The sequence below is a fragment of the Panthera tigris genome, chromosome A3 (assembly GCF_018350195.1).
Source record: "Panthera tigris isolate Pti1 chromosome A3, P.tigris_Pti1_mat1.1, whole genome shotgun sequence".
In the NCBI taxonomy this organism is placed as follows: Eukaryota; Metazoa; Chordata; class Mammalia; order Carnivora; family Felidae; genus Panthera; species Panthera tigris.
The window spans coordinates 97,212,603-97,284,691 of NC_056662.1; the positions used below are offsets into that span (position 1 = coordinate 97,212,603).

Consider the following 72,089-nt stretch of genomic DNA (forward strand, 5'->3'; position numbering starts at 1 on the left):
CATTAATTATCAACTGATAAAACAATAAAATGTGACATATTGATGATGCCATCACACATAAAAAGCATTTTCCATTGTGGACACATTTGAAATGTATACTTTTGATTGCAACAGAATGCTTGAATTAATGGAAATATCTCTGTATATGATTAAACAAATGATTTTGCCTTTAAAAGACAAATTACATACCATAGGCACATATAATTGTTTTGATTTTCTATTTCCACCTTGAACCAGTTAAGTCAATTTCATTAGTGCTATTTAAAGATTGAATCTTCCCACCTCTGTGGTCTTTGTTAAATGGTGAAGAGGTATTTCTTGCATGTCTGCATACTTTAGCAACAACAAGCCAACTTGCACATCATTTTATTTACTAAGCCATTCAATTGTTTACTGAATTATTCATTCTTTTGGTTATCACTTATTTTTCAACTTCTTTCTCAGATGATTCCTTTATTATATAGAAAACATGCAAAACTACTTTTTATGTACACATTTCTGTTTACATTCTTCAATTTAATTTTCTGTCTGTATTCATATGCATATATGTACTAATCTCCTTATAATTCCCCTTTATCAGCTCTCTTGATCAGGAGAGTTTAACTCTTTAATGAGTCTAGGATAAAATCCTTAAACTGCTGTTTACTCCCTTTTATGTCCTTATTTCAAATTCCTTTTTCCATCCTCTTCCCACTACTTTTGCATATACACTCTGTTCTAAGACTTGTTCACAGTTTCAGATTGTATTAGATTCCATGTTCTAAGGATATTGTTATACACTAATGTCATATTGTAATTTTGTTCTGTGAAAAAAAGAGATGGTTTAATACAAAGTATTCTGTACTTGGTTTTAGACTATAGTTTAATATGTCCCAGTTAATATGTATTCAATACTTCAGTACAAAACACTATTGGGATGTTTGATATTAGAGTTGTCAACTAAAAAATGTATCTTTTAATGAGGTGTTAACAGTAAACACAAAGATTACAAAATGTAGCAAGTAAGTTAAGTACCATGAGAGAAATTAAAATGTAATCAGATTTAAAAGAGAGACCAATTATGTCCAATTGTAGCATTTGGAAAGGGCTCCATGGTCTAGGTAACACCAGATAGGTTTTGGGGAATTGTGGGTGATAGAGATGGTGAAAGAGAAGTCAAAATGACTACAACCCAAATTTTAAACTTGCATATAAAACAATGCATATGCATTTACAAAGAGAAAGGTAATTATTGAAAATTTATTAGGTGATCGGAACTATTTGAATGTTCAAATTTGCCTGGAACATAAGCTAATTTACAATCCAGTGTATCTGCCAATAATTTGCATTCAGTAAGTCTTCATGATGCAAAAACAGAAGAGAAAACATCGTTATTGAATAAGATCTTAAAGTTCAAACTTATTTTCAAGCTGTTAACAGGCATTGAGGCGGCAGTAATGTACATGTTTGGTTATAGGTAAAGTACAAAGGAAATAACTTTAGAATCTTCAGTGGCTTCAGATTATACTATAATAAAATGTCCAATTTTATTGGCAAATGTAATTTTACTATTAATAGTTGTTCACACCATCATATTATTAAAGCAGAACTTAGGCTGAATCCAAATAGAGGTTTCAGATTCTATTCTCTGGAGCTTCATTTCTGAGTATGATGCATGCCATTAAATTTTGGCAATACAGGGACACCCGGGTGGGCAGTTGACTAGGCGTCCAACTTCGGCTCAGGTCATAATCTCATGGTTCTTGAGTTTGAGCCCCACATCGCGCTCTGTACTGACAGTGCCGAGACTGCTTGGGATTCTCTCCCCCTCTGTCTCTGCCCTTGCCCCACTGTCACTCTTTCTAAATAAATAAATAAACTTTAAAAATTTTTGATTATACAGAATCACGGAATGCTATTATATTTTGTAAAAGCTTCTTTAAAGTTGAGTCTGTGTGTGTGGTGTGCTATGTTTATACATATATGTGTGTATGTATACACATGTACTTAATGATAGGACAAAATGCCATCCTGACTGAAGTAAATATTTTGAAGGGCAATATAACATAATAGAAAAGATACATGGTATCACCTTACTGATCTTGTCAGCTCATCTCTAAATTTTTCCCCTCTCTTCTGGAGTGGTCTGCATTAATAGCATAATTATTCAACAAGTTCCTTTTTATTACAAGGTATTTTCATGGTGTTTTCTAAATTTATAAATACACTTTATTAATTAAATTCTATTCTTCTAATCTGAAGTTATTTTTATATGACCACCCTTATTAGGCATAAGTTTTCAGTGAACTTCATCTTCACAGAAATTGTCATAGATGCACATTAACATTTATATGATTGATAAATTAATGTTTGTAAGCTCTACTAAATGTCTCTGAAGACAAGGATCAATCTATAGAGTATTTGGCAGAGAGTAAGTGCTTGACAAATATTTGTCAAAAAAATGAAAAAGTAGATGAATACAGATTGTGAAAAATTCACAAAAGGCAAAAATACATTTAAAATGAACATTTGGGGTACCTGGGTATCTCAACTGGTTAAGCATCCCACTTTTGATTCAGTTTAGGTCATAATCTCACAGTTAATGAATTAGAGCCCATGTCAGGCTCTGAGCTGACAGTGCAGAGTCTGCTTAGGATTCTCTCTCCCTCCCTCTCTCTCTTAACTACCCCTCCCCTGCTCTCTCTCTCTCTCTCAAAATAAATAAATAAGCCTAAGAAAATAAATAGAATGAACAGTGATGGAATATCAAAGTGATGAGTAGAGGAAAAAACAATCACATGGAATGCTTACTTTAGTAATATTCATAGTTTTTAATTTTTTTTTACATTTATTTTGAGATACAAAGACAGAGCACAAGTGGGGGAGGGACAGAGAGAGAATGAGACACAGAATCCGAAGCAGGCTCCAGGCTCTGAGCTGTCAGCACAGAGCACGACATGGGGCTCAAACTCACAAACTGTGAGATCATGACTTGAGCCAAAGTCAGGCTCTTAACTGACTGAGCCACCCGGGTGCCCCAATATTCATAGTTTTAATCAATATATTTTCAACTTATATCCTTTCAACTAATGGTTTCTACTTTCTGCTTTTTAATATATTGGACATCTTTAAATAGTAAGAAGGAATATCTAGGAAATTTATTTAATCAACAATGTTTAATTAAGTCAGGGAGGAATATGCATGGACATTGGTGACTGAACATGTTAATAATGAAATCTGATGGTTGTTTTAATTATCAGCTAATTTTAGGATTCAGTGATTCCAAAAAAATAGAACGTATGTATTCTTTTTGCTCATTCTTTCATATTTCATACTCGAGGCTCTCCCTTTCAAGTGTCCTGTCATAAAAATGCCTGTCTATAGGTGATATAAGTGCAACGCAGATACAGAGTTGTCCATGCCCTGCTGACTCAAATGTGCCCATCTGTCTTTGACCATCATCAAGGCTGACAAATCCCAGTGCCATCACAGTTGTGCCCCAGTGCCCCTTGTCCCCACATCTTGGAAATTACAAATCCAGAATGATAAGTTGCCTCTAACAACACTGGAAAGTAGTATTCCTAAAAGAGCAAGCAGCACAGGGTTCCATAAAGCTATGTTTGCTTCTTGATTAATGCCACTTATCACTAAATTCTAAGCCCCCACAATACAGATTTCAAGCCCAGAATATGTCTTACATTTCTACATTCGTACACTCTCACCAATGTAGAACAGAGGTTCAGTAAGTACAGGGCTGAAAGTGGCCTGTGATCAGAGACCCATGCCATGGATCTTTTCTTTTCTTTCTTTAATTTTTGTATATTGTCCCACCATTTCTCATCTGGAAAAAATAGCCTTGCCATTCTCCTTTCTAATTAAATTAATTAGACCTTGGAGTCTTTTTCAGCATTTCAGCTGCATTTTTAGTAATTGTTTGTATAACTTCAACACAGGTTTCCTCCTTCTAGCACAGATTTTTTTAAAGAAGTTAGGTATTGTGGCATCGGATATGGAAATAAAACCTGACAACAACCTTCCATTTATAATCAGACAATATTCACAGGCTTTCATTATTAAAAACATGCTTGTTTCAATGGATGTTCAGAATTATTCGAAAAGGAAAAGTAGAGAAATTGGGAATAGATTTTTATTTAAAATATAAGAACAGAATGTTATTATTAAAAATTCAGAACTGTGGAGATAAAATTTGCAGAGAGCTTTTGGGAATTATAGAACCTCATTATTCCTATATGATATGCTAAACTTGAAGATACCTAATTCATACCTAGATGAACATTGCCAGCTAAACTTAATGTTCTGTAAGCATGGATTAATAATTTGTGTTTCCCTCCTGGAATCCCATTTTGTACCCCAAAATTGCTAGCTGTAAATGTTATGGGAAATGCTTAATAATCATATATAATAGCTATTGTAGATGCACAAGGCAGAGTAGCAAACGGGGAGATTTGGGCTTCACTGGACAACGAAGAGAGCAAATCAGCCTAAATAGTGTCGAGTGAAGATATGAAGGGCCACACGACTGACCCTTGAATATGAATATGAAAATGGGTATGAATATAAACAAACATAAACATCAATATAAATATATATGTAAATATCAGTGGGACATCAATGTACCAGTTTTTTCTGTATGGTTGTTGTACAGACTGTAGATTCATAAAGCTTCTTGAGATAACAAGATATATTTATATGAATATTTTGAGCAATTTCAATTTCTAGTCATAGAATTTTAACATAAACAATGCTTGTAATTGAAAATTCTTTCCTTGGGTCACCTGGGTGGCTCAGTCGGTTAAGTGCCCTACTTCAGCTCAGGTCATCAACTCATGGCTTGTGAGTTCGAGCCTCGTGTCAGGCTCTGTGCTGACAGCTCAGTCTGGAGCCTGCTTCAGATTCTGTGTCTCCCTCTCTCTCTGCCCCTCCCTTGCTCATGTTCTCTCTCTCACTCTCTCTCTTCTGTCTCTCGCTCTTGCTCTCTCTCTCAAGAATAAACAAACATTAAAAAAATAAAAAAGAAAATTATTTCCAGGGTAAATACTACTTCCCACCACCCACCTTGTTTTTCGCACTGCTGATTATCTCCTTATTATGTCTTGAGTCTGGCTTTTTCTCCCACTATTGAAATAGTTTTTCAGAACTCAACAATATCTCCTAATTGTCTAAATTTTCTCCATAATTATTTTCCTTAATTCTCTTCATCATTTGGTAAATTGCTCAGTCAGCCACATACTTGTTGAAATTTCCAGCTTCCTTTGTTACATTTCTATAGTATTGCAGTGTGGTTGGATATTTTATTTCTCTAAGTGTCCCTTCCTTTTCTGATTTACTTCCATTTGTTCCTATTTTTTTCCAAAACAGTGCATCACTGAGGATTATTGCCCAGGGATCAGTGCTCTAATCTCCATGCTTCTTTTTATCATTCTTGCTTCAAACATCCATGCTTCCAAATTTTATCTGCATTTGACTTACATTTAAATCTATTTTTTGACACTGCTTTTCTATTGTTCTAGTGATGAGTAACCACTTATACTTCACATCTTTAACATATGTGGCATGTGGTTATCTTTAATGCAACTTAACCAAAACTGAGCAGTAACCATTTTCCTCTTAAATCCCATACCTAGTGATTTAAAATTATTTCTTTGTTAATAATTATCCAGACTTCAAATTATGAATCTATTTCTGTCTGTTTACTCATAAAAAGTCCTAAAATGTAATCACAAGTCCCCAATGTGATTTCTCATATCAGCTCCTATTATTCCATGTTTACTTTATTACCTAATATCAAATACTGTAAAATATTCTTACTACCCTATGCCATACTATAACTGCTTTTATTCCTTATATTTCAACATACCCTTTTACTAGAAAACAAAACAAAACAAAACAAAAACGCCTATAGTAAGATTCAGTACTCTTGCATAGTAAGTAAGAGCCTAGGTAGTCTTTCAAAATATTCTCTGTATTAATCGATTTCATCTATTCCTATGTATATTCACTTATTTCTTAATTCCAGGAGACATGCATTGCTTCATGTTGTTATGTAAATGACATTGTAAAAAATATCCAAATGTTTTATAGAACACTTATTAATTACAAGATGAAAAATTTCTCATCACATTGGAGAAAGCAGAGACATCTTAATCAAGTGACTCAATTCAACATCATCTATAATGTGTATAAATGACATCATCTGTACCCTGATATAAGTCAGCTGAGAAGGAAAAAGCATTATCTATATAATATCACTACCAAAGTATTCAGTCTGAATCTAATCATGAGAAATCATGAGAATCTAATTAGAGTGATTCAAATTGAGGGACTTCTATAAGCCATCTGGCTTTATCTCTTTGAAAATGTCAGTGTAATAAAAACTGAAAAAAAAGAAATAACTAAAATAGGGCAAACTCCTAGATTAATAAATAAAAAAAGGGACATGACAACTAAATGAAATAATTAAATCTTAATTAGATCCTGATTTAAAAAAAAATAGGAAGAACTTTATTCAGATTTGTCTTTGTCTGACTAATTTCATGTAGTATAATATTCTCTGTGTCCACCATGTTATCACAAGTGGTAAGATTTCATTTCTTTGTGCCTAAATGATAATCCAGTGTGTGTGTGTGCAAGCCACATCCATTCATCTATTGATGGACATTTGAGTTGCTTCCATTTCTTGGCTATTTTAAATAATGCTGCGATAAACATAGGGGTACAGATATCTTTTCAAATTAGTATATTTTAATTTTCTTTGGGTAAATTCCCAGTACTGGAATTATTGGATCATATGGCATTTTTACTTTTAATTTTTTGAAGAAACTTCATATTATTTTCTACAAAGGTTGTGCCAATTTACTTTCCCACCAACAACGCACAAAGATTCCCTTTTCTCTCCATCTTCCTCAACACTTGTTACTTCTTGTCTTTTTGATGCCAGCCATTTTGACTGGTATTAGATGATATCTCATTGTGGTTTTGATTTCATTTTTGTGTGGAATCTAAAAAACAAAACAAATGAACAAAGACTTTTTTAAAGTATTATTTTTAATTGAAGTATAATAAACATACAGTGTTATTAATTTCAAGTGTACTACAATCTCTTAAATAGAACAAACTGGTAGTTGCCAGAAGGGAGATGGGGATGGATGGGTGAAATAGATGAAAAGGCTTAAGAGGTGCAAACTTGCTGTTCTAAAATAAATGTCAATTAAAAGAATTATATATCTATCTATAGAGATAGAGACAAAGACAGAGATAGACATGGATATAAAGGGTGCCTGGGTGGCTCAGTCAGTTAAGCCTCCAGCTTAGGCTCAGGTCATGATCTAGCGGTTCGTGGGTTTGAGCTCGGCATGGGCTCTGTGCTGACAGCTCAGAGCCTGGAGAGAGCCTGTATTGGATCTCCCTGTCTCTCTACCCCTCCCTCCTTTCATACTCTCTCTCTAGTTCTCAAAAATAAACATTAAAAAAAAATTAAAAAAAAAATAAGTCAAGGTGATGAAAAGCAGAGTGTAGGGAATACAGTTAATAATATTGTAGTAACATGGGATGGTGATAGATGGTGAGTTTACACTTGCTGTGGTGAGCACTGAATAATGCATAAAATTATCAATCACTATGTTATCTACCTGAATCTAATATAACCGTGTGTATCAGCTATACTTCAAAAAAAAAAAAAAAAAAAAAAAGAAAGAAAGAAATAGCCAAATGATAGATGGGGGAAAAAGGAGGGAAGAAAGGGGGGAAAGAGGGAAAGAAAGAGTAAAGATACAAAGAAAGGAGACAAAAAGGTAAAAAAAATAACTTTATTGAAGAAATTTATGCTATTTAAATATGGCTACAAATTTATTCAAAGAGGTAAGATTTTTCTCAGTCTCTTCTCTGGAATCCCTCAGTCTAGTTCCTCTTGACTCTCATGCTTTAAATGGTAATTTTTTGTAGCATTTTATTGTGTGTTAACAGTTCTTCACAATTTGATAATCTTTCTTAACAACTATCTGCAGTAGGTGGTGTCAATCCAGAAATAAAGATTTATATTCTGCACCTATAACAAGGTAGATGTGACATGGCAACAGTCTTTTCTCTTCCCAAGAACACAAGCATTGTTGACTCCTGGCAAAGAGCCTCCTTGTGTGGTAGTAGCAGAGCACTTTATACTTGCCAAAGAATTTTTGCATGTTATCTTGTTTCAGCCTGGCTACATACCTGTGAATTTGACAGGACAGGGCTTATTATCATTATCTTACACAGAGTAAGAAGGGAATCCATAGCTTTTATAAATGTTACATTCTTCTCTGATTAAAAAATAATCAGTGCTATAAAAATTCAAATAATATAGAATTATATAATGTAGAAAAATTTTAAATTCTTTGAAGTCCACTTGAAGGATAACCCTCAGTGAAGATAACCATGCCTAAATGAATGTTTCTTCAATAATTTTAGTAAATTTACTTTACATTATTTATGTTTTTCTTTTTTTTTCTTTTTAAAAATTTTTTTTTAATGTTTATTTATTTTTGAGACAGAGAGAGACAGAGCATGAACAGGGGAGGAGCAGAGAGAGAGGGAGACACAGAATCTGAAACAGGCTCCAGGCTCTGAGCTGTCAGCACAGAGCCCGACACGGGGCTTGAACTCACGGACCGTGAGATCATGACCTGAGCTGAAGTCGGATGCTTAACCGACCAAGCCACCCAGGCACCCCTAATGTTTTTCTTTAAAAATCTTTTTTAATATTTGTTTATTTTTGAGAGAGAGAGAGAGAGAGAGAGAGACAGACAGACAGACAGCATGCTTGTGGGGGAGGGGCAGAGAGAAGGAGACAAAGAATCTGAAGCAAGCTCCAGGCTCTGAGCTGTCAGCACAGAGCCTGACGCAGGTTTCGAACTCACGGACTCAAGATCATGACCTGAGCTGAAGTCGGACACTGAACCAACTGAGCAACCCAGGCACCCTGTTTGTTTTTTTTTTTTCTTTTTTTTAAACAAAATTTTGGTTATTTTATGAATGTTGGAGTTCATTGTGTTCTTTATCTCTTAGAAATGTATCCTGGGTATCTATTCATGTCATGACATACAGAGCTAAAATTCTTTTTTAAAATGTTTTTAATGTTTATTTTTGAGAGAAAAAGAGAAAAAGAGAGAGAAACACAGACAGAGGGCAACACAGAATGGGAAGCAGTTTCCAGGCCCTGAGCTGTCAGCACAGAGCCCGATCTGGGTCTGTAACAAACTGCAAGATCATGACCTGAGCCTAAGTTGAATGCTTAACTGACTGAGCCACCCAGGGGCCCCTAGAGTTAAAATTATTTTTAATTATGAGTCACATATTCAATATGGATGGGTATTTCAGGTCTCTGAGCCACCCAGGCACCCCGAGCAATTTGTAATTATACAGGAACAATAGAGTATTATCAATTAGAGTCACCATGTCATACCTTAGAACTTCAGACCTGATTTATTTTATAACTTAAAGTTAGTACCCTTTTACCATCTACTCATTTCCCTTACCTTTCCATGCCTGGAAAACACCATTCTGTTCTGTTTCTGAGTTATCAGTACTGCTTTATTTATTACATTTTATATATAATTAATACCATGTGGTATTTGTCTTCCTCTGGCTTATATCACTTTGAATAATGTCCTCCAAGTTCACCCATGGTGTTGCAAAGGCCAGCATTTCCTTCATTTTTAAGGCTGAAAAGTGTGTGTGTGTGTGTGTGTGTGTGTGTGTGTGTGTGTGTGTGTGTGTTGGGGGGCGGGTGGTGTATCACATCTTCACTCATCTGTTGATGGCCTCTTAGCTTGTTTTCATATCTTGGCTGTTGTGACTAATGCTTCAGTCAGCATGGGAGCACCATATTTAGTACAAGCTGTTAATTGTGTTTCCCTGTAGGTGAGGAGATGGAATACCTGTTTATGGCTCCAAGGGGAAGATTGCAGTCAGCACCTAGATGCATACTGATTAGGTGCTGAATTCTCAGGCATTTACAAACTGCTTAGTTTGCTGTAGTCCTAGGGGACTTGTGTATCTAAGTCATGAGCTGTCATATCTGTGTGACTTGGGTACCATGCTTTGAGTGACAACCATAAAAATTTGGAGTGCTAGGTATGTGCACAAGTTCCTTCCAGGGAAGTACTGTCAACTTGACTTTATTGTTGGAGTGAGCTGGAGGGAAAAGGTGGAGAAGTGCCCACCAGCTTCCCTGGGCTCCAGGGAGGATCACAGCCAGCCCCTAAAAGCATGTTAATCAGAAGCAAGTATGCAATCACACTCCTTCAATGGAAAGACTTGGGATGGGTGTTTTCCCTGCTTCCTCTCTGCTGATGCATGGGGAATAGTCATAGTGAATGCTCATATGCCCATTTAAGAACTGCTTCTTTGTTTGCTCTGGTTCTGTGGGACTTGTGTCTTATTGGCTTTTAGAGCTAGGTGTTTAGGGTGATTGTCCCTTGGGTCGCCTTAAAAGTTGTGCTGCTAGATGTCCAGTCCAAGCCCTTTGATCCTAAGGGAGAAGCTGAAACTTACTGGTTTTCTTTTGGTTATATGGCAATGTGCCAGGGGTGAAGTTTATGGTGAGAGTGTCTCAGCCTTTCCTACCTGTTTCGATGTGGTTATTTTCTCTTTCACTCAGTCTGTAAGAGTCACTCACCTGGTTTCTGGATTTCTCTCAGAGGGGGTTGCTGTATGTGTCGGTGTAAATTTGGTGCATTTGTGGGAGCAGGGGAGTTCAGGAGCCACCTACTTCATCATCCAGGTCCCTCCACTCTGTGAAGAGTAAATTTTATATAGGTTACTCCCCTATATACAAGACATTCATAGTTTCACTATTACTTATACAGTAGAGTCCTAACCTAGTTAGCTTTACAAAACTATTTGTTACCTTTCTCTGACTCACCTTTATAACCTCCCCTCTGTCATTTTCTAATACTCTCTGCTCAAATAAAATGGAACTGTTGTCATTCTTTCAGTTCCCCGTGATTCTGCACATACACTGCCTTGGCTGGTATACCGATTCCCTCTTCAGAAATTATCACTACCACCGGCAAGGTCCCTGTCACATATTACCTATTCTGTGAAGCTTACCCTGATAAGACTGTTGGAATGGCACTTTCTTCCATGTTTCAGTAACCTGTGTCCTTAGTGAATTATGGTTCTGACATACCACCATCTTGTTTTATCAGATAATTGGGTTTGCATGATGATCCTTTACATACTAGATATTAATTTTGAAACAGTGACTGAAACACCATATGCTTTCTTTCCTTTATTTGTAAAATGGAGATGGTAATATCTCAAATACATAGAATTGTTGGGAACATTAGGTTTATGTATGTAAAATATTTCTCACAGCACCTGCAGTATACTAAGAAATCAGTAAGTAATAGCTGTAATAATTTATATTTTTAACATTTACTTATTATTGAGAGACAGAGACAGAGACAGAGCATGAACAGGGGAGGGGTTGAGAGATGGGGAGACACAGAATCCAAAGCAGGCTCCAGGCTCTGAGCTGTCAGCACAGAGCCCGACACGGGGCTCAAACTCACAAACCATGAAATCATGACCTGACCCGAAGTTGGACGCTCAACCCACAGAGCCACCCAGGCGCCCTGATAGCTGTAATCATTTAATATCATTTATTCAAATGTATGTCCCTACTACATGTAGCTAAAGAAGAAAAGACACCCTATTACTTCGTGTTTTAATTGTATTTAATAGGATTTTTCTTCAAGAGTGTAAGTTTCTGAAGTATAGAAACGGTTTCTTAAGCTACTTTGCCTTCTGAAATAACCAAATGTGCTCCACAGAATAAATAAATAATATTTATTTACTGAATGAATAAATGATATGAATGAATAACTCATTTAGGTTGCTGTTGGTTCTGTGCTCTGTACATAATGTTGTTGTGCAGAACAGAATTGGTGGACGGATTTCCATTATAGCCTTGTCAGAACTACAGGATTAGCACTTTTCCCAGCTATGCTATAAATAGGCAAATAACTGCTTTAATTAAGGCTTTTGGGAAAAAAAAAATCTTTCTTTTCCCCAAACGATCTCCTGACAAAATGTGATGATTTTCATATGTATATATGTGTACATATTTGTGTGTTTATTATGTATAATATGTACACATATGTATATGTAATATGTATCATGTATTATATAGATGCATGTGTATGTATATATGTGTGTGTGTGTGTGTGTGTGTGTGTATATATATATATATATATATATATATATATATATATATATATGACTCAGTTATATTTCAGTGAGGCAAGGAAGGAAGATTCACCCTATGCTTTAAGTACCTAAAAGCTTATCTTTTTCTTGAAACTGGACTTGGTAGATAGTAAGAAAAGGAGTAACAGGACATTTAAAGGAGAGTGAGAGAGTGAGATTTACCTTTTATCAGAGGTAGGGTTGACAGAGAAAGAAAAAGCTTTTTTTTAAACTTTATTATTTTGAGAGACAGAGAGAATGCGTGAGTAGAGAGGGGCAGAAAAAGAGGAAGAAAGAGAGAGAATCCCAAGTAGTCTGTGCTGTCACACAAAGCCAGACATGGGGGCTGATCCCACAAACCATGAGATCATGACCTGAGCCAAAATCAAGAAGTGGAGGCTTAACCAACTGAGCCAACCAGGTGCCCCAAAACTCCTTTTTTGTACCAGAATAAATCTTTCCTGCATCCCTAGAACATTTGTATGTGGGCTTAAGTAATGCATGAACATTTATATTATGAATGAAGATATTGGGGAGGAGATTCCTGGCTTAAAGAGTGTTCAAATGTTTCTATATTACTGTTGTTCAATAGAGATTTCTGTGATAGTGGAACTATTACTGATTAGCACTGTCAAATATGGCAGCCCTAACCACATGAGGCTACTTAGCACTTACAATTTTGTTTGTGCAGGTAAGAAATTTATATTTAAATTAAATTTTCATTAATTCAAGTTTAAATAACTGCGTATGGCTACTGACTACTTACTGGACAGCACAGATCTATATTATCTTGTGTGTGTGTATGTGTGTGTGTGTGTGTGTGTGTGTGTGTGTATTGTTCTATACAAATAGTGATAATCATTTCTTTCACAGGTTTCCCCAGGTTTGGCACCCTTTGACTTTTTCAAGAAAATTTAGAAAGTTCCAGCATCCAATCATTTGTCTTGAGTATTCTTTCTGCTCATTAGAGTAATTTCAGTGTTCAGTTTCACGAGTCAACCTGTCAGTAAGCAGTGTGCACACACTTCCCACATCTGAAATGCTATAATTAACTCAAGAGAATTTTATCATAAATAAATGCAAGGGATTTTGTTTCAAGGCACGCAAATTCATTTGGGGGTAAAAATGCACACATACAAGAACTTTTATAAAGAAATATCAATGCTTGCCAGTTTAGTACAAACTTAAATCCAAGCTAACTTACCAGAGACAAGATCCTTCCAGTAAGGAAAAAAAAAAAGTCCTTATTGTTACAAATTTGTTGATAACAATTCCATGCTAGACACTGGTTTGAAAAAAAATCTTGTGCATATTTGGAAATTCCATTTCAAAACTGTAAGAAAATACAGTTTTAATATCTATTCTGGGTTATTTAATGCTGCTAAGAGATCATGCAGTGAAAACGATTATCTGCCTTCAAAGGCCTAATTGCTAGAAAAGAAAAAATTATACACTTTGAGAAAAACCATGGGCTTTTACACTAGTTATATAGTCCATCTTATATGTTCTTTTTTCTTCTTGTTTCTGTCTCTAGATAGAAAAACAAATGATAAAATTTTCTTGACGTTAGAGAGCTGGAGATGCTGAAAGTTTCAATTTTTCCTTGGTTTTAATAATGTGATTAGAGGAGATTCTCTTTAAGGATATGAAGAGCAAGGTTTGTAACCTCCAGTGAAATCAAATTGTCACCTAAATTTAAGTGAGAAGTTCCAGGAATGGAGACACTTGGAAGCAGTAGACCAGTTGGAATTCTAGTCTGACATACTCAATGATCTGGGTCATTTACTTAAGGAAGAATAAACTATTTAGCATATAAAAAGAGGCACAGGCCTTGACATTCTATAGAATCAGGCAAGACTACCTAATATTAACGTCAGTGGTATGTATTATTGCAATATTTCTATCTATCTATTCATTATTTATTATTTATTTATTTATTTATATTTTTAAAATTTTGTTTATTTATTTTATTATTTTTTAAAGTTTATTTATTTTTGAGAGACAGAGAGTATGTGAGCAGGGGAGGAGCAGAGAGAGGGAGACCCAGAATCTGAAGGTGCTCCAGCCTCTGAGCTGTCAGCACAGAGCCGATGCGGGGCTCGGACACATGAGCTGTGAGATCATGACCTGAGCTTAAGTCACATGCTTAACCAACTGAACAACCCAGGTACCCCTCCTTATTTTTTTTAAGTTTATTTATTTATTTTGAGAGAGAGACATAGCATATAAGTAGGGGAAGACAGAGAAAGAGGAAGAGAGGGAGAATCCTAAGCAGGCTGTGCAGTGTAAGCACAGAGTCCAAAGTAGGTCTCAGACTCAAGAATTGTTGAGATCATGATCTGAGCCATAATCAAGAGTCAGATATTTAACTGACTGAATCACCCAGGTGTCCTGTGTTATTTATTTTAAAAGCACTGTATAGATTTTAAAATTCCTTTCTGGTTTAAGTCTTGATTGATGATGTCTGTACATAACAGGAAGCATGAGGTACACATTCACTTTTATCTTGGTGGAAAGTAAATGAGAAACATTTAGGACAAGATCCTTAAAGAAGAATATAACACATTTTACTCCTCTCTCTCTCTCCCCCCTCCCTCCCTCCCTCCCCCTCTCTCCCTCTCTCCCTCTCTCCCTCTCTCCCTCTCTCCCTCTCTCCCTCTCTCCCTCTCTCCCTCTCTCCCTCTCTCCCTCTCCCCCTCTCCCCCTCTCCCCCTCTCCCCCTCTCCCCCTCCCTCTCCCTCTCTCCCTCTCCCTCTCCCTCTCTCCCTCTCCCTCTCCCTCTCTCCCTCTCCCTCTCTCCCTCTCCCTCTCTCTCTCTCTCTCTCTCTCTGTTTCTCTGTATATATACAGCAGAGACAGATACATACATATATATATATATACACATATACATATATATATATACACAGCTGAGAGACATATATATACATATACATATACATATACATATACATATACATATACATATACATATACATATACACATACAGAGAGAGAGGGAGAGAAAGAATCCCAAACAGCCTCCACGCTGTCAGCGCAGAGCCTGACATGGGGCTCAAACCCATGAACCTTGAGGTCATGACCTGAGCTAAAATCCAGAGTTGGATACTTAACCAGCTGAGCCACCCAGGCACCCCTACTCAACTATATTTTTTTAAACTTCAACTTTTTTATTAGATCAGTTGAATAATATTTAAATGGAAAACCATCTGAACAAGATTTTAGGATGTGATTATGTTAAAATTGTGCACTGTGGTTTCATGGTGATAGTCTCATCTGTATAGAAAACCACATAAACTTAGTAATATTAAGATTCTCTACTTCTTTTGTTTTATAATTTTATATTCTCATAGTATATAAAGGATAGCTGAATAATAAAAAAAAGTGCTGTTATTGGATGCAGACATTGTTGACAACCCCCCTTCAGTAATATGTTTCATCTGGTGTTCAAAACGCCAATGAGTCTGTTTTATCCAGGTCATCCTTGTAAGTCAGAGAATGCATGGGATGAGTCTATACCTGTGAATCTTAGGAAATCTTATGAATCTTAGAAATTTGTTTGGTTTGGATTTATAACCTTGCTGTGAGCCTTCATTTCATATCACTGTGGTAGCTGACTCTTCTATTTGGTGACCAGGAAGTGTGTGGTAATTTCTATCCAGCTGCTAAAGCTATTACACATTTCAGAGAAGGTTTCTGTAAAGCATACTCTGCATGGCAATTGACAGTCTTTTAGCAGCCCAGCATAGTGGACAATTCACACTAATAGTCACAGACTGATCTTCCCAGAGGAGTCATTCGACAGGGACATCTGAAATCATCCTATTTTTAATCTATTTTGAAAATCAAAGATCCCACCATTTCTGAATTTCTTAAGGTCATTGGTCTACTTTATGTTTCCTGTGATAGATAGCTTAATCTAGCTTGGAGGTGAAAGATGCAGTTAAGAAAGCAAAGTGAAGAAAAGAATTTTGAAATGCAGCACTTGCAGCTTTAAAGGCTAATAATGACCATAAAGGATGCAGTGATAACAAAATGTTTCTCTCATCCTTGCGGGGACTATTGGTTGCTAACAGAGAATGCACAGTAATGTGGCTCTCTGGTTTTATGTTCATAGTAGTTGTGTATTTTTTCCTTATTCCTAGTAAGTGTCTTCAGAAAAACTTTAGTAAGGGAAACTGTGTGTGTGTGTGTGTGTGTGTGTGTGTGTGTGTGTGTGTGTGTGTTTAAACCATTTAATGTTTTTATTTGATACAGTTTTTTTTTTCATTTTCCATTTAAGAAATTTTAAGCAATCTCTACACCCAGCATGGGGATCCAACTTACAATCCTGAGATCAAGAGTTGTGTGCTCTGCTAACTGAGTCAGCTGGGCACCCTAATACTGTGTTCTTCTTGTCAACCTCACATGAGTTTATTCTCCATATTTTAAATTGAAAAATTCCCTATGTTTTCAATTTAAAAAGAGGGATATTTTCAAAGCTAGAAGAAAATTTACACCTTTGGTTTCCCACGCATCCCTGTGGTCTTTGAAATTTCTCTTCAGTATTTCAATCTAGACTTCCTAAAACCACTGTGTCTTATATCTCTTGACAGTGTACTCACCACCTTCCAGGTTTGCTGAGTGTATCCCATCTTAGAATATTTCAAGGTTTTGGAAAGTTCTTTTTATATTGAACTGAAACATTTTTCATTTTAACTTGTATACATTAGTCTTGGCACTGTTTTCTGAGACCAAGTAAAAGAAGTCTGAATCCCTTTTCCCTATAACTTTCCCCTTTCCAAACCCTTTAAATATTTGATGTTTGCAAGCATGCACCCTGGTGAATCTCCTCCCCGGCCCCAATAAAAGTTTCAACAATTTATAGAAGTCATGGTTTTTAGTTCTCTCACCATGCTCTTGTTCATGTATGTCAGGGCATTCATTGTATTCTACTCAAGGAAAATAAAGTATGAACAGAGCTGTTGAGAGTGGAGGGGATGAAAGATCATTCTGTTTCTACTGCTTTAATAAACATTTATGTGTTCTTCCTTTCTCCCATAGGGGTTAGAGTGGAAATTTATTGAATCCTTCCAGTTTTTCCCTTCCATTCATTTATTGGCTTCTTCCCAAAGAAGGGTTAATACTGTCAAAGAGAAATTGTACTGGACCATTACATAGGGATAAAGAGCATTGCAATATTGGAGAGAGATTGAACTAACCTCCATTGAAATAAAAGGCAGGAAAATTTTTATGCACTGGACTGAGCTAGTGGGAAAGTATTCTAGGACATTAAGGAGGAAAGTGATCAGTGTGATTATGACGTCTGTGTTTGCTAATTGAAGCTTATCAAAGTTAGACTCCTACCTATCCTCTTACAGAGACTGAAAGATAGGGGTTCTATCATTCTTGATAATTACATTTCAAAGGGGTGATTCTCAGATTCTTGAGGAAGACATTCCTGGAAATGCCTGGAAAACAGGCAGGAATCTGGGAGAAAATCTGCATCTCAAAGAGGGAGAGAAAACATGTTAAATGTTTTAAGAAAAAGAAGGCCTATAGTCACAAAGAAACCTATCTAAAGTTTAGTAAAACTGGCTTTCATTGGACATATTTTTTAATTGATTTAAAATTAAAATGTTAAAATTATTTAAAATTAAAAAAAAATAAGATTATAAAAATTAAAATTTTTTAAAATTAATCTAAATTTAAATATAAAATTATACACACAATCACGTGTGTGTGTGTGTGTGTGTGAGAGAGAGAGAGAAAGAGAGATGGAGGGAGAGGGAAAGAGGGGCAGAGAGAGAGAGAGAGAGAATCTTTTTTTAAAATTTTTTTAACATTTTTATTTACTTTTGAGAGACAGAGATAGAGCATGAGTGGGGGAGGAACAGAGAGAGAGGGAAACACAGAATCTGAAGTAGACTCCACGCTCTGAGCTGTCAGCACAAAGTCCAACACGGGGCTTGAGCTCCCTGACCACGAGATCATGACCTGAGCTGAAGTCGGACACTTAACTGACTGAGCCACCCAGGTGCCCCAAATCTTTTTTAAACTATTTATTTAGTTAGAAAGAGAGAATGAGCGAGAGCGCATGTGCAGTGGAGGGGCAGAGAGAGAAGGTGAGAGAAATCCCAAGCAGGCCCCGCAGTGTCAGCACAGAGCCCAGTGAGGGGGCTCGATCTCACAAACCATGAGATCATGACGTGAGCTGCAATCAAGTGTTGGACATTTAACTGAGCCACCCAGGCGCCCTGAAAGAGAGAGAATCTTAAGCAGATTCCATGCTCAGCACTGAGCCTGATGCCAGGGTTGATCCCATGCCTCTGGGATCATGACCTGAGCTAAAATCGAGAGTCAGAGTCTCAACCAACTGAGCCACCCAGGTGCCCCTCATTAGACATCTTTAAGAGGGAAAGGCATACTGTGTTAGGAATGCACTAACTGGCTTTCTCTCTGTTTCATTTTCTCTGAACTAAGGACACTTCTAGAAGTAAAACCTTTTGTACTACAGGAAGCTGGCTGAAATATGTAGCAGTAAATAAATACTATAAAAGTAATGTAAAATAATTTTTCTGCAATCTGTCTTACTCAAGATCCTTTACTTTGGCAATTACTGTATCTCATTTAATAAAAACAACACCTTGGTATCCTTCTTTCCCTATAGTTACCCTATGGATGCTACTTTTTTCCTTGGTTAGAACCCAGAGAGGTTGAAAAGTAATGATTGTGACGCTAACATATCAAATGAAGCAGAGTGAGCAGAAACTCCAGGAGTTAAATACATGAAGAGAAACTGATGCAATAGATGAGAAACTTGAAATTGGCAATGTCTTGGAAGAAACTACCATCAAGAGAAAAGATGCCCCTCATGAACATGGAGCACTGAACAGCATGGTTTGAAATGAAAAAATACCTGTATAATCTGGCATAGGAAAGACTGTAGATTGACTAAAACTGAAAGAAAAAATGTGAGAAATGAAGAGAAAATGCATGCTCCAAACGTGAAACAGAGGCCCAAATTGATACATGGCAAACCAGTATCATGCTGAAGAAAATTGATGCATTTAGGGCATCAAATCCATTGTTGTCATACAAACTACAGGACAAAGAATTTGGAATCCAGATGAGAATCAGGGAACTGAATAAGCATTTGATTTTGGTAAAATTTATTTGGCATCTGGTAGAAGACCACTTCCCACTCCTCTCTTCATGATGAAAATCAACTTGAAGCAGAAGCAGGGAGTGGTGGTATCATTTGAAGTATGAAAACCAGCACTGACCATAAAACTCTATAGAGGAGGCTAACCTTTTTTTCTTCATACTTTATCTCTATGAATATAGCCTGAAAATAGGGCTGTTACACTTTGTTTGCCATGCCCAACTTTATGGTTTAACTATAAAATAGTTAAGTCCTAAGTATTTATTTCTCAATATGAAAATCTATGCCCCACCTCAACATAGCGTAATATTAGAGCTGGAAAGACCCTTGGAGTTAATCTGTTAAAAGCAACTTATTTCAGAGATGAAGAAAATGTCCAGATAATTTAGTTCAGTCTGTGGACTAGCTGTCTAAAAGTCCCCATAGAAACAGTGTTTCACTGCTTATTGTCTAGGGTTAATAGACTTTAAGAATGCAAAGTCGAGGTCAGTAGTGAATATGAAAATGTAAAGGAAACAAGAGGACATGCCTGTGGGATCTTTGAAGAATGTGTTTCCTTCACTTTATACTGATTAAATTACTAGGGTGGGTGGTGACCTTTTATTACAGTGCCTGCTGTAATGTATGAGGGAGTTTAAAATCAGCATAAAGACTGAGCTTTGATAGAAAATGTTCTGATCAAAACAAAATGTAAAAAGTGAAAAAGTAAGTAAAGTGGCAGATTAATATTAGCGATGCACATCACAAGTCACTATAAAATACATTTAACTTATTCAAGCAGCAGAACGCAATTTTCAATTGGAAACTACTTGATATAAGTAACTGAGATACTGCTGTGCCCATATATAGGACTTTGAACAGATCTGTATATCTTTGGTGACTCTTTTTCTGATTCTTTGCATATACATTATGTATTTGAATTAATATTTGAATAATGGATGCTTGTCTGAAGTAACTTACCTGTCAAAGCCATGACACTGGAATGGAAATTATTTATTAGGGGAACTCAGCCTTGGATTGATTTTATATGATAAAATTGAATAGAAATTTTATCAAATTTTAAGTCCAGAAATTCAAGAGCAAGTTACAGGTCTTTCTTTTTTCTTTTTTTCTTTTTTTTGGTGAAAACTGGAAGGAGAAACATCTATTATACTACACCCCCTGAAATTGTCTTTATTAGACAATAAAGTTAATTGTTTATTAGGCAATATTTATTAGACAATATTTATTATTTACTAGAAAATATTTATTAGACAATTATCTATTAGACAATAGTTAATTAATATCTATATGAATATTTTGTAAAAACTAAATTGTTATACAAACATTGATCACTCATTACTTGCAGTATGCAGTACTCAGAACTAGATATGAAATATGGATATGTAATCTCTGCCCTTAAGAAACTCAAATTGAATGTTGGAGACATTAAGTAAAATTATAATTATAATATGATTTGTGATATTTTGGAGCTTCAAAGAGGGGCAGTTGAATGAAATTTTAAGGCTCTAGAAATTTTGCTAGAAGTGATGATTGCATTTAGTGACAACATTTGTGAAGACATTAGCTAGGTGAAAAAAAAAACAAAAACAAAAAACAACATTCTGTGAAGAAGGGTAATAAAAGAGAAGAGCAAGCCAGAGTTGAAAACAAAAGGGGGATTTCTATGTCAGCTTAAGAGTTTGCATTTGATTCTGAGTGATGCAGGCACTGAAATATTTTAAATGAGATGTGACATAACTGGAATTACAAATTTTGAAAGTTGGTTCTTGCTATATTATGAGCAACAGTGAATTGCAGACAGCAAAAAATTGTAGCAAGGAGACTTGTGGGAAATGACATTCTCAATGCAAAAAAAAAAAAAAAAAAAAGCTCATGGTTGCAGTAATTTCTTGGTAATTTATTCTACACTCCTTGATGAATAAATGAGTAAATTGGTACTCAACTGAGTACCTCAAGTATTGGAAGTGGTGCTAGTGTCACAAAGAGAGAGCATGTCTGACCCAAATCATTTCTATGACTTGTTGAAGAGAGTAGGAAGAAACTGTCTTGTCAGTATAAGCAGAAGAATGAATACAGGAGTCTGTTGGGTTCAGGAAATCCTTGATAAAAGTCAAATAAAATACAGATTTAGCAGGGGTGCCTGGGTGGCTCAGTTGGTTGGGCATTTGACTATGGCTCAGGTCATGATGTCACAGTTTGTGGGGTCAAGCCCTGCATTGGGCTCTGTGCTGACAGCTCAGAGCCTGGAGCCTGCTTTGGATTCTGTGTCTCCTTCTTGTTCTGCCTCTCCCCTGCTCACATTCTGTCTCTCAAAAATAAACAAATGTTAATTTTTTTAAAATACAGATTTAGCAGCTTCATTTTTATTACTGGTTTTTAGTTCTCTTCAAGCAGTGCCTTTGTGTGGGTGGGTCAAGTTCATTTAAAGTAATGAGGAAGACTCTACCATGATCACTTAGTAGTTGGTCAGTCTTTTTCTCCACTGAATTAAGCTCGAAAGCCATTTGAAAACGAAGAGAGAAATTTACCAATGTGTTAATGTTGAGAATCAATTATTTCTATAGCACTGTGCAAACTACTGGATAATGTGGTGTGTGTGCATGTGTGTGGTATATATTATAATGTGAGGGGGAAATTTTAAGAAATAGATGATACTGGGGTGCCTGGGTGGCTCAGTTGGTTGAACGTCTGACTCTTGACTTTTAGCTCATGTCATGATCTCACGGTTCATGAGTTCCAGCCCCATGTGGGACCCTGCACTAACATTGTGGAGCCTGCTTGGGATTCTATTTCCCTTTCTTGCTCTTTCTCTCAAAATAAATAAATTAAAAAAAGGAAGTAGATAATACTTAAAATTACCTTTGTAGAGAGCGAGTTTATTCATTTGTGGCTTTCAAAAATAGAAGGAGTTGCCTTTCATTCTTGAATATATGACAGTTAGGCTTCCAGATTTGAATGGCTGATAGATGAGCTTATTTTCAGTTTTCTTCATAAAATGTACCTCACATATGTGATTTCTATGTCCAGTTTACCTTTCAGATAATTAAAAAGAAATTGTCATTCATGTTAGAATATATATTCCCTGCTATTATTTATCCTTCTTGAAAACAAATGATAATACTACCAAGTGGCACTTTATTAACTCTGATCCTACTAAATTCTCTTAGCCACTAGGCAAGTTAGAATTTCTTAGGACTCCATTTCATAGATTAGGCAATTGAGACTTAAAGAAGTTATGTAACTTTCTTAAAGCTGCACAGCTAATAAGTAACAGAGCGGGGGACTGGATCTGGAGAGTCTGATTCCAGATCTTCTCTTCTTATAAACTGTGGGAATCAAAGCTGAGATATTTTCCAAATTATTGCTTTTAGCAAACATTGATGCATTGGCTGTTTTGTGCCAGGCACTGTACTAATCACCAAGAATTGTAGTTCCTCATGGTCTAGTAGAATAATCAGACAAGTGAGGAGATTGTAATAAATAATGTTTATAATAAATAATGTTCCCTGAGGACACAAAGTCCAAAACACACTCCCCAATGTTTATCACAGAATTTAGTAAAGAATTGTGAGAAAGAAGAAATATGGATTGTTTAAGGCAGAAGAAGCAAAACAAAAATGTGAGAAATAGTATATATGTATATGTGTGTGTGTGTATATATACATATATATATATATATATATATATATATATATATAGAGAGAGAGAGAGAGAGAGAGAGAGAGAAATGAAAATAAATCACTTAGACTAAAACAGAAATTACAATTAAGAAGCGGTGAGGTTCCTAGAATGTAAGATGTACCAAAACCTAAACTGTCTTTACATGCAAATTATTTTGGGCTTTGCTGTGGGTACAGTGGATGTTTTAATATTTTTATATTTTCAACCACAATTTGAACAAATTGTGTGTGTGTGTGTGTGTGTGTGTGTGTGTGTGTGTGTGTGTTAGGACATGTCTTTCTATGCTGTCGGTGTAACTTATGTAATGAAAGAATGTTGGCATTGATTCTTGTGGAAATTACTGAGATTTTTGGTAACTAAAGGCCATGACAGTATGAGAAGTAGAGGTCAGTTTTGTATACCAATAGGAACTCATGACTAATTGGATTAGAAATTAATAGGCAGGGGTTGTTTTGGGGATGAGAATGTCATTTTGTTAATTTGTTTCCATTTATTAAAATATTCAAATGGGTGCATATATTTTAGGATATTTTAAAATAATAGTTGGAACCTGTCATCAAAGATATTCATCTAATTAAACATATCTCCACTCCATGATTTTGTCAACCATTTGAAAGTTGATGGTAGGTAAGGTTAATGGCTTGCTTCCCCAACCTAAACATCCCTGTGGTTTCTCCTGAGGAAGCTTTTTGTTCATACAAATGACTGTGATTTTTGTAATATTTAGGTAAATCTTTGCAGAAAGTACCTCTAAAGCGATGATGAGAAACTAAGGTTCATAAATATTCACCAATTCTGAACCAATCATCCTTTTTCAGAAACATGCAAAATCATCCAGTGATGTCTGTTTTGCCACCTCTGTTTCATCAATATTTTGCCATCTCCACAATGGCCAGGAGAGGAATGCAATTATTTTGCCAGCATAGCTTGCTTTCTGATTTCTAAGAACTCACGGTTTACTAAAGGAACCTTCTTTATTTTGTTAGGCATAATACAGCACAGGAGGAGCTCCTTTTTCCCTGCTGGAGTTGCAGGTTCCACCAAGTTGGAGTGAATTTATTTCAGAGATTTGACACTTCTCCAATGTTAATATATTTCCAGTCTAATTTTGTTACACATTAGCACGTGCTTGGAATGTCAACCACTCCCTTATTGCAAATCACAGATTTAGGTTACATTGGCATTACCTAGTGTTTGCTAAAGAGTGAGTGCCTTATGCCTTGCCAATTTTATTTATTTGGGCTTTATTTTATTTAACTAAACATTAGAGAAAGTGAGTGCTTAAAGGTAACATTGTGTACGATTCAGAATAAAATCTAAGTGGTGTTTTTTTAGACTGTATATATATATGTATATATGTGTGTGTATACATATATGTATATATATATTTATGTGTATATTTATATAATACAGTATATAAAAATATTATAGCACAGTATAAAAACTGACAGCACCAGTCATTTATACATTTCACATGGTTCTACTAATTTTCTCTGCATTTATATGTGGTATGCTTATATTTAATATGCAATAGATGATGTATTGGAATTTCAAAAATAGGAGGTCATCTAAGAAATAACTTAAATGGTTTTCAAATACTTGCGGTACCAAGCTTTGTGGAATGACAGTCTCTAACTTTAAAATACTTCAACTAGATCAAATGCTACTTGAACCTTTCTTTGTATACTAGAACAGCAACACTGTCTGTAAAAGCTATCTTGGTCTAAGAGCTCATAGAGAAAGGAGAACATAAGAATTCTCTGATGTTGTTTAGGATTTAATATTGAGCACTTACTGGAACTGAAAACTTTCTGGTAGAATAAATTGTGTGTGTGTTTGTGAATGTGTGTGTATGTAAACTTGAATGTAAAACTCTGTCCAAATTTTCCAAAGGCAAAATTATTTCAAAAAATTATATTTGCTTTCATGTAACTATGAGAAAAATATCTTCAGAAGCAACTTATTTATACATTACTAAAGTATGTAGCTGTATTATAAGAATCACACTTAAATGCATACAAATCTTCTTGTTTAGGGTTTTAAAAAAGCAGATGTCAAAGTTACATTCTTACAGATTCAATTTTCAAGTGTGAATAACATCAAATTTTGTTGTAGCTTTTTGCAGCTTGTTTTGGAATGTGTTTTTTGGTTAATCATTACTATTTATTTTGATTAAATAGAATAGGAAAAATTCTTGATGATATTCTGAATTTGTTCTAGTCCAAGAAATTGAATACTTGAGACTCATCAAGGTGAAATAATCCATATATCCCAACCAGTGTACCAGAAAATTGGTTAAATGACCTCCTTTGAAGGTAACTGTCTCTTTACATTTATACCTGAAACCATTTTTAATGATGGAGAGTAGAGTAGAAGTTTTAAAAACATAGATAGAAGCAAGCCATCTTAGATGAATAGCCAGGGAACCAGTGTTTGCTTAAGTAGAATAATGAAAATAATTAACAAAAGCAAAATTCTGTTAAATCAGAGATATATTTGAAATATATGTGTGTGTGTTAAAACTAAAAATGAGAGGGTCACAAAGTGGTAAAGACATATAATTTAAATAGTGTTTTCATCTGAAAAGAGACAGACATGTGATAGGGAAAAGCACATTATTAGAGAAGTGTTGTTTGTAATGAGCTGGTTTTGGGTTGAGTGGTTCACTAAAGTCCATTATGTTATTAAGTAAATACCTGTATAAAATAAAAACGGAAAGCTTTTGATTCTTAGCTCAGAAAACTTTGATGAAAAGACCATTGTTCTCACCCATATAAAAAAGGAAAAGGCTAGATGTACTGCAAATTAATGAGTTTTTGGAACAGAGCAGAGAACTGAATTCTCATGGCATCCAATTAACCCCAGATCTGGGACAGCCAGGCATGTGAGAGGAGAGAAGTGATAGGAGTACCTCCTTACATTGAGCAGGTGCTGCTGGATGTCAAGTAAGCCAGTAAGAATTCAGCTGAAATGCCACATATTATTATTAAAGGCCAGGTGTGGTTTATAGGAAAGTGTAAATCCATTGGAGATTACAGATTTGGGGAATGTTCACACCTCTTACTATGTATCTTTTTCTCTGTGAATCTGATCAGGCATTCACAGGGAAAATTGGAGAGGATTCTCAGAAACCACAGCAGGGGAGTAGCTTAAACTACTGAAATTTGGCTTGATGAATTTTATATTTCTTCTGTATTGAACAAGTCTTGGTGTCCAGGTAAAAGAGAAATGAATATTGTTCTCTCAGGGGACTAGGTAACTCCTGGATGCTGAGGGAAGAGAAAAAGAGAGAGAAAAATTCTTGTCCCTGGGCAGGGACATGGATAAGTGCCAAACCCCCATTACAAATGGAGAAGGGGCAGGGGTAATTGCAAGGGCCCCAACTCATGAGGTCCTTGGGCACAGTGCCTGCATAAGATGAGGCTAAGTCAGAACATCAGAGAATAGTTCTCTGCACTGATCTCTACTTCCAGAATAATATGAATTGGATAGAATAACTGTGGAATACAATGAAGAGAGCTTCAAGAGACCTATTCCTTTTCAGGTGCAATGAAAAAGTAAACAAACAAAAGCAAAACAAAACAAAGAGGTGAACAGACTTTAAGAAAACAGCCTCTGGCATGCAAATTTATACCATAAAAAGGAGGTATCAGTGGAAAGATTTGTAACCTGCAATACACTTAAGTTGTCCCTAGTAACAACAGGCAAACCCAGTTTCCAGTTAAATTAACAGAGGACCCAAAACTGAAATCATAGCAGAGATAAAGAACTACTAATTACCATGCATAAAGATGATTTACCTTAGCCTCTACTGTTCTACATAAAATGCCTGTCTTTCTTTCAACAAAAGTTAGGAGACATGAGAAAAGTCCAGGAAAAACAAAACTCCAAAAAGGTAAAGTAACCATTGGAACTCACTCCTGTGACACATATGTTGAAAATATTTGACAGAAAATTTAAAATAACTATATTAAATATGTTAAGGGCCTAAACCAAAAAGGTAGACAATGTGCAAGATAAACTGGGTACAAATAAAAAGTAACACAGGTGAAAACTGTCTTTGCTGGGCTCATCAGTAGACCTCACATAGCCAATGAAATAATAAGTGACTCGGAAGACAGGTCAGCAAAAATTATCCAAATATAAATATAAGATAAAAATGAAAAATAAAAAGGTGGAAGAATAGAGGTTCTAGACTTTTGGGAGAAGAGCTGTGGAATAATATCAGGTAGACTAACGTATAAGGAACTGGAATCTCAAGGAGAAAAAAGACCAGAAGAAATATTTGAGGTAATAATAGCTGAGATTTTTCCAAAAATAGTAATAACAGACAAAAAAAGAAAAAAACAAAACAAAAACAAACACTGAAACATGTCATCTTCAATGTGATAAAAATGAAACCAAAGAGGCAGATAAAGAAAACAATCCTATTATATAAAGAGGTACAATGGTGAGAATTAGACTCCTTCTGAAACCATGCAATCTGTAGGACAATAGTGACTGCTTTAGAGTGACAAAAGAAAAAAAAATCCCTGTCAACTGTGAATGCTATACCCAGTGAAAATATCTAGTGAAAAAAAGACAAAAATTTTAAAATTTCAGATAAAAACTGTGAGAATTTCCTTTCAGTAGTATAATCTTAGGAAATATTGAAGAAAGTTCTTTAAACAGAGGGAAATTCTGCAAGACAGAAATAAGTGAAACTCTAAAAATGGAATAAATGTAAATAAAATTGATGTTTCCTAGTTTTCATTGCTCTGAAATATAACTGGGACTTGTTAAGTCCAGACATGATGAGGAAGACCGGTTTCTCCCTACTCCTGTTAAGCACAACTGTAAATCCTCCAACACAAGAGGCAACTGATGAAGGCCTGTGGAAGCTGGTAAGAAGAAACACTTGTTGGAGGAGTCAGACCTGGAGCAACAACACAGCAATAGGGTGTTTTACATACCCCCATCCAACCAAAGCAGGAAACCCAGACCTAGCAATTCCCATCTCCAGTTTAGTAGCTGAAGGCAGCACGGATAGGCACATCTCTCCCCTAGGTCAAATATGTATCTTTCTGATGATAGTTGAGCCTGATAGTCACCTGCTGTTGACTATAGGAGGGATTGATCAGTAGATCTTGGCAACAGTAAGTGATGAGAGGAAGTGTTCTCCTTCTCCCTCCCCACCCACCCCCCCATGCCTGAGATTCCCCCAAGAGAGATACTGAGGTGACAGAGCAGAAGGTATAACAACTTAGCCACAACAGGCTGCCAGGACTTGGGATACTGTTGGGTCTTTCTGTCCCAGGAACCTAAAACTCCCCTTACCTGCCTAGAGACATTATTGCACATGTGGATCATGAACAAGGGACACAAGTACAAAAAGCGTCCAACCAGGAAGCTTTTGCCCAACCAGGGAAGCCTCTTTATTACCTCAGGCTTGAGAGTCTTCTACTTGGCTGTGAGACACCCAGAATCCAGGGGGAACTGTTTTCTGTGCCTCAGGCAGCAACATCAGAAGTAGGTGTGCCCAGCATCACTAGGGAAACAAAACACACACAAAAATACCATAAAGGCTTCGAAAATTAAACTGCCATTGGATCCACAGCTCACAAATATAGGCCAGACCTATGTGCTAAAGCTAATCAGGGTGAGCGTTTGCTAAAATAAAAGATTTAAATAAGACCTAGGGTCTCCTAACATAATACCCAAAATGTCTAGGGTGCATAAAAAAAATCAAATAAGAACCAAGAAAATAACAAAGCTGAATGAGATAAGTTTGATTCCAGCACTGAGATAAATCATATTATAGGATTTTCTGAACAGGATTTTTGGCAGCCATCAAACAAACAGAACCTTGAATAAAAATTACAATTCTCTTAAACAAATGAAAAACAGAAAATTTCCAAAAATAAATAGAAGTTACAAAAAAGAATCGAATGCAAATTTGATAAATTGGACTTCACTGTATTTAGTTGAGTGGTGTTCCCCCCAGAACATATGCTCACCTCCCTGAACTTGTAACTGTGATCTTATTTGGAAAAAAAAAAAATACACACATACATACATGTACATATTTGCAGATTTAATTAGGTTAAAGATATTGAATCAAGTGAAGATCATCCTAGGTTTCTATAGGTGGGTCTTACGTCCAATGTTAAGTGTCCTTAAAAGAGGCATACGGGGAGAAAGAAAGAAGACCGTATGAAGACAGAGGCCAAGATTGAGGTTATGAGCTACAAGCAAAGGCCAGCCCCTGGAACCACCAGAAGCTGGAAGATGTGAGAGAGTCTCTTGTACAGCCTTCACAGGGTGTACAGCTCTGTACATCTTGATTTTGAACCCTGGACCTGTAGAAATGTGGGAGAATACATTTCTGTTGTTTTAAGCCACCAAAGTTATGGTGATTTATCATAGCAGTCTTATGATATCAAAACATTTGTCAAAACAACAAAATTTTACTCTAGGAAAGACTATTTAGAGACTGTAAAGACAAGCTACGAGTGGGAGAAAATATTTTATACCATATATCTGACAAAGAATTAGTATCTAGAGGATAAAAGTGATGGCTAATTTTAGGTGTCAACTTGACTGGGCTGAGAATGCCCCTGTAGCTGGTGAGACAGTTTTCTGGGTGTGTCAGCGAGTGTGTTTCCAGAAGAGACGAATTTATGTTTAAATCTGTAGCCTGAGTAAAGGAGGTCAGCCTCACCAATGCAGGTGGGGACATCAACTAATAGGTTGAGGGCATGAATAGAACAAAAAAGTGGGTGAAGGATGAATTTGCTCTCTTCTTTGAGTCAGGACATTTTCCTTCCCCAGGACATTGGTGTCCTTGGTTCTTAGATGACATACCATTGGCTCTTCTGGTTCTCTGGCATTCAGATTGGAACTGGAACCATAGCACCTGCTTCCCTGGGCCTCCAGTTTGCGGACAGTGGATCATGGGACTTCTCAGCCTCCATAACTGTGTGAACCAATGTCTCATAATAAATCTTTTTCTATAGATACCAATATATCCTGTTTGTTTCTCTCGAGAACTCAGACTGATACAATAAAAATGTCTTAAAACCTAACAGCAAAAGAAAAAAAAAAAAAAAAGCAATGCAATGAGAAAATGGGCTAAAGATATAAACAGTAAAGAGGACATATAGATGGTGAATGAATACAAAAAGATGTTCAATATCACTTATTATCAGAAAAAATGTATATTATGACCGCAATGAAATAATGACTACACATCCCTCAAAGTGGCTAAAATTTAAAAAAAAAAAAAAAAAAAAAAAAAAGGTGGCAACACTAAATGCTTGAAAGAATGTGGAAGAATTTGATCCTGCAGACATTCCTGATGGGAGCTTAAAATTGTACAACCACTCTGGAAAAATTTTGGCAGTTTCTTACAAAATTAAACTTGCCATTGCATAGAAACAGGCAATTGCATTTGTGGGCATTTATCCCAGGAAATTGAAAACTTATGTTCACACAAAAACCTATATGCAAGTGTTCATAGCAGCTCTATTTGTAATAGTCCCAAACTGGAAAACAGTCCCGATGTCCTTCAACAGGTAAATGACAAAAGAACTGGCAAAACATGCAATTTAATAATACTTAGCAATAAAAGAGTGAAACATTGATACAAAGGAAACAGATGAATCTTCAGGAAATTTTGCTAAATGAGAAAATCCAATCCTAAATGGTTAAGCATTGTAAGGTTTTATTTGTAAAATACGTTTGAGATGAAAAAAAATTTAGAAATAGAGATTAGTGGTTGCCAGGGTTTAGGGAAGTAGAACAGGAGAGAGGAAGGTGGGTTTGGTTATAAAAAGGCAACAGGGATTCATTGATGCGATTGTTCACTATTTAGGCTACAGTGGTGGATACAGAAACCTACATGTTACAAATCTGTTTAGAAATAAATGCACACACATAAACACCATAGCTTAGTAGAGGTAAATCTGGTGAAATCTGAATAAGATTGGTGGGCTGTATCTATTCCAGTAAACTGTGATATATTACAGTTTTAAAAAATGTTTTCACTGGATGAAATTATAAAGTTTACATAGGATTTCCTTGTATTATTTTTTAAACTACATAAATACACACTTGTCTCAATAAAAGTTTTATTTAAAAAACAGTAAAATATTTGAAGATGATTCAGCAAAGAAAAATGGCTCTAAAAAGATAATTATCATTAGAAATCAAAGAAATGCAAATTATAACTGCTGGCATATCACTGTATACCTCCTTTAATGAATAGGAGTAAGAAGTCCAATAGGACCAACTATTAATTGAAGATGTGCAGTAGCAACACATATGTACATCTCACCCCCCTTCCCATATATTCATCTTTTAATGTAAAACCATCTCTATTACTTTGTTGAAGATGGTTCCCAAAACTTTATTCAGATGTCTTTAATGACTAACCTGTCTAACACTTAAGCCCTTGATGTTATATATCTTGACCTATATTTATTACCACATACTCTGAGCAGATTAATACCTGACTTCCTTAATGGAACAATAACTTCCTCAATGATAGGGTGTGTTACTTTCTGCCAAGGAAATGTTGGCGCACAAAATGCTGATTTCATCAGCAAATGAACCTGGAAAAATTCGAGACATAATCAGTTTGAACAACAGATTCTAGATTATAGTAAAGCAATAAATAGTAAATATTGTAAATTTTTCCTGTATATCCAAACCTGAAATTGTGATTTCACCAATTTTCAATGCAAAGATGTGTTTTGCACATTTGAGGAAGTAATGACTTACATCACTCAAAGATGATGAAATTCCTAAGAAACAAATCCATAGGTCCAATATTCCTTTATATTGATTATTTTCTGCCTCTATCGCATCATTGTCATACAAGTAGCCTGAGTTATCTAAAGGATATGTCCAAATTTTCACATCTGAAAGTTTACATGAGGTTAAGCTTTTAAGAACTTACCAGGGTCAATTTGTAAGCAAGTGATTCTCTCAAGTGCTGATTTTGCAAGCAAAATACAAACATCATTTACTTCCCTAGTGTTTTGAAGTCATGCCATTAAAAATTCATCTGGGAACTCTAACATGAAAACATAAGAACAAGGGAGGCAATGAATTGCAATAAAAAAGTTGGCAGACTAATAAATAGGCATGGCAGGTCAGACTTCAGTTTGCATAAATAGCTCTGCCAGAGGTGGTTTAAGAGGGTAGATCCTTGTCCCTGCATTACTTGTGGTGATGCATCTCCCTTTGAATTCTGAACTCTTGTAGCAGAGACAAAGAACTTATGTTGTTATTTTTTTTGAAGGACACATAATCAAGATGTATACCGTGCATTTTCAAAGTAGATGAAGACAAACCATGAATCTTCCATTGTTTTATAGAAACTATACCTCAAAGTAGGTGTAGGAATGCTTCTATAAATTTGAGGTAGTTTGCATGAAGTTACCTTTTTTTTTTTCTCCAGAAACCATGCATTCCATATTCAGAAATATTAGACCAATACAAGTAAATAATTCCAATTCCCATTCTGGACTTACTAAAAAAAACCCATCTTTTTTCTTATCCTAGTTATAATTACATGTTTTAGATCTTCTCTGAGACGAATCTTGGATACAACCTCTTCTCTTTTGGCCCACCACACCTATGTAGAAGTAAGTTCTTTGCATCTGATATTGCTCTAAAATGTATCCTGTTTATTTCATTTTACTTTTAATTTCCAGTCTTTTTGTGATTGTGTTACCCTTGTTAGTTCTTTCATGAAATATTACAGCATCTCCCTATGCAAGATACTACCTTCACTCTGTGCTAACTTGTATGCTTATTTAAGTGTTATATTTTGATAACAGACATGGTAAAATGTCTCTACAACTTAATATGCTCCAGTGCCTTTTCTGAATAATATCCCAAACCTTAACATTATGCACAGCTGGTTCTTAAAATCAAGTCCATTCATACAATATTGCACTATGCATCCAAAGTCCAGTCTCCCTCAATTATTGCTTTCCTCCTTTTTCTTCCTTACCCTGTGGACTTCTGAAGAAGCAATCCTTACTCAGCTTTTTGACACAGTTCAAAGTACTACCTTAATCAGTGTGCTTCTTTAAATAATTTCTAACAGGAATTTTCAAAAGAATTATTGCTTTTGTCCTGTAACTGTGATAAAGTGCTACTACTGAGAGTATGTGTTTTCATTTGTTTTACATTTTAAAGAAAATAAACCCGGAGCAGCTGGTGCCAGTCTCTCTCTTCAGAGGCATATAGAAATTCAACATCTCAGGGACCAGTCTTCCTCTTCAGTCCCACATTCAGAGAATAAGGAGAGTACATACGCCTTTTGCAGGATTACAGTGGTCAGTTATTCTCCATGTGCCTTTCAGAGAGATGTTTCAGGATAGATGCCTATCCTCCCGGAGGCCAAAGGTAGGAGTCTAAAGACTGAAGAGTAGCTGGGAAACAGAAGGGCCATCGTTTTATTCCTTAATTGGACTTTGCTCAGGCAGGAGACCTGTTGATGCATACTCATGCTTTCAGAACAGGGAGCCGAGTATCTGAAGAGAGATACCTAGCGGGGATCAGCAAGTCTGAAAGGAGGCTAGTGGGATGGTGCTTGCTCAGAAGTGAGCACTTTGTTTTTAGAATTCTGAATTTCCTCCCCTTACTGCCAAATCCACACCAAGTACAAAAATTGCATCAGATAGAGTACAGGAAACACTTCCAAGGAGAGAAATGCTACTCACATTCAAGTATGATAACGGTCTGCTTCTTTCGCCTTTTCCTTATTTTGCCCAGGAATGGAACAGGTAACCTTGTTCCTGCGCTAGCTTGTATTATGGGGAACTTACAAGAAGAATTTTCAATGTGTATAAAATTAAAGCTTTGAAATAGAAACAGAACATAGTTTTAGGAACCCCAGTGGGGCCGTTATTTAGGAATGGCTGAAAACCTAATACTGAGAAACTAATAACTCAGTAGATGGAAGTGGGTCTGGGTGGGATACAATAGGGGATTTTTTTTTTTTTTTTTTTTGCTTTTTGAAGAGTAAAACCATTTCCTGTTTCTAATGCTGAGTTAATTACCTGTAAACTAGTTACATATTAGTTTACCCAACAGATATTTACTGATCAGTCACTATGTACCCAAAATACAGCACCGGGAACAAAGCATGGGCAAGACTATCTTTCTGAGCTTGCAGGCTGACAGACATTACCTCAACTGACTGACTTCAACAGAATTAAGTCCTCCTTTTTTTTTTTTTTTTTTTTTTTATATTTCAAAACTTTATGCAGCTAGACAAATGGTATTTCTTTTTTTTTTTAATTTTTTTTAACGTTTATTCACTTTTTGAGAGACAGAGAGAGACAGAGCATGAACGGGGAAGGGTAGAGAGAGAGGGACACACAGAATCTGAAGCAGGCTCCAGGCTCCGAGCCGTCAGCACAGAGCCTGACGCGGGGCTCGAACCCATGAACTGCGAGATCATGACCTGAGCCGAAGTCGGGCGCTCAACTGACAGAGCCACCCAGGCACCCCGACAAATGGTATTTCTTACAAGGTTCAATCAGTTGCAGTTCCTCATTATTATAAAGATGTTCTCAATCCACTGTGGGACAAATATGTAATATCTAATTCTACAACTGAATGTTAGAATGAAACTGGACTCAGAGTAAATTCTGGTATCCTTGAACTGTGTGACCTTGATGTAAATTCCTGCCTCCTAAATGAAAATAATAGTAGCTCCCAAGGATCTTGTTGTGTAATAAGTATGTATACATACAAAATAATGATATATTAAATATATAGAATATAAAACACCTGATGCACAGTACATGTTCATTGATAACTAATTCATTTCCATATATATTTTCATTTATCTCCTGTGCCCAGACCACCAAATATTTTAAAAATGAAAATTTGGCATATGCTAATATAAAACTATTTTCTCCAGAGTGTTCCTATATCTCACTTTTACTAATTTACCTCCTTTCCATAGTCCTCTTTATTCCTACCCTTCAGCATTTTTCACCTGACTTATCTTATTCTGGGTTTAAGTTTTCCAGTCAGTACTCCTAGGTATTCAGACAACGCTTTAAATTTTTCTCCTCTGATATGTGAGCCTTTTTTGTTTTCTATATATGATTCTTAATTTGTCGTACACACTTCTCATTTCAATATCCAGGCTTAGAAGTAATTTAGACAATCAAGCTGGGTCTGTATTTGTTCCTTCTTTTGTTCTGTATATTAGTTACGTATCTGTTGTCATTAACAACCACAACACTCATCATCTACTTGGAGTCACATTCCTTTTTAAAGTCTGATCAAGGTCTGTGTGTTTCTTTTTAGATTTTGGAAGTCTGTTATTCTAAAGCCTACATATTTGTCTGAATTATACCTAGTTAAAAATATTATCAACTGCAGTTACTTTTTGCAAAGTTTGAACATTGCTAAGTTGTTCTTTCTAGTCACTAAGAGTTAAGCCCCTGTGTCCATCTAATACTTCCAAGGAATTGTCACTGATACAGGGCAAAGAATCCTTCATTAGATTTTCTGGTTTGAGTTGAGGGAGACTTCTGGTTCAAAGGATTGTTCAGACTTCTCCATCTTGCCTCTGTGCTCCTTCAGAGCAGCTAGTTCTGTCTGTCATGCTTTATGTATTGGCCAGGGTTCTCCAGAGAAACAGAAAGTATATATAACAGATGGGAGGGGTGGAGAGAGAGACATCCACGCACATTGCTTGGCCATGGTGTTATAATATTTAGGTACTTTGTGTACATTATCATATTTATTCCTAATGATAGCTATGCAAGTATCATTATCTTTCCCATTTCATACAATAGAAAACTGCTTTTCAAAGAGTTAGGGAACTTGTAAATATTTTGTTGAGTTAGTAGATTCAGAAATTACATCCCAGTTCTAGTTTAGTCTAATTTCTAGGTCCTTGTAATGCCCACTATAAACATATATAGGAAACCTAAAGGAAAATATCTTTGTTTACCTAAAATGAATTAATATTTAAGTATGAAAATTCAAATACTAATAACAGACTAGTGCGAAAGTATCTATCTGGTGGTTCTTGTACTATTAATATAAGACTATGTCTGATAGAGGCTGATATGACAAAGCACTTCCAGGAGTATTCTTATCATCTACCTTTCACCTTTCCTGTGTAATGTATTACTCTTAAAGTTCTGCTTTCTGAGGCTACAGATATCATCTTCATCAATATTATTCATAAATTAATTCTGTACCCATATAAGCTATGATTTTCAATAAATATTTATTTATTTATTTGTTTATTTATTTATTTATTTATTTATATAAGCTATTTTCAATAATGGTGTTAAAAACATGAGCTTTATTGGTAAGATCTGGTTATATTTTTAAGTCATAAACAGAAGTGTGTTTGGGAAGGGGCCTTTAGCCCTTTGTAAGCCATTATATAGGCATTGGCATTTTCTACTAATACATAAGGATAGCTCAAAGCAAAAGGTTTGGCATTATTAATAAAGAAACATGTCATTAGTGTTGACTCTTATTAGGCAATCTACCACAGATTAAAACTTGGTTGTATGCAATTTAAATTAGAAATAATTAAGTTTTGAAATTTTATGATATAACAGAGTAAGGAATTGGATAGTAGTCCAAGGAACTTGATTTTGTTTGGGTCTCTGGTCTATTATCAACTCTTAGTTGGAATTTGGGCAGATCTCTTCTCTCTGCAAATGAGTTTACTATCAAGTAGAGAGCCCAGGTGATATTAGCCTCTTTCAGTAAAAGATATTGCATTATTTGGCTAAAACAGTATTTCCTAAACTTTCTCCACATTTTGTAATTTTTAATTTTATTCCATCGTTGCCTTAAAGGTACCCATAGTATCAATTAAAACAGAAGGAGAAAAACAACAACAACAAACAACAAAAACAACAAAATAACCCTTTCCTCACTATCTCCTTCAGGTACTTGAAAAGGAGTATTGTCATCTCCTGAAACTCACAAATCACTAGATATTTGTCAGAAACAAGGGAAAGAAAATGTAAAAAATTATTATCACATTTAAAAACCAAACTAATTTTGGGGCGCCTGGGTGGCTCGGTTGGTTAAGCGTCCGACTTCGGCTCAGGTCATGATCTCACGGTCCGTGAGTTCGAGCCCCGTGTCGGGCTCTGTGCTGACCACTCAGAGCCTGGAGCCTGTTTCAGATTCTGTGTCTCCCTCTCTCTCTGCCCCTCCCCTGTTCATGCTCTGTCTTTCTCTGTCTCAAAAATAAATAAACGTTTAAAAAAAATTAAAAATAAAATAAAAACCAAACTAATTTTGTTTAAGAAACATTTTTGCATATTATAAATCAATAAAAATTACATAATTATATATACATATATATTAGAAAAACAAGATATAATCTTGTTCTTTAAAAAAAAAGCCCTACAGTAATATTAAGCAGATGAATAGTGAATTTCTTTACATATATTCTTTTTAAATAATGGCTTCTAAATTTGCTAAAATTTGATTTTCTTAAAGACCATCACAGAAAATGCTGTTATTATTTTCCCTGAATGAGTCAATTATTCTGAAAAATATTCATGTATTAACAAAATTGCACATCACATCCTTCAATTTCAATTTTCCTACAGCACAGCTGGAGCATTAGAGTGTTCTTAAATAAAAACTTTCTTTACATTCTCCTCAGTAGTTGAAGTTCTTCAAAGTAATTTAAGAACTGTGGTAAAAACTTTGTTCATTTTAGCCTTTTAGATGGGACTGAGTCTGCTAGCCAGCAGATTATTCATGGGGTTTCTACATTTCTAGAAATTTTTAGTTAAGATGTGTTTCAGCTCAGGTTTTTAGAAACATAAACAATATGCATTATGATACTATTTTTCTTTCTTAATATTGCTCAAAGTCACCTTTTCCTTTCTTTTCAATACACTAAAATTAAGAATTCATATATGTTAGTTCTAGGTAAGACCCTAAAAGTATCTTGTTCATTGTTGTTGTTTTTTTTTTTTTTTGAATTTTTTTAATATAAGTTGGGAAAATGCACATCTCACAGGAGAGTAATCAATTTACAGGTTATAGTGTGATTTTGCTTTTTAGCCATGACTCTGATTCCAGTGAAGATACTCCAGTATTTCTTGGGAATCTGATCCTCATCTTAGAAAGCTTTTACATTCATTCGTGTTACCTGACCTACCTACCTGACCATAACATAGACTCAGACAATTTAGAATACTTTCAAGAAAGGTAGTACCAACAAGATATTTTCTATGAAACCTTAGTTCTCTTGTGAATTAAACTCACAGGAATCCCCCTTTCACCCTATTCTGGCCAATTGAAACTTCTTTGGACCTATAATATAGAAGTTTGACTTCTATCTTCTGTTGAAAGAAATGCCTTTATGCTCACAAAGTTAGAATTCTCTCTCAGACTCCCACTGGATGCTAAGAGCAGTTCCTATTTGAATTCCTCACAAATGCAGTGGGCATAAGAGGATATGTTCATAAATACTTTATTGTTTTTAGCTGTACCTTAAATAATAAATAAGTTTGGTTTGCTGAATTTTGGTTTCTAAGCCCGAGTTCTATTTTTTCCCATTATAAAACAGCTTTAAAATGATAATTTTTTCCCTCCTAGTATCCATTGTGAATTATGAGTTAAGAGTATCCATTTTGAATTGATAAAATGAGAACAAACCTATTTAAATCAATTCTGAATTTTAGGCCAATGACAGGTGTTCTAGAAATGGACCATGGCAGATTTTCCAATACTGGTCCCTATATTCAGTCATAGGGATTATCTACACGTTTACATAACTTATGAGAATCCATTTCTATGCATATAATTAATTGTATTAGATAATAGTAGGCACTGAGTTTGGAAGCTCAACAGATTCTGTTCTAGTTTCAGACCTTGAACTTTCTTTTAGGCTACGGGACAATTAATATTTGTATGTTCTATGTGCTCATCTATAAAATGATGCTAAGGAATTGATTTTACTTGTCATATAGGGACTTTGGAAGTAAAGCTGTATACTTTACTTACAGCTCAGTAGGTTAAGCTTCTGACTTTGGCTCAGGTCATGATATCATGGTTCATGAGTTTGAGCCCTGCGTCGGGCTCTGTGCTGACAGCTCAGAGCATAGAGCCTGCTTCAGATTCTGTGTCTCCCTCTCTCTCTCTGCCCCTCCTCCACTAGTACTCTGTGTGTGTGTGTGTCTCTCCTCTCTCTCTCTCAAAATTAAATAAACCTTAATTAAAAAAAATACATAATATGTATGTATTACATGTATTGTTTATGTATGCATAATAATGCATGCAGGTACATAAACACACATATGCATAAGCAAACAAATACAAGAATGCTAGAATCTTTGGAAATTATAAAGATCTCTTTGAATTTGAAGTGGTAAGAAAATTTGATAAAATTATTTGAGCAACATTATTATTAAAAAAAGAAAAGTAGAGTGACTTCAAAGTAAGAATGTACCTTATAGAGATCATTCAGAAAGATAAAAAGGAAAGTCTGGATTGAATATTCTAGATAAGGAGTTATATTAGAAGCTACCTTTAAGGGAGAATAAATTCATTATTTGATCAATGTGAAAAAATGTTAGAAGATATAAAGAAATGTCAATCTCATTTATTCAGTTAATAAATATAATTTGGTCAATTATTCAGACTGGAAATAAGATTGACTTTATGGCTTCTACAAAGAATGGTTCAAAGCAGAGTTTAGGGAGGATTTGTTTCCCTGAGAAATATATTTTGTTGTGGTGGTGGAATTTTTCAAGTTTCTTACAATTATTTGGGCATATGTTGTTTAAACTATAAAATCCTTAATTATAATTTATTTGTCAAATGTATCGTTGAGAAAAACATATTTTTAAATTGCATGAAAAAACACCTTTTGTACTTTTATACATTGTATCAGAAACTCAAGAATTGCAAGGACTCATGGTGTTTATTGATGAAAAGGTAGATTTTTCTCTGTAAGTTGCAGCTCTGTGCCTTAATTCTCCTAGCTTAAGGATGCCTTTGTTTTAACAGACTCACGTTAACTATTAAAAATATAGCTTCAGTATTTTTCAATTCATGAGGATTATTTTCTCTCATGTGTAAAAGGAAATAAGTGTTACCAAATACAACTTCAAATTTAATCAAACATGGGATCTTTGTGGTAACAAAAATAAGATTAAAAAGCCTTTATGTTGCTCTCTTCTAGCTTCTACCTGAAGAGTATTTGGGGATTTTAAGACATCTCAATCCTTCCCACATTACTATGGTGTAATTAATTAGATTTTAAATCTCTGCTGTTTGGGCCAGAAGTCACACAAGATACTTTAAAATTGTTAATAATTTAGACTTTCTAATTTCCAAAGATGACTAATGCAGCCTAAGTATTGTTTAAGTATATGTTTCCATACAAGTTCGTAAATCTCTCATGCTTAAGCTCTCACCCACCCTGATGCTATCCCATATCTCCCCTCCCAGGAAATGTTCCACCATCCACCAAACAAGGCAGTAAAGACTGATTCAAGAGGACTCTGCTCCAGCACTATTTATAGCTTCAGTTCTGCCATGCACATGTTTATTTCTCACAAGTTATTACATACTAATATTACTCTTGTTTGATTTACATATATAGTGAAATGATTATCAAAATAAGTATAATTAACATCCATCATCTCATGAGATATAATAAAAAAAATTTCCTTATTCTTAGAATAAGAATGAGAATTGAGAATTCTTAGAATTTACTCTCAACAGCTTTTCAGTATATCATATAGTAGTGTTAACTGTAGTCATCATATTTTACATTATTTATATGATAACTGAGAGTTTGTACATTTTAACCACCTTTCTCTAATTCCTGCTCTCCCCACCCAGTACCTCTGGTAACCACAAATCCATTCTCTTTCTGAGTTTAGTTGGGTCTTGTCTGTTTTTAGATTCCACGTTTTAGTGAGATTATACAGTATTATTTGTCTTTGTCTGACTTATTTCACTTATGATAATGCCTTCAAGGTCCATCCATATTGTTGCAAATGGTAGAATTTCCTTCCTTTTATATGGCTGAGTAATGTTCCAATTGCATATATATTCTATAATTTCTTTGTCCATTTATCCATCCATTGGCACTTAGGTTGTTTCTATGTCTTGCCTCTCATAAATAATGCTTCTGTAAACTTGGGAGTAGAGATACCTTTTTGAGTTTGTGTTTTCATTTCCTTTGGATATACATGCATACTTCCATTTTATAACATCTTATTTTGTTGCACTCTATAGATAATGTGTCTTTTACAAATTAAAGTTTTGTAGCAATTCTGGGTTGAGCAAGTTTAATAGTACCATTGAGCAAACAGCATTTGGTCACTCCAGGTCTCTGTGTCACCTTTTGGTAATTCATGTAATATTTCAACCTTTTTCATTGTCATTATATTTGTTACGGTGATATTTGATCAGTGGTAACAACTCTCTGAAAGCTCAGATGATGGTTACCATTTTTTAGCAATAAAGCATTTTTAAATTAGGATGTGTACTGTTTTTTAGATATAATGCTATCTATGCTATACTGAATAGACTACAGAATAGTGTAAACATAACTTATATGCACTGGAAACCAAAAAATTCATTTGACTTGCTTTATTGCAATATTTGCTTTATATTAATGGTCTGGAGCCAAACCTGCAATATCTCCGAGGCATGCGTACATTTTCAGAAGTGGAATTTCTGGACGATAGGGATGGTCTATTTTTAATTTTTTGAGGAAACTCCATACTGTTTTTTCCGTTGTAGCTGACCACTTTACAATGCCATCAGCAGTGCACAGCGTTCTCTTTTTCCACATTTGTTGTCTCTTCTTTTTGTAAATGTCAGTCTTAATTACCTCTAACGTATAATGCTTCCTCAGATATGCTTCAAATATTTCCAGAAATTAGAAAAGAGTAAAAGATAAAGTTGTGCTATTGCAATAGTGAGAGTTTTTCTACTCCAGTTATGTCCAGGAAATGTGTTCAGCATGCCATTAGGACTGTTCTTCCAGTAGACACAAACCACTGAAGGAAGGAATAGGAAGAGGAAGGGAGAGAGGAAGTAGAAGAGACAGAGCAGACACACACAGGCATGTCAGTGATAAGAATTTTTGAGCCTGTCCAATTCCTCTTGAGTTGGAGAAATATTATTTTATAAACCCTGTGCAATGAGCATCTCAAATCTCTTCCCATCATCTCCCAGATTATTATTTTTTGCCTACCATCAGTAAGGTGGCCTTGGAGTTATGAATATTTATCAAATATTTTCAAAATGTCTAAAAAGATATGGGAAATATTATTAGAAAATTAATGAACTATAACTGTACATAATATTTACTTTAAATTTTTACAAAGAATGGGAAACAATGAAATGTACCCATTGTTCCCAGTCAAGTTGAAAAATTCTACTCTAATAGAAAGGTATTACATCAGGCAGAGGGTTGAAGTTACCTCAGAAAATAAATCATTTTTGAGCATAGTAATGAAAACTGTAAAGCACAGGACTTTTGGAAATTCATTAATTCAGATTTCATGACAACAGGACTAAAATATACCCTTGCAGTATTTACGTATGACAGGATTGCTATGTGGATTTTGGGCATAAACAGCTTTGATGGACTATGTCGAGGATAATAAATTGGGAGTTAAACTCCTGAAAGAGAACAAATGACTTCCATTTGCAGAATTATAGACTTATAAAATGCTGTACTACTGAAATAGCACCCAGTCCATGTTACAAATTTTATAAGTAAATAAAATGAATAAAGCCCAGAGAGGGGAACTAACTCACACGTAATACAACATGCAGTGAATTTCTTTAATGGTACATATTTACTTGTGTCATTTTGAATTTTAGAAACCTGACTTACACATATATTAGTTGTGTCATTGAGGCACTTGTCAAATCACAGAAGACTTTCTGGATTGGATTACTTGAGATTTTCTTAGTAAGAATCATTGCTAATTTAAAAATTAACTATGAAAACAATAGCTTTAAGCACATAGTATGTGAGATATATATGTGTATTTCATATATGTGTATATTTCATATATATATGATCATATTTAGAACTCTAAAATATAGGATTATTGGACAGAGAAGGATTCATTCATCTCCGGTGTAAAAGAGGGGTGCTTGTAGGATCTCTCTCTGGCATGATGGTAGGCAGAAATGATAAGTAATCATAATTCGGTACTTTGTATGAGATGGCTTTGGTTAGAAAAGTACAGCTGGTGTTTAGTAACAGTTTTCAGAAGACACTTAAAAAGAGTTTTAAAAATGGATATATATCACACTAAGTTCACAAGTATTACATGCTTTACTTGTTTCTCTAATATGAAAATTTACTTTGTTTTTTTGAGAAAAAATACACAATAATTAGTTGAGACTTGTTTTGAGAAAGGTAGTAAGCATTGACAAATTGTCATTTTAATCTTCTTTTCCTACTACAGAAGGTAAAAAATAAGTATGTGGTGAGTTTAGTTAAGAGAGACCAAGCCTGGGGCACATGGGTGGCTCAGTCAGTTAAGCATCCAACTCTTGATTTCGGCTTACATCAAGATCTCACACTTAATGGGATCCAACCCTGTGCTTGGGATTCTCTGTCCCTCTCTCTCTGCCCCCTCCCTCTCTGTCTCTCCCTAAATAAAGTGTGTGTGTGTGTATATCTATCTATCTATCTATCTATCTATCTATCTATCTATCTTATATAAAGAGAGGCTAAGTTTGTATAAGGGAATTGATACAAGCATCTCTTAGGGAGAAAAAGTGCCATTTAACCATTTTTAGCTTCAGCTTTCTCATTTGTAAACATGAAGATAAGAAAATCTATGTTTTAGGATAGTTTACTATATCAAAGGATTTATTGGTTTTAATGATATAGAAAATTATTAGAGCACAATAAATGCTTAAATAATAGTGCTATTAATTCTTAATGACATATCCATTAATTAATTGATGTTTTCATTTTACAGCACGCTAAATTATTTTAAATATTTTTTAGGGTAATAAGCCTGTATCATCTAATATATATTACATAATTAAATTTACATACTCATTTAAAATATCTTATCTTCCCATACTTATTTCTTCTAATTTATCCCTGATTAGGCAGTATAATGTGGTGGTTAGAAGTGTAAGTTCTAATATTAGAATGCTGTGGTAAATTCTGCTCTATCACTAACTGTACAATTTTAGAACTTAACCTCTCAATGCTGGGAGTTCATCATCTGTAAAATGGTTAAAATAATAGCACTTACCTCACATACTTTGATGTACTGTTTTGACAGGCAATATATTAATGTATTTAGAATAAGGTATGTTTTTCAGTATATATTCAATATATCTGGCTTATTTACTACATTTCTTTATAATGATGATTTTCATCAGCAGGAAAAAAGAGAGAGAAAAGCCTTTAATGTCAGAAAAGATTTTCATCAGCAGGAAAAAAGAGAAAGAAAAGCCTTTAATGTCAGAAAAGAGAGTGTCGAATTTGAGGAAGAACTTGGGTTAAAGATCAATTGTACATGCAAAAAGAAAGTTGACAAAATAGCAATGCACTGAGCAAATGTCATGGATCCTCAGCTCTAGAACTGGTTCTTGTTTGTGTATTTCAGGGACATACTGGGATTGATGTAGAGATTGTTTATAGATAAATTTAAACTAAAAGCTTCCTTGTGATTATAATAGTTTGGGAATATAGAAAGGATATTAACTATTCTTATTAATAAGCCATGCTCAGTATTTGTCTCCTTTTTTTCTTATGTTTACTTATTTATATCCTATTTTCTTCAAAAAAACACATTCAAGGCGACTTGCAAGGATCTGTAAACTATATTACAATAAATTGAAAGCAGATTAGAAAAGCGGAAGAAAGTCAATGTCTTAAGTCAATTATATCCATGAGGGAAGATAATGTGAAAAACATATCATAGTGTCCTTTCTAATTCCTAGAGGTGTAGTACACTTTGGACTTTAAATGAAACAAATTCTAGTCAAAAAATAAAACTGAATCTTTGAAGATTAAAATATCTTTAAAAGGAAATCATGCCCATATCTCAGAAGCACAAAATACTCTTGACCTGAAGACTGTATTTTTGTAAGGTGAGATTTTTCAGCAGTTTATATTTGTATTGCCCTTTTAAGTGGGCTATTCTTTAAATAGGCTTTTGGATTGTTTTCTGAAAATAAACATTCAATTGCTTTTTTCATCTTTTTTTTTAAATTTGAATTCCAATTAGTTAACATACAGTGTAATATTACTTTCAGGTACACAATATACTGATTCAACACTTCCATGTAACACCTGGTGCTCATCACAAGTGCCCTCCTTAATCCCCATCACCTATTTAACCCCCCCCCCCACCTCCCTTCTGGTAACCATCAGTTTGTTCTCTTTAGTTAAGAGTCTTGTTTTGTTTCTTAAGTTCCACATGTGAGTGAAATTGTATGGTAATTGTTTTTCTGACTTATTTTGCTTCGCATAGTACTCTCTAGCTCCATCTATGGCATTGTAAATGGCAAAATTTCATACTTTTTGATGGTAGAGTAATATATATATATACATATATATATGTAAATATGCATATACATATGTACATACATATACATATACATACATACACACACACACACACACACACATATATATATATATATATATATACACACACACACATACACATACACATATCACCTCTTCTTTATCCATTCATTAGTTGTTGGACGCTTGGACTCCTTCCATAATTTGGCTATTGGAGATAATGCTGGCTGGCTCAGTTGGTACACCATGCAACTCTTGATCTCAGGATTGTGTGTTTAAGCCCTACAGTGGGGGTAGATATTACTTAAAAACAAAACCTTTAAAAAATTGTAAGAAAAAGGTAGTTCCCTTTTTAACTTTTTGAAGAACCTCCATAACTATTTTCCAGAGTAGCTGTACCAGTTTGTATTCCCACCAACGGTGCAAGAGAGTTCCCCTTTCTCCATATCCTTGCCAACCACCTGTTATTTCTTCTGTTTTCTATTTGAGTCATTCTGACAGGTATTAGGTACTATATCATTGTAGTTTTGATTTGCATTTCCCTGATGATGAGTGCTGTGGAGCATCTTTTCATGTGTTTGTTGGCCATCTGTATGTATTCTTTGGAAAAATGTCTATTCATGTTTCCTGCCCATTTTTTAATTGGATTATTTGCTTTCTGGCTGTTGAGCTTTATAAAGTTCTTTATGTGTTTTGGACACTAACTCTTTATCAGTTATGTCATTTGCAAATATCTTCTATTCTGTAGGTTGCCTTTTAGTTTTGTTGATGGTGTCCTTTGCTATGCCGAAGTTTTTTATTTTGAAGTCCCAATAGTTTATGTTTGCTTTTGTTTCCTTTGCATCAGGAGACATATCTAGAAAGATGTTGCTATGGCTGATGTCAAAGAGGTTACTGTCTGTGTTCTCTTCTAGGATTTTTATGGTTTCAAGTCTCAGATTTAGGTCTTAAATCTATTTTGAATTTATTTTTGTGTATGGTGTAAGAGAGTGGTACAGTTTCATTCTTTTGCATGTTGCTGTCCAGTTTTCCCAACACCATTAGTTGAAGAGACTGTCTTTTTCCCATTGGATATTCTTTCATGCTTTGTTGAAGATTAATTGATAGTTATGGGTTCATTTCTGGGTTTGCTTGTCTGTTCCAGTGATCTGTGTGTCTATTTTTATGCCAGTAGGATACGGTTTTGATCACTACAGCTTTGTAATATAACTTGAAGTTGAGAATTGTGATGCCTTCAGTTTTTCTTTTCTTTTTCAAGGTTGCTTTGGCTATTTCGGGTCATTTATGGTTCCATACAAATTTTAGGTTTTTGTTTTTGTTTTGTTTTTTGTTTTGTTTTTGTTTTTAAGTAATCCCTATTCCCAACATGGGGCTTGAACCTAAGACCCTGAGATCAAGAGTTGCATGCTTTACTGACTGAGCCAGCCAGGTGTCCCAAATCCATATGATTCAGTAAAATTTTTACATTTTAGTAGTATTTATCTTTGATTTTCTAATATTCATGATTTTATTATTTATAAAGATAATTTTGTTTCCACTTTATCATGATTGTGATTATAGCACTTGTATTTTCTAATTGCATTTGCTCATCCTTCTAGAACAGTGTTAATATTAATGGAAAGATGGACATTTTGCCTTCCTTTTTATTATATCAGTGATGTTTTTTGTTTTTCAAATTTTAAAGATGATTTTAGATGTGGATTTATGTGCAGTTATTCATGCAAAATATAACATCCATGTATTCTATCTAACTTATTAATATCCTATGCCATTTTCTGCAGTTGTACTTATCCAGGTCCAGATGAATCTGGATTTCTGAAAGGTCCTGTATGTCCTTATCATTAGTGAATGGCTTCACTGTGATTTTTATTGTGTATGGGTAGAAGTTTAATATTTATGTGAACCAAAATTGATAATGAATGTTTTTAAGTTTTAGTCATACATCAAATGAATGTTACCAATAGTTCATTGATGTTAATTGTTAAGGCAGTAAATTTAATATATGTATAATCTCCTGGATTTCAGTATATTTCTGATTGCAACATCTTATGTGGATTACCATTCTAGAATATCCATAAATGAGTTTGCTGTTCTCTGGCTGAATAATGCAGTCATCTCACGTGGGACTAAAAAAATCTAATTAAAGGTGCTTGATTCCAAAGGAAGAATCTAAAATCTATGTGAGCCTTAGACAGTGACAAGTATTTCCCCAGAGCTCAGTGATTGCCTGGACTCTTTGTTTCTGCGGAAGGAGACACCTAAGTGATTAGTGATATTACCCCAGTTCCATCATTGACCAGGTAGGAAGTCTTGAAGTGGACTCTACTAAAATATACGAAAATAGTATTAATCTAGGCTACTTTAATTTAGATGTTAGAGAAAATTCTGACAAAATACTGATAAATGTGTTTTACAACCCACCCAAAAACATTATTTTTGACATATGATTAGAGGTGGTGATGTAAGCAAGGTAGCAGAGTAGGAACCCCTAACCTTTGTTCCTCCATAGAATCACTGATCTAACAATGATTTTGGTAGCAAAATGCCTTGAAAGGAAATGAAGAATGCAGAATAAAAAGTCAGAATACTCCAGAGGAGCACAAACTGAGAGTAGTCATATTTATATGGATAAGAGGAGAAATTTGACATTACTCAGGTGAGTTCCTCCTTCAAACCACCTTAACTCAGCACTAAAATGATTGCTCAGCCCATCATTTCTCCCACTGGGGGAAAAGTGAGATTGGACTGTGCATCTGGTCACTCAAGGCACACACCATTGGGCTTGTTTCTGTCTCACTTCATTCCAAACACTGAACAATCCCCTGGAACAGCAAAGAGCAAAGGAAAGAGGAGGACATCTCCTGCAGCAAGTGCTACTCTGTGAGATTTGGAAAACACACATAACTGAGACTTTTTTCTCCATGAGAGAGAATGAAGTGAAGGAAGCCTTATCTCCAGAATTTCAAAGCACCCTCCATGAAACTAAGTTTCTGTCTTACCTCATACTGAGTAGGGAGCAACCTGTGGAACCTGGGTTCTTGGAACAACTAGCAGTAAATTCAAGGGGAGAGCATCTTCTTATGGCTGGTGCTGATTTCCAAGATTGTGAAGAGACACAGGACAAAAATCTACATCTTCAAATGCATAGACAATAAAGCAAACATACAAGGAATATGCAGAATCTAGAAAACATGACACAATCAAAGGAAGAAAATAAATATCTACTAACCAACTTGAGAAAATTGGAGATCTGTGAATACCTGACAAGAATTCAGAGTAATCATCTTAAAGAACCTCAGTGAGTTATGAGAACACAGACAACTAAACAAAATGAGAGAAACAGTAAATACAATGAAAATATTAACCAAGAGAAACAATGAAAAACAACCAAATAGCAATATTGGAACTGAAGAATACCATAACTGAACTGAAAAATGCTCCAATTTTGTCCAGGAAATGTGTTCAACATGTCATTAATATTGATTTTTCTAGCAGACAGAAACCATTGAAAAAAGGAGAAGGTTAGGAGGAGGAGGAATCAGAAGAGGAGAAGGGGATAGAAAACAGTCTCATTTAAAATAGCATAAAAGAACAATTAAAGAGACTCATAAATATGGAGAACAAGCTGAGGGTTGCTGGAGGGGTTTTGGGAGGGGGGATGGTCTAAATGGGTAAGGGGAATTAAGGAATCTACTCCTGAAATCATTGTTTCACTATGTGCTAACTAATTTAGATGTAAATTTTAAAAAATAAAAAATAAAAACAATTACACATGAATAAATTTAATCAAGGTGGTGAAAGATTTGTATAATTAAATCTATAAAGCACTGATGAAAGAACACAAAGACAAAAATTAATGGAAAGACATCCCATATTCATGGATTGGAAGAGTTAATATTAAAATATCCATATTACCTAAAAGAGTCTACAGATTTAGTATAATCCCTATCATTATCCAATTTGATTTTTCACAGAAATAGAAACAAAATCTTAAAATTTATTTAAAACTACAAAAGACCCCAAACAGCCAAAGCACTTTTAAGCAAGAAGAGCAAAGTGAGAGGTATCATACTACTAGATTTCCAAATACACTGTAAGTTTACAGTAATCAAAACAGTATGTTACTGGCATTAAAATAGACATTTAGACCAATAACAGAATTGAGAATCCAGAAATAAATCCATGTGTTTATGGTCAAATGATCTTTGCCAAAGTTGTCAGGGACACACCATAGGAAAAGAATAATTGTTTTAAAAATTGTGTTGTGCGGACTGAATATACACATGCAGGAGAATGAAATTGGGCCCTATGCCACACCATAAATAAAAACCAGTTCACATGGATTAAAGACTTAAATGCAATATTTGAAACTGTTAAGACACTAGAAGAACATATAGGGGGAAAGCTTCTCAACATTATTTTTGGCTATGATTATTTTTGATGTAATTAAAAACCACAGGCAGCAAAAACAAAAATAGGCTAATGGGACTGCATCAAACTAAAAAGCTTCTGCATAGCAAGGAAACAACAGAGTGAAGAGGCAAGCTATGGAATGAGAGAACATGTTTATAAAGCATACCTCTGATAAGGAGTTCATATCCAAAATAATGTATATAACAAACTGAAACAACTCAGTAGCAAGAAAATAACCTGATTAAAAATTTTCAAGGACTTAAATAGACACTATAAAAAAAAAAAAAAGAAAAGCAAAAACAAACAAAAAATACATACAATTGGTCATCAGGTATATGCAGAGGTGCTCAACATTACTAATCTCAGAGAAATGTAAATCAAAACCACAGTGAAATACCACCTTATATCCGGTTATAATGGTTATTATATATAAAAAAGGGTAACAAGTGTTGACAAGAATGTGGAGAGAAGGGAACCCTTGTACACTGTTAATAGGAATGTAAAATGCTGTAGCCATTTTGGAAAATAATATGGAGATTTCTTTAAAAAATTAAAAGCATATCTGTCATATGATTCAGCAATCCCACTTCTGGTTATATATTTAAAGGAAATTAAATAATTATCTTGAAGAGACAACTGTACTCCCATATTCATTGCAGCATTATTTATAATAGCTAAGATATAAAAATAAGCTATGTGCCTGTCAGTGAATGAATTGATAAATGTGATATATGCGTATGTATGTGTGTGTGTGTGTGTGTGTGTGTGTGTGTGTATGTGTATGTGGGTATACATATATGTCTGTGTGTTTGTGTGAGTGTGTGTGTATAAATGCTGGGATATTTCTCAGTCTTAAAAAAGAAAAATCCTGCCGTTTGCAGCCATATAGATGTACCTGGAAGACTGTATGCTAAATAAAAATGGCAGGCACAGAAAGACAAATACAGTAGTCCCTCCTTATCTACAAGGGAGTCATTTCAAGACCCCTAAAGGATAGTGCATCATATACTATGCTTTTTTTCTGTATATACATAGTAAGATAAAGCTTAATTTATAAATTAGATACAGTAAGAGATGAGCAGCAATAAATTAAATAGAATGATTATAATAGCACACTGCAATAAAAGTTATGTGAATGTGGTTTCTCTCAAAAGATCTTTCTCTACTGTACTCTTCTTGTGATATGATATGATAATATGCTTATATGATGAGATGAGATGAATGATATAGGCAATGTGAAATAATGTAGTCTACTATTGGCCTTCTGGGGATGTGTCAGAAGGAGGATCATCTGCTTCTGGACCACAGTTGACCATGGGTAACTGAAACCATGGAAGGCAAAACAATGGATCAGGGAATACTACTGTACTGCCAGGTATGTGTAGAATCTAAAAAGTTGAAATCAAAGAAGCATAGAGTAGAATGGGGAGATATTGGTCAAAAGTTAACAAAGTTTCAGTTAAGTAAGATGAATAAATTATGGAGGTTTAATGTATAGCATGATTTTAATTAATAATATTGTATACTTGAAATTTGTAAAGAGAGAAAATCGTAAGGATTTTCACAAATAAAAAATTTAAAAAGAACATATGTGATGTGATGGATATGTTAACTACTTTGGTTGTGGTCTTCCTTTAACAATGTATACATGCACCAAAAGAATATATACATTGTATGCCTTGAATATACAATTTTCATTTGTTAATTACACCTCAAAAAAGCTGGAAAAAATACAGTTCAGTGCACAGGAAAAAAAGAAAGACATGGCTGGATAAATTATGTCAATAAAATTGTCCCATCCTTACTTTCCTGAAATACACTCTATTGATTTATGACATGATTTTTAAATGTAGTGTTAGATTATATTTCTCTGGAAAACTTTTTAAATGTAAATATGTCACATCCTCTTTTGAGCTCTACTAGGAATCAATAATTTTGGTTTGGGAATGTGACTCGGACATCTGGACTGACTTCTCCCCCCTTTCCCAAAATGAAATAAAGAAAACCAACGCTATTGCTTCATATTGAGCACAATAGTCCTTTTTATTTTTATTTTTTTAGTTTTCCTCTTTATCATTAATTCTCAAGTTTCTTTCTTTGATTGTGTTTGTAGAAGACAGTACTTCAATTCTCTGCTGCATTGGCACCAAGAGAAATCCAAACCATATTCATTTGTCATTATTTCCCTGGTATTTACTTCACTGTGTCTGGAAAGCTTTGCATTTGACCCTGAATAGGCTGCATCACACACACACTTCCATGGAAGTCGTATCCATAACTGGCATATATTGGGAAAATTACACTGATTTTATTTATTCAAAATATCTAAAATCAGTAAAGTTACCAAACTTTTATTAAATTCTGTAAGACATTAAATTTGCATACCAGAAGCACATAAGGAAACTGCAAAGAAGACTTCCATCAGCTTTAATAGTCAAATGGCCACAGGCACAGCCTTATTCCATGATTTTGCTAGTATCAAGATTCAGGAACATGGTATCTTCTTAGTAAACATTTGGCATTTGTTCGACTGCTGTAGGCAAGTTCGCAGTGCTTTGCATATAAATCATCACATTATTCCCTGTGTGCTCCTGGTAAGGTAGATAGAAATTATCAACACTATTTAACAAAGGGGTCACATATCTCTGTGTCGTCAGCAACTTATGAGGAACAAAAAGTGAACATCTTACTGTAATGTTAGGTAGAAATAATCACACGGCTTTATAAACTTTTGTTTTATGTCTGTAGCAATTAAGAAGTAAAAATTAATAGAGAAGAATAATGTCTTTAAATTTATATATCACAGAAGGTTAAGATAGGTTTTTTTTTTTTACTAAATAACCAAATACATTTTCTGTGTACTAGACAAAGTAGTAAAATATTCATACAGAAAACACAAATGCTCTACAAACACTTTCATTTGTACATGGACATACTTTTTTTTTTTTCTATCAAGTAGCCAGATCATTAGTGCTCAAGTCCAAGGAACCATTTAAGGCAATGTGATCACAACAGTTCATTAAATAAATATTTATTAAACAATTACTTGTTTTTTTTCCCACTGCTGTTGGCTCTGAAAATAAGTTGTTGCTCTCATTTTTTAAGTGTTCTCTTTCCCCTTGGTGAGAATGCTAACATTTACTTTTAGTAAGAATTGCTAAGTTGCTAAATGAATGACCCACAAAAGTTTATCTGTTTGGTTATGATTCCAGGACGGGTCGTTGGTGGCAGAAAAGGGGTGTAATTGGACATGATGAAACTGAGGCACCTGTGCAATACCCAAGTGGTCTCCAAGAGACAGTTGAATGCATTTGTCTTTGGTATCAATCTAAACAGAATGAATAAGGGTCAGTTTTAAAGTCAGTGCTTGAGACACTGTTCCATCCTTTAATTCTCATATATGGTCATAGGATATAGTTCTTTTATAAGATACGAACTTTTAAGTTAATAAGCAATGAGGGGGAAGCTGTTTTTGTTATAGCAACTATTTTTTAGAGGTTAAGTGCGTGCATTCTTCTGGAGAGCAGTACAATAAAGCACTTCAGTTACTGGGGAATACAAATCAGACTCCAAAGCAAATGAGATTCTATTTCAGTTTAAAAGAATTTACCACTTGTTAAGCCCAACCAGTTATGATATATCATATGTAGGTAAATAGAAAAGTGCTTGACAGTTTTTGCATGGTTCAAAAGCAAGCACGCCACTGATATTGTGTAGTGGTCAAGAACAAACATGTAATGTTTCTAGGCTATCTTAAATATTAAACATATTTGCTTCAAGTCTACTAATATTTTTAAACAATGACAAAACTGAATACCATACATAGAAGCAAGGGATAAACTCAAATGCCATTTGTAACATAATTCAGGCTAGATTGAAACGGCTTATAAATATTAAAACATTTAAAAGAATATTATGGTGACCAACAACTAATATTGCTAACCTAAAATAAATGTGTACCTGCTTCTATATGGTAGCAACCCAAAGCTCTGTAATCTCAACAGAATCATTTAATCTATGACAACATACAGAGAAATTCCTAGTGGCAGGCTGAAGAATTCTTTCCTTACTGAAGCTTTGAAAGTCTTTCAGTGTGAAAGGAAATAGACAATACCTGCTTCTCAAGTTTACAGGTAAAATTTTGCTGAAGCATATACTAAAAGATAATTAGTCATTTAGGCAGTATCAAAGAAAGAAAGAAAGACAGAAAGAGAAAGAAAGAAAGAAAGAGAGAGAAAGAAAGAAGAAAGGAAGGAAAAAAGAGAAAGAAAGAGAGAAAGAAAGAAAAAAGAAAGGAAGGAAGGAAAAAAGAAAGAGAAAGAAAGAAAGAGAAAGAAAGAAAAAGAAAGGGAAGGGAAGGGAAATTTGAGAGATTAGAATGCTGTGCTAAAGCTTATAAAATGAAATGTACTCGTAAACCCTACTAGTGGATATCATTAGAGTGACTGCTCATCTCCCAAAATATACTTCCCTTGAGAACCTTGCTACTAACCAAGTTGGACCCTAGTAGCCATGTGATCCCAATATGGCCTGCATTTCTGGCCACAATAGTTTAAAACAGAGTTGGGCACTGAGTTTCTGCATGTGACCATGAACAAAATTAAGGTGAAATCAAGAACTGAGGGTTGAACAATTTCTACAAAATAAGTGAATGGAATATCAAAGAAGGTAGGTCTCCACATAGAAAAGACCTAAGGAAGAAGGTTTATTTGGAAATAGAGGAAAATACACAGTCTTATTTCCTGATCTTTCCAATGACAATTCATACTTACCAGTTTATATAGGATATTGATAGGCTGGTGGAGATAGCCTCTCAATGAAACCAATTTTGATAAAGTTCATACAATTTTCTCTAAAGAACTGGAAGAAGGTACCTTTTAGGACCGACATAACCTTTTAGCACACCTCACAGATGTGGAGGACATGAAGGCATGAGATAAGCATGACACTTAACAGACTGATTCCAAATGTGTGATTTATGTAATAGATTTTATCTGATCCCATACTGTCTAAGCTTCTGTAAGGGATGTTGTCTTACAACTTATGTAACTTTTCACATGGAGGGAAAGCATCAGTCCATGTACTGTAACTCTGTGGTCCTGCTGCTAGTTGATTGCTCAGTGTATTCTAACGCATTCTGATTTTTATGCCATCTGTCGCTTCGGAACCTCCTTACCCTATAGCATTCCAGAGTCTTATCAACTTTGAGAAACTAGAAAAATTGAATCTTTGAGTCTGCAAGACCATAAGAAAGAGTGAGTTTGTGTTTAGAACAAATGAGACACTATAGGTTCTGGGAGGCTTTCCAAGATTACACCTCCTCATTTCATGCATTATCTTTAAACTTTTCTGTTAGGCTTGTGAGCAGAGAGTTAACATCTGGCCTGGACTGATACTGGCCTGCTGGTGAATAATCTCACTGTTTGTCTTCTTGAAAATTACATGTAGAGCTAATGTGGAACTTTGTCTCTTTTACTGTATAAACCTCTAATCTGTAAAGTTTACTTGGATTAAGCAAATTGAATTTGCATGCAAACTATGGATCTGCATAGTTTGGTGAGAAGCTGAGACTGTAGCCTCTCTGTATGAAATGACCTACTTACATATTGGTCTTTATGTGTCTGTGACAGCCCTACATATCCATGTGTTAAGAAGTAAAAAGAAGTTCAATACCATAACTTCATAACTTCAGGGCCTCTCCATGAGATTGAATACTATCTGCTATATCTTTTGCCCTTTCTCTTCCATAAAACTAAGTAAATGCAGTATCAGATTAAAGCCTACTTGTATCTTGTGAGTCTGATTGTGTTTTCTGACCCTTAGTAATTACTGAATAAATTCAGAGCTTATGCAGATTTTAGTATAATATGGATTAACAGTACAATAGAATTTAAAAATTCAAAACCAGCAAAAAAACTTAAGATTCATGAAGCTTTATGATTAAAACCAAACAGCCTTACTAAACATAATTTCCTTTTCTCAGCTGTGAGTTGCTGGCACTATATTAGTTTGTTAGGGGTGTCCTGATGAAATACTGCAGACTGGGTGGCTTCACAACAGAAATACATTTTATCACAGGTCTGGAGGCTAGAAGTCCAAGATCAAGGAATCAGAAATCAAGTCTGATTTCCTTTTAGGTCTCTCATTTTGGCTTGCAGATGACTGCCTTATTGCTATGTCTTCACATGGTTTTTCCTTTTTGCCCAGCCCCAAATTGTCTCTTTTTGTAGAACATCAGGAAAATTGGATTAGGGGTTACTCTCATTCCTCTTTTTATCTTAAGCACTTCACTGAAAGTCTTATCTCCAAGCACAGTTACCATCTGAGGTTTGGGGTGTTAAGAATTTCAACATATGAACTTGTAGGGGAACACAGTTGAGCCTGTAACACACTTTGTGTATTCAAGTCTAGAATGGATGATCATTTGGTGAGAATGTAATAGAGACACGTGATACAAAGGATAGGACATTAGCTATAGTGGATTCAAAAGTATGTTTTTTCAAAGAAACTTCAAGAAGATTTTATAGTTTAAGAAGAATAAAGTATTAGATCTAACTATATGAAATTGCAATTTTTATAGTTGAGAATTCTCTAATTTTGTTACCTTTTTAAATTCAAGTAAAATTAAAATATGTTATATTAGTTTCAGGGATGTAATATAATAACTCAACAGTCCTATACATTTTTCAGTGTTCATCAAGATAAGTGTACACTTAATCCCCTTTATTGATCTCACCCATCCTTTCCCCCCTCGCCTCCCCTCTGACAATCACCAGTTTGTTCTTTGTTTTTTACGATTCTGGTTTTTTGGTTTGTTTCTTTTTTCTGCCTTTAGTTGTTTGTTTGGCTTCTTAAATTCCACATATGAGTGAAGTCATATGGTATAGGTTTTTCTCTGAATGACTTATTTCACTCAGCATTATATTCTCTAGGTCCATCCATGTAGTTGCAAATGGCAAGAATTTGTTCTTTTTTATGGCTGAGTAATTACATATGTATATATAATATATAATAAAATATATAAATATATACAATATATAAATACTATATATAAATATGAATATACCACATCTTCCTTATCCATTCTTCTATGGATGGACACCTGGGTTTCATCCATATCTTGGCTACTATAAATAATGGTGCAAAAAACATAGGGATGCATATGTGTCTTTTTAAATTAGTCTTTTCATTTTCTTTGGGTAACCACCCAGTAAGGAATTACTGGATTATACTGTAATTCTGTCTTCAATGTTTTGAGTAACCAACATGTTAAACTAGACCACTTTCTTACAGAATACACAAAAGTAAACTCAAAATGGATTAAAGACCTAAATGTGAGACCTATACCCATAAAATTTGAGAAGAAAAATAGGCATTAATTTCTTTGGCATTGACCATGGAAACATGTTTTCTACGGAAACAAAAGGAAAATGATTGGGACTATGCCAAAATATAAAGTTTTTGCACAGTGAAGGAAGTCATCAACAAAACGAGAAGGTAAACTACTAAATGGAAGAAGATGCTTGCAAATGATGTATTTGATAAGGGGTTAATGTGCAAAATATATAAAGAACTTATACAACTCAACACACACACACACACACACACACACACACACACACACACACACACAACCAAATAATCGAGTTAAAAATGAGCAGAGGACCCAAATGGACATTTTCCCAAAGACATACTGATGGCCAACAGACACATACTAAGATGCTCAACATCACTCATCACCAGGGAAATGCAAGTTAAAACCACAATGGGATATTACTTTATACCTGTGAGGATGGCTAAAGTCAAAAACACAAGAAATGACAAGTATTGGCGAAGATGTACTTTTGTTACTTTTGTGACTGCTAGACTACATTGCAGAATAAAACCCCACCATAAATATTACCATGTTAATAAGAGAGGAGTTATTCTAACCAAAATTGTACATTGAATTGACTTTAATTTAACTTCACACATAGCTTTGTCTGATTAGGCCCACAGAGCTGAAGTAGATGATGATCATATTGTGTGACAAAAGACTTCCTTATTAAGTACGTCTCTACCTGTCTGATTTGGGGTTAAATGTTATGATGTATGTAACACCATACATTTTCCCCCAGGTTTGACAGTAGCAAGTATTCACTGAATTCAGCACTTTCACCCTATTTATACAATAATAACTGCTCCCTTGTGACATTTTATTAATAAAGTTTTTATGCATTTAAATTATCTCTAATACAACTCTGTAAGGAAGATACTTTTAGTTCTGCTTTAATAGTTATAAGAATCAAGGATTGGAAGATTAAGGACATATATGAGAGAGTCACAATTTGATTTCCTCTGTCTGGGTCTTCAAACACCAGGATATTTACCATACATTCTCTTCTCTCTCATGAAAGAAACACAAGGCATTAAGTTCTGAAACAATATTTTGAGAAGTAACAGAATTGTGCGTATTGGTAGGTAGACTATGAAATTGTTCTTCAAGCAAAGAACGTAATTTGCCTATGATTGTTACTGATGTCAGTATGAAACATATTTTATTACTTAGAGGTGCTTTTTCTTTAGAAATATAACCTAAGACTCTTACTGAGCCTTCTATCTTTGGATATTTCAGTGTACAATAAGCCCTTAGTAAACCTTTACAATAGTGCAATTAAAATCTATTACATTGTTTTCAAATAATTTTTGGGAGGAATAGGTAATTATATTATAAAATGACAAATCAGTTCCTGATTCAAAGGAAAAATCCAAATTGTAAACTACAGTAATGGAGACAGTGATTTTACTGATTCTAAAGTTGCTTTTATAATACTTCCTATAGACACCATTGATTGAAAGGTGGTGGCACTAAACCATTTCATACATAGGATTAAGTTGGCATGAATATAATGAAGTTCCTTTTATTTATTTATTTATTTATTTATTTATTTTTAAATTATTTAATCTTTTTTAATTTATTTTTGAGACAGAGACAGAGCATGAGCAGGGGAGGGGCAAAGAGAGGGGGAGACACAGAATCTGAAGCGGGCTCTAGGCTCTGAGCTGTCAGCACAGAGCATGATGCGGGGCTCGAACTCACAGAGTGTGAGATCATGACCTGAGCTGAAGTCAGACACTCAACCAACTGAGCCACCCAGGTGCCCCAGCTTTTTTTCCTTTTATAAAACAAGAAATGATTATGCATATAGTTAATATTTTTCAATATAAAATAAAATGTTTGTATATTACTTTCCAATTTATATTATTTTCATTTGAGATTAGGTAACATAATTAGTCAATTTTAAAATGTCATGTTTTTCATATAGCATTTTTTAATATTATAACATTAAAAATTAAGAGCAAATTTTGATAAAGAATTGTGAATTTTGAACTGTTACTGTTGGAAATTAAATATTCAAAAATTGATCAATATAATTAAGAACAAAAGAATGTCTCAAAAAAAAAAACAAAAAAAAATAAAAAAGTAAGAAAAGGTGAATTCAGTGCCAAATTACTATTTTTGTTTCTGACATAGCTGCTTACTTATCTCTGAGAAGGTGTCTGCCTTCATTAAATACTTATTTTTTTAATTTTTTTTAGTGTTAATTTATTTTTGAGAGAGAGATATCTTAATTTTCTTTTTCATCTTAATTTTCTTTTGAGAAAGAGAGAGAGACAGAGTACAAGTGGGGGAGGGGCAGAGAGAGAGGGAGACTCAGAATCTGAAGCAGGCTCCAGGCTGCGAGCTGTCAGCACAGAGCCCGACATGGGGCTTGATCTCACAAACCGCGAGATCATGACCTGAGCTGAAGTCAGATGCTTAACTGACTGAGCCACCCAGGTGCCCCATAAATACTTATTTTTTTAATAAGAAAAATCTATCATTAAAGTATAATGTTTAGAATGATGTCAATGAATGTAACAGAATAAGAAACTTGAAACTCCATCACTCCAGAAGTGCAATGAATAAGCTTGTGAAAAAATGTCAGAAAAAAACTTCTAGAAACTTTGGAATCTAATAAGAAAGTTTTTTTTAGAATAATCAGCAGAATACTTAATGAGAAAGAAGAAACACTAAATTTTGCTAAGAGAGCTCTATGGCACTTTTTCTTACTCCCTGCCTCAGCAGCAGTTTTGATGAATATAACCTTCATTCCAGGTGGAAGTTGCTAGTACCAAAGGGAGAAATAAGGATCTTATTCTCAAAGACTTGTGATTGGGTGTTTTGACTCTCTTGACTCTTTGAAGTAAAACATGTTAAAGGTTTTAATTTTGTTTCACATGTCTCAGAGCTTTCCCAGTGTTGAGGCACCTTCTCAGGCATTATTGATTGAAAACACAGGGTAGAACTTGAGGCCAACATTAAGCAGAAATAGCATCCTAGAAGGAAAAAGCTAGGGAAGGAGTGGTACTTAGAGAAATAATAGTTTTTAAAAGCTCCTATTAGGGAATCTGGAGGCAAGATGCACACAAAGGGTGGGTACATGCTCAAGAGAGACCAGAGAACAACCTGAGTTATCACCTGTGGCCACTCTTCAGGTTCCACCCATGAAGGAAATGAAGGCTAAGACAGAGAAGCAAACTGCTTGGCATAGCACTGAAGCAATGTCCCAATACAGAGGCAATCTGAAGAATGCAAGATGTTTTTTTTTTGCAGGGAGGATTGGGATGAGGTGTTTCAAATGTCTAGGGAGATATATCAAATCACTAGTTGACCACTAGAGTATTTGAACAGAGACATCTGTAGTCACACATGACAAAGAATATGGACTTTTCAAAATTAGATCAACAACAAAACAAACTACACAAATACAAAAACTAGAAAAACATCATACAGACTAGGGAAAGTATGGTTTTTCAGGATTGTTACATCATAATATTCAGAATGTCCAGTTTACGACAAAAACAAGGCATGAAAAGAGAAGAGTGTAGCCTATTTATTGGAGAAAAAGAAATTACTAGAAACTGTCCTTGAGGAAGCCCATATGTTGAATTTACTAGATAAACATTTCAAATAAACTCACTTAAATATGATTAAAGAGCTAAAGGAATCCACCATGCACAAAGAACAAAATATTTGTCAGGAGAATATATTTTTCACTGACTTTAAAATATCAATAAAGAGATAGGAATTATAAAAAGAAATTCTGGCATAGAAAAGTGAAATAATTGAAATAAAAATTTCAGAAGAGGGGTTCAGATTTGAGGAAGGAGAGGGAAGAATCAATGGACATGAAAATAGATCAACTGAAATTCTCTAGTCTGAAGGGTAGAGAGAAAAAAAAATGAAGAAAAACGACCAGAACCTGAAAACCTGTGGACACAGCCATGAATACCAATGTATGCATAATGAGGGTCCCAGGAGGAGAGGAAAGAGATGCATAAAAATATTTGAGAAGTAATAAAAAACTTCTCACATTTGATGAAATGTATGAATCTGTACACTGAAGAAGCTAAATAAAACCCAAGTAGGATAAACTCAAAGAAATCTGCAACTTCATATTTTATAATTAAATTGTTGAATTCCAAAGATGAAGAGAGAATCTTGAAAGCAGCAAGAGGGAAGGAATTTGTCTGTACAAGGAATCCTCAAGATTAACAGCCAGTTTCTTTTCTTAAAACATTTAGGCCAGAGGCAGTGGTAACACATAAAAAATATGTAAAATGCTGAAAGAATTAAACCTGTCAACGAAGAATTTTATATCTGAGTAAGTTTGTCTTAAAAAATGTATCATAAATTAAGACATTTCTAGATAGACAAATAAGGAGTTCATTGTTAGTAGACCTGCCTTGTGAGAAATGCTAATGGTAGTCCTTCAATTTGAAATAAAAGAACACTAGTCTGTAACTCAAAGCCATAAAATGAGAAAACACCATTAAAGATAATTACTTAGGTAAAGGTTAATCCAGTCTTATATCTTTGGATTTTACCTCATTTTTTCCCTACATGATTAAGGAAACAAATGCATAAGACAATAATTATAAATCTATTAGGACATTCAATGTATGAAGATATAATTTATGACAATAATATAAGGAGTGTTAAATAAAACAAGTGTTTGCATACTCTTGTAATTAAGTTGGTATTAGTTCAAACTAATTATTTAAAGTATAATATTGTGATCCTCCAGTTTACCAGTAAGAATATAACTAAAAATATATACAATAAATGAAATGAGAAAAGAAACAAAATTGTACACTAGAAAAAAATTAGATACAAAAACTCAATGATGGGGGAATTGAAGGACAAAAATAATATGAGATGAAAACAAATTGCAAAATGGCAGAAGCAAGTTTTTATCAGTAATCACTTTAAATGTAAATAGATTAAACTCTTTAATTAAAAGACATGGATAGGCAGAATGGATTTTAAAAAATGATCCACTTTGTGTTGTCTACAGAGTTTTACTTTATTTCTAAAGACATAAGAGGTTGAAAGTAAAAGAGGGGAATGATATTCCATGCAAGTATTAACCAAAAACAAGGTGCAGTGGCTATACAAATGTCAGACAAATAGAATTTAAATCAAAATTTGTTACAAGAAACAAAGAGCAACATAATATATATCGGTAAAAGTGCCAATCTATCAACAAACTATAATAATTATAAAAATATACATACCTAATAAGAAAGTCCCAAAATGTATGAAACAAAAACTAACAGAAGGAGAAATAGATAATTTTACAATAATAGTTGGTGACTTCAGTACCATACCATCAATAGTAGAAAGAACAACTGGGCAGAAAATCAACACAGAAATAGACAACTTGAACAACATTAAAAATCAACTGGAACTAGCAGACCTCTAATGCTCTAACAAGAGCATAATGCACATTCTTGCCAAGTTTTCATGGAACCTGTTCCAGGATACACTATACATTAGATCATAAAATAAGTCACATGCTCATAATTCACCTTGATGAAAGTAACATTTTATTAATTCTGCTGTAACTTGTCATTGGTTGAAATGGCTATCTTCTCATTAGAGATGAACTGTAGTACCATCTTTCATGAAAATAATGAATTCCTCTAGAACTATTGTTCTGTAATATTAGTTACCCATCTCGTAGTCCTTTGTGCCATAAATAATTTTACCCAAGCAACTGACTTGTAATTTATTTTCAAGTACAATCTCTGAAAATTCCAGTTATGCAACGCTGGTAGGTAGATTCCAGATAACAGCTTCTTTAATTTTCCTTTATGGAGTTTTGCTTGTTTTTATATTTTTTTCTATGGCACTGAATCATGGGTAATCAGCACTAACTACCATTCACTAGAATTACATGTTACTTCCAAGTCCTCAGTTTTGAGGGTTTTGATGATACTGCTTTTATTGTAGTGCTCTTGCATATTTTCTTCTATTTTATATTTTTCATTTAAATAAGTGAATGTTTTAGTGTTAAATATTGCTTGAACTTTTTGGACATAATGCTGTTCATTCTTTTTCTTATTCAAATAAAATGCATCATTGTAATTATGACTGGCAGGTTATTACCAATTCATTCCCCATTAACTGTTCTCGATCCCTGCTTAATAACACTGGACCTTAGGTATATCATTTGCATGAAATTAAAGGTTATTGCTATTGTATTTTTTAGGAATATCATGTTTCATAATATTTCCATACTTATAATTTTGTATAGAATAAAATGAAAAAGTATCTTGTAAAGCAGCAGATTACTAGAAGTGTTATTCTTTTTCTATAAGAATAACTTTTAACTAAGAACAATTATATTTTTCAAAACACATTTGGCAACATCTGACCACATTTTTGGTTTCACACTCAGGGGCTGCTACTGGCATATTCTTTTTTTTTTTTTTAAAGGAAATATGGCCTGGAATATCAATATGTACTCAGGGAAATGGAACTATTTGGGCTAGTTGATCATTGTCTTGTAAAGAAAAGTGTTAAGAATATTGAAATAAGTAAGTCTAGAGAAGTACGGATTAATTTATTGTGTATACTAAAAGCGTGCACATGTTTTGCCCTTCATCTCATGTTAATGCCTATCTAGCCTTTACTTCATGACCAAACTAGACATGGTTGGAGGAATGGATGTTATACATGAGCACAAAGAATGACTGAATCTTATATAACAAAAACCTACACTGGGTTGAATATAGTCCCTAACATTAGTTAATTAACCATCTATAGGAAGACAGTTTGATCACATCAAATTTCCTTTCATAGGGCCTGTTCTGGAAATGGTTTTACCTTTCCAGACCATATTGCAAGAGCCAATGCAATCATCCAAGGGCAATGACTGTCTATTGACAGGATTTTTCAAATGATTTGTCTCAGACTAAAGGAACTATTTCACAAAAAAGGTGGCTAAGTAATAGACTTATAACTTTGTGATACACTGGTCTTGTGACTTATTCTGTCATCCAGAAACAGTGAGTCTTAAGGAAAATGAAAATGAACTGTTAAAAGCTCATCTAAGCCCAATCCAAAGAATCAGCTTGTATATTGCTTCTCTATAAGGTATTAAACCAATAGCCAGTATGTAATGTTATGTACTCAGTAGCTAGAATCTATGGGTCTGTTACTAATGAATGGAAATAGGACTTCCCCTTACCAACACTATCAGCCAAACCTGGGCAATAAAGGAAAATAAAAGATAAATGAATAATTTTATGGAGAAGAAACTTGGAAGACACCTTGTAATTAAGGTTAACAAAGTCGACATCACCAATAATGGGACAAATCAAAACTATTATGACACCTGATTGGATGCAGTGAGAATACACTGTCATTTCTGGGATATCCCTGTCAAGAAAATGTACAGCATAATATAATCATGGTGAATTCTAAGTAAAACACAAATTGAGAGGCAGTATCCATAGTAATTGTATTAGAGTCTCCAGCAGCAGCATACAAAGAAGGACTGAGAACTATTTTAGATTGAAGGAGACTAAAGAGACATGTTACAAATATAAACTGGATGCTTTTGCTACAGTTTATATGATTGAGACATGTGAAACTTGAATGGGAACTGTAGATTATTTGATTTTAATGGATCTCTGCAATTTTAGTATTCTTCATAGTTATATTGATAGACAGGAAAAATTCTTTGTAGGAATTGTAAAGTAAATTACTCAGATGTAAAGAACACTATGTTAACAGCAGGTGACATATACTCATATGATTCATAAAAAGGAAAAAAAAAACCTTCTCTTTAAAATGATAAAATAGCCTGAATGTTTATATTTTTAAGAGAGATAAGAAAAACAATCTAAAGAATGTATAAGAAAGGAAAATAAAGATTAAAACAGAAAATAACAAAGTAGAAGATAAACTCATAACAGACTTAAAAGGGCCAAATACAAATTAGTTCAGAAATCTCTACACAATAGACAAATAAGAAAGAAAAAAAAACAATAAATATCAGAAATACAAAAGATAACTTCAAAATAAGTACTCTAGACAGTATCAAGATTTTATTGGGACATTATGGAAACTTTTACACCAACATTGAAATATTAGATGAAATGGATATTTTCCTACACTCAACAAAAAACCAAAACCAGAATAATTCTACCACCATAAAGATAATAAATTTTAACTTCTAAGAAAATCCCTTCCCCAAAGCAAATTAACACACAGAGATGCGCGCGCGCGCGCGCACACACACACACACACACACACACACACACACTGAAAAATAAACAAAAACACACTTTGGGCATGGTCGGTTTCAATAGAAAATTACATCAAAATTTCAATTAGTTTTCATTTAAATGTTCAACCTTATGCAAAATTTCATAAGTATAGAAAAGGAAGTAATGTTACCCAGTTTGTGCAATGAGGCTGTAAATCCTGATACAAAAATCTTAAATGGACATTAAGAAAAAAGAAAATTGGGGCACCTGGGTGGCTCAGTCACTTGAGAATCTGACTCTTGATTTCAGCTCAGGTCATGATCTCATGGTTCATGAGTTGAGTCGCATGTTGGGCTTTGTGCTGACAGTGAGAAACGTGCTTGGGATTCTCTCTTCTCTGCCTCTCTCCTGCTCTCTCTCTCTCTCTTTCACAAAATAAATAAATAAACTTAAAAAAGGGAGAGAAAGGAAAATTATAGGGTAATATCATATTCTGAACAAAACTTTAAGGAAATTTCATTATGGCATTATATAAAATGAATAATACATTATGGACATTTGAGTTTATTCCACAAGGTAGGCTATGTAACATTAGAAAATAAATCAGTATAAGTTACAATGTTAATAAAAAAGAATATATTTGATAACTTACAATGCTGCAGAAAAATTTTTACACAATTCAATATTTATTTGTGTTAAATACTTATTAGGTGAGGAAGAGTATTTTTTAAATATAAACAATCCATAAACTCCTACAGCAAACATATGCTCAAAGTTAAAGATCTGAATTCTTTCCTTTTGATATAAAAAAGAAAGTAGTTAAGGATGCCTACTGTGTCTGCTAATATTTGATAACATAACTGAGGTAATATCCAGTGCTATACACATATTGAAAAAGAATTTTATAGTATCAATTTATTTGATATCATTCTGTATATAGAAAACTTTTAAAACTTTTGTAACATAATGTATTAGGGAGTTTGACAAGGTTTCTGGATATTCAGTCAATATACAAAAATCACTTGTAGTTCTATATGCCACCAACTGACGGGAAAAAAAATTACAATAAAATGAAAAGTATCAGTTGCCTTGGAAAATAACAAATACAAGATATATTTGTGGACAATTACAAAATTTTATTGATAGTTGTTAAAGAAAGCTTGATAAATGGACATATGCAATGCACCATAAATTACATTTTCCGAGGATGTCCTCAAAAATTGTCTTATTAAATCAGTTTATATAAGCAACATGTATATTTGCAATTCACAACTTTTTTACATCCTTATTTTATAAAATCTAGTTCATTTGGAAGTGCCTGGTTCAAGAGTAACCAAAACACTATCATACTAATTAGTAGTACAAAGAACTGACCATTTAAAAAGTTTAAACACTGATACATTGTAGTAATAGCAAAGTTATATAAATAGATCAATAACATGGAATGAAGAACCTAGATATGAACACCAGTATATATTATCTCTTTACACATTAATGGCATGGCAGAAAGTAGAAAGTAGATGATCTTTTTCAATAAAAAGGTTATTGTAAGCTGGTTGATTTAACACTGATACATTTAAGGCAATATTTAAATATCTCACAAAGAATAATAAAAGGGAATATTTTTGGAACTTTGGGATATGTAATGGTTTCCTAAACAGACACAAAAATAACAACCACACATTTTAAAGGAAATGTGAGATCACTATTTAAAGACAGATTAAATAGGCTGAACTTCACTGACCACACACAAGGGGTATACACTGTGCAAAAAACAGTAGTCTGGAAACGTCACAAATGGACATTTTCAGGCCTACACAAGTAAAATCAACAATCCCTGAGAATTTAGGGAATCAAGTTTCCGAAATTACCACATTCGTAACACTTGGAAGGTCTAGTTCTTTACAAAAAAAAAAAAAAAAAAAAAAAAATTTGAAGAAACTGGAAAGTATGACCCATTGCAAAGATAAAAGAGTTTAAGAGAAATCATTCCTAAGGAATCCCAGACATTGGAATTAACTGAATCTAGCAACACAGTAAATACCCAAGTGGGACTTATCCCAGAAATTCAAGGCTGAGTCAACATACTAAAGTCAGTATATATATGGTGTTAATAAAGGGGGTAATAACACATCTTCTCAGTGGAGGCAGAAGAAGCATTTGGCACAACACCCTTTCGGGATAAAAACTAGAACAGGAATAGAAGGGAACTGCAATCTGATAAAGGTCGTCATCAATGAAAAATCCACAGCTAAAAACAAACTTAATATTGAACTGGTGAAAGATTGAATGTTTTCTTCCTAAGATCAGGAAAAAGAAAGATATTTGTGCTTACCGCTACTATGTAACATTGCACTGCAGAGAAATTAGGCAAATAAATAAAAGGCATCCATATTGAAAAAGAAGTAGTGGGGCACCTGAGTGGCTCAGTAGGTTGAGTGTCCGACTCTTGATCTTGGCTCAGGTCATGATCTCACAGTTCATGAGATGGAGTCCTGCATCTGGCTCTGCACTGACAGTGTGGAGCCTCCTTGGGATTCTCTCTCTCTCCCTTTTTCTGTGCCTCCCCAGCTTGCTCTCTCCTTCAAAATAAATAAACATAATTTTTTTAAAGTAGCAAAACTATTTGTACTTTAAATGATCTTGTACATAGAAAAGTGAATAACAAGAACTTGTTAGAGGTGGAATGCCTGAGTGGCTCAGTCTGTTAAGCCTCTGACTCTAGATTTACACTCAGGTCATGATGTCACTGTTGGTGAGATTGAGCCCTGCATCTGGCTCCATGCTGACAGTGGGAAACTGTTTAAGATTCTCTCCCACTCTCCTTCTGCCCCTCCCCTGCCTCTTGTGTGGGCTCTTTCTCTCTCAAAATAAGTAAATACTATAAATATAAAAAAAAGTTAGAGCTAATGAAGAAGTTCAGCAAAATTATAGAAAACAAGGTCAATCTTCAAAAATATGCTGTATTTTATATACTAGTAAGCAGTTTGAAAATGAAATTAAAGAAGCAAAACAATTTTAAAAATAAAAAAGGGTCTTAGAAATGTATTTAAAAAAATAAAGACTTAGACACTGAAAGGTACATAAAAACATTGTTGAAAAAATTAAAGATCTAAATAAATGGAAAGTCTCACATGTTTATAGAGTGGAAGGTTTGTAATTGCTAAGATGTCAGCTAAAATGTCAGTGCTCTGTAAATTGATCTATACTTTAAGGTTTCAGTTGACTTTTTGCAGAAATAGACAAGCTGGTCCTAAAACTAACATGGAAATGGAAGGGACCAGGGATAGTGAAAACGAATTTGAAAAAGAACAAAGCTGAACAACTATACTTCCCAAATTCAAAGCACAGTCTACAGAGCTATGATAATCAACACCAACATATAGATTAAGGATATAGATTAATTAAATGGAATGAAGATATACAAATAAACCTATACTGGAAGGGCTGATTGACGTTTTTGACAAGAGCAATAAGACAGTTCAGTAGAGAAAAAATAGTTTTTTTCAAGTAAATGATGCTTGACCAACTCAATATCCACATGAAAAAGAATCAAGCTGGGCCCCTGACTGACCCCATGGTCAAAAATTAAGTAAAAATGGATCATCAAAGGTCTAAATATAAGATCTAAAACTATAAAACTCTCATGAGGGGAAACATAGGTATAAATCTTTGTGACCTTGGATTAAGCAACAGTTTTATAGATGTGTAACCTAAAACACAAGTAACCAAGAGGGGAAATATATACATATATAAAAATAAATTGAAACTGATGAAACTTAAAACACTTTTGAGCTTTAAAGAGTCAATCAGGAGAGTGAAACACAGAGTGAGAGAAAACACAGAGTGGAAATCATATGACTGAGAGGCATATAGTGCAGAATATGTAAAAAATTACTATTCCAACAGTACTTTAAATGAATATTGCTAAGTTAAAGAAGCCAATCTAGAAAGCCTACATGTTGTAAAAAAGCCAATCTAGAAAGCCTGGATGTTGTATGATTACAGCTATATGACATTCTGGAAAAGGCAAAGCTATGGAGACAATAGTCCTACCAGTGGTTGCCAAGGGTTTGAAAAGAGGGAAGAAGGGACGACTAGGTAGAACACAGGGGACACTTAGGGCAGTGAAACTATTCTCTGTGACACTGTCATGGTGAGTACTTGTTATCATACATTTGTCAAAACACATAGAATATTCAATACACTGAAGATTAACTGTGGCGGTTAATAATAATGTATTGATATTGGTGCATCAATTGTAATAAATAAACCACAGTACTGCCAGATGTTAATGATAGCAGAATCTTTGGGTTTGAGGGTGTGTTTGGGAACTTTGTACTTTTGGCCAAAATCTTATCTAAACCTAGACCTGCTCTAAAAAGATATCAATTAAAACAAAAAGTGTGCCACAGTTTTTCTGAATCTGCATTTTGTGTGATTTTTTTGCATTGGTTTCTGTACATATTTTGATAGAGTCATAAATAATTTTACCCTTTTTTTGAGACCACTGCAAATGACATTATTTTTGTCTTATTTTTTTCCTGCTTCAAATGTTCATTACTGATATAGAGGAAAACATTTGATTTTTCTGTATTACTTTTGCAACCTTCATTGCTATATTCACTTATTTGTTCTGGGACGTTGTTGGTTTTTCATGTTGATTCTTGGAATTTCTACTTAGATAATATTGTCTTTTGTGAATAAAATCAGTTTTATGTGTTTTTCCAGTTTGCTTACATTTCATTTCGTTTTCTTGTAGGATTGCTTTAGCTAACAAACCCAGTGTAATGGTGAATAGGAATAGTGAGGGAGCACATCCTTGTCTTGTTTTTGAACTTAGGGGTTAAGTGTTCATTTATTCACAGTTAAGTATGAAGTTAGTGATAGGTTTTTCATGGGTGTTATTTATCCACTTATGAATGTTAGGCTCTATCCATACATTGCTAAAAGTTTTTGGTCATAAATAGATGATGGATTTTGTCACCTGTTCTTTCTGCTTCAATTAATATGATTATACATTTTTTTCAATTATGTATCCACATGCTGTATTACATTGATTTTTTAATGTTTATTTATTTGTGTGTTTGTGTGTGAGAGAGAGGGAGAAGGTGGGCAGAGAGAGAGAGAGCGTGCACGCAGGGGAGGGACAGAGAAAGAGAGGGAGAGAGAGGATTCCAAGGAGGCTTTGCACTGTCAGCAAGGAACCCAGCATGGGGCTTGATCCCAGGAACCGTTAGATCATGACCTGAGCTGAAATCAAGATTCAGACACTTAACCCACTGAACCACCCAGGCTCCCCTGTATTACATTGATTTTTAAATAATAAAATACCCTAGCAAACCGAGAATAATTCCCATTTGTTGTTATATGTGAACATTGTTTTTAAATTGTGGATTTGGATTTGCTGCTTCTTAGTGGAGAATATTTTTATCTGTATTTATGAAAGATATTTGCCAGTTCTTTCTCTCTCTATCTCACTCCCTCTCTCTCTCTCTCTTTTAAATGTCTTTATCTGGTTTTAACAATAGGGTAATGCTGGCCTCATTGAATGAATTGGAAAGTGTTCCTCTATTTACTAGAGAAGAACGAATTGGGAAATGTCACCCTATTTTCTAGAAGAGAATGGAAAATTGGTATAATTTCTTTAAGTGAATGAAAGAATTCACTAGTAAAATCACCTGGGCCTGATGATTCTTTTAGAAGGTTATTTATTATTGATTAATGTACTTAAAATATGTATACTTATTCAGATTATTTATTTCTCTTTCTGTGAGTTTTGGCAGTTGCCAAGTAATCGATCCATTACATCTAAGTCACCAAAATTATGGGCTTAATGTTGGTTGTAGTATTCCTTTAGTGTAGTCTTAATATGCACGGTATTAGTCACGGAGACCTTTCAATACCATATTGGTAATCTTTCTCTTCTCAATTTCTTGTGTAGCCTGACTGGGGACTTTATCATTTTTTATTTCTTGTAAACAAACAAACAAACAAAATCAGAAAAAAAATAACAAAAAACAAAACCCAAAACCCTAGCATTTGGTTTTGTTGATTTTTCTTCTTTATTGTTTTCAGTTCTATAAATTTCTGCTCTACATTTTAGTATTTCTCTTTTTCTGCTAGCTTTAGGTTTAACTGTTGCAATTTATGTGTTGTACAATGATTGAAACAATATTTTTGTTTTAGGTCCCTCTTCTTTTAAAATGTAAACATTTAATGCTATAGATTGTCATTTATTCACTATTTTCTTTGCATCTTGTAAATATTGTTAAGTTTTAAATTTTCATTTACTTAAAATATTTTAATATTTCTTCTGATACTTCTTCTTTGATCCATGTGTTACTTGTAAGTGTTTCATTTAATCTCCAGATATTAGGGTTCTAGATGTCTTTCTATTACTGTTTTTTGTTTGTTTGTTTTTAACTCCATTGTGGATTGTGAACACATTTTGTATGGTTTCTTTTCTTTCAAATGTCTTGAAATGTTCTGAAA

At 34.4% G+C, this 72,089-nt stretch overlaps 1 long non-coding RNA gene across 1 annotated transcript; it reads right to left on the reverse strand.

Moving 5' to 3' along the window:
* Nucleotides 1-6,825: 6,825 nt before the first annotated feature.
* LOC122237047 lies at nt 6,826-52,575 on the reverse strand. Its single transcript, XR_006215246.1, has 7 exons — nt 52,398-52,575; nt 31,542-31,644; nt 29,897-30,113; nt 28,475-28,580; nt 22,232-22,404; nt 10,652-10,767; nt 6,826-6,998 (listed from the first exon to the last, which is right to left on the reverse strand). It is a non-coding gene; the product is annotated as an uncharacterized LOC122237047 (long non-coding RNA).
* Between the last annotated feature and the right edge of the window lie 19,514 nt (nt 52,576-72,089).